This window comes from Cuculus canorus, chromosome 16 (genome assembly GCF_017976375.1).
Source record: "Cuculus canorus isolate bCucCan1 chromosome 16, bCucCan1.pri, whole genome shotgun sequence".
NCBI classification, from domain to species: domain Eukaryota; kingdom Metazoa; phylum Chordata; class Aves; order Cuculiformes; family Cuculidae; genus Cuculus; species Cuculus canorus.
The window spans coordinates 14,519,449-14,591,537 of record NC_071416.1 but is presented as its reverse complement, the minus strand read 5'-3'; the positions used below and the strand labels follow the sequence as shown (position 1 = coordinate 14,591,537).

Genomic DNA, 72,089 nt, shown 5'->3' with positions numbered 1-72,089 from the left:
ACCAGCCTAATATCAGTTTAAAACCCTAAGCTGTCTCTTCGGTATTATCTGCTCCTCTTCCAGCCTTCACTAGACTCTAAAAGCCAGTCAATTTGTTTGAAAGGGGCCATTTATTGTCTTGTGTAAGGTCAACTGCATAATGAATAATTTCACATAAATAAAAATGTGCTACAGTAAATCACCGCGGAAGACCCTGGGAAAAAAAAAATAACATAAGTCACCAGCTAATTTTAGAATCATATAAAACTAACACTGAAAGAAGCTCTGAACTGACAGGGAGGGGATTGTTAAAAAAGAAACAAAACACCACAAGAACAAACAGACTTAATTTGCACAACTTCTAGTCTTTACAGAAAGTCTTCTATCTAAAAAAGAAACTTAATCCTTTTAATTAAAAAAGGAATTTATTACATTGTTGAGTATATTTTATTATTTCTGTATGAACTCACTTTAATTTCAAAAAATCCCCCCTTCTCAATGTCCATGTTTGTAAGGTTCTGTTGCTAACTCAGAGAACAGAAAAATAATTACTTTACTCAGAAATCTAATTATTAAAAAGAGAAAGAAAGAAAAAAGACAACAGAAAGGCTGAATGCATATAATTTGGTAAAATTATGACTAAGGGAGGATATGATAACAGCCTAAAATATGTGACGTGTAACCATTAAAGACTGAGATGAAATAGTGTGGGCTGAAATGAAATTAGACTGAATAGTAACAGAGTCTCCTAGACTGTGGAATATTTTGCTAACAGGAGTGGTGTTTGAATCACTTAAAACTAGACTGGACAAGGAACTGGAGAACATACTACATGGTTAGAGACACAGCTACATCAAAGGGTGATTTTCAGTCTATGAGTCACCGTGACAGCTGTGCCCCGCTGGGAAAATGCAGATCACAAAGCTCAGGATGAAGCACATGAGAGCCAGAGACAAAGCTTTCTCTGTCAAGGGGAGCTGACTACACAGCGGTCTTCAACGAAGAGATCAGGCAAATCCAGAATCCGAGCATCTTTAGGACATACTGCAAAACTGTCTCCCTTAAAAAGTCTCTCCGCTGGGAGACCAGCGCAATATTGACAGTCCTTCTACCCTGAAACACAGCCAACTGGCTAAAATGAAGTAAAGAAAAAAGAAAGCAAACCCCAAACACACCATCAACCCAACTTGTCTATAAACAAGGACCTTATCCTAAAAGAACTTTGATCCTGAAATGCAGAAATAACCCACACCCTATGAAGTCCACTACAGACTCTGCTGTGCAGAGCTGCCCGTGAACTGACTCTGAATAAAACTTAATCCAAATGAAGTTATTCCAGCAAAATTATTTAACACATTTTTTTCTAACAGTTGATTTTACTCATATAAACAGCCTCACAGGTCCAGAGCAGAGAAGTATCCTGAAATGACAGGGAAATGAGTGAACCATTTCCCTAAAATTCTTTCATTATTTTAATATTAAAGTAGCTATATAAAAAATTCCACGTCCAGTTTGCACAGTAGAAACTGCAACTTAAAATCGGGGTATTGAATAAACTGAAGCACATACTGATTTACACTTGGACTCTATGGACACTAAGAACTATGTATATGTCACAAAATCAAAGTTTGCTAGCATTGTTTTATTATATTTATGCTGTATAAATCTAACCTAGTCAAAGCCTCACAAAAAACCAGTAAAGTTTGCTGTGATGGTTTCTGCTGTTTATATACTTCAGGTAAATCTCTTTTTAAATGACCAAAATGAAAGCAACTGTTCCAAACAGGCTTCATAAAACTAAAAGCTTTAACTATAGAAATCCCCCTTTCTTAATCCAAAATAACTGAAGCTGGAAATTACCCATGACCAATTTCATAATTATGAAATTCACTTTCATGTGAAAGTAAATGGGAATTTGGAAGCCAACAGTGGTCATTCTTAACTGTCTTATGGAGAGAGAGCTACTCCTGGTGCACTTCAAGGAAAGCTCACTCTGCTCTCACAGTAGTGAACGTGGCCATTTCACAGGCATGGATTTGTGTAAACAATATTTCTCATGTACTAGCAAATTCACGTAAAAATTAGAAATATTTAATTCTTACAACATAATTCTAAGTGGAAGTATTCTGTTCTAACCAAATTATAACAAAACGCATCACCCCCCCACCCACCCAGAAAGACCTAAAACCAGAAAATAAAACTACAGGTCTGCAGAAAGTCTGTCTTGACTTTGGCTTGAGAGATAGTGAATTTCTGGATTTATTCCAATTGTTTAAAAAATTTAAAAAAAATCTCATATTTTTAGAATTGAAAATTGTGTATTTTTCTTTTTAGGCTAGAAAGAACTTTAGTCTAATCCATCATATAAATAGTCAAAAACAAACACCTTGTTTTTCTCCTAAAACTAGTTGAAACAAAACTTTGTCAAAACTTTCCAGTTTTGACCTGAACAGAAACCTGGTTTCATTGATGTGATTTCATAAAGCACTTCAACTCCAAAAGTCCTGCATACAATCAGCCCTTGATTTCCTGTGGGTGAGTTGCCCAATCTGCAGATTCAACCAGACTCTGCCACCTCCAGGAAGAGCCCTTCCTGCACAGGAAGCGACAGAGTACATTCTATGCTGCCTGCCCTTATTTACTGCTTGATAATTCATAGGGCTTTAAAATGGAAATTTAATACCTATTATTCTTACAACATGACATCCGTTCTATATGATCAGTTGTGCTTTACGTACATCTCCTCCCTACTCCTTCAGCCTCTTTAGTTTTCAAAGGTAACTGAAAGTGAAGTACGATCAGCAAGTACAATATCACCAAATGACTGCAAGTTTGCTGACAGACACCACTTCAACATTCACTTTTTGCCCCCTCAAGTATCTTCTTACTAAAAGTACTTCTTAAAAAAAATTATTTTATTAACAGACAGAATTAATTTCACAAGGTTTGTTTTTTTGCTTGATCTTATCTTGAGATCTTTCGTTTTTATTTTAACCAATGTTAAATTATGTGGCTGAGATTATTAGAAGAACTATTATGTCGGCTACAGGAAACGAATGTGGGATTGTTATAAATCTCTTCCTTAACCATCATTCATTTGTACTACTTTTTTTGGGGTTTTTTTGTTCATCACTAATAGCCAATAAGGCCAGAGCCATAACAGCACGCGCGCCACAGTTGAAAATACTATTTTTATGCGAAAGGCCTGCAGTGTTCCCGTGGCTTTTGCATAGTTTCATGTCTAATTTACACTATATTAGTATGTACATTTTTTGCGCGTGTAGCAATACGAACCCACTTGTGCATGAAGCTGCACAGTCTCTATATGAGACCTTCAAACTGACTTTTTACAGAGAGATGAAGAAATTGGCTTATGTTGATACATCAACTAAACAACTGTCCAGCTTCAAAGTTTCAAGACAGCTTTTAAATTGAAGATGCTTAAAGCAATAGCAGAGAAATAAAGCGAGGTGTATAAATGCGGAGAACAAAGATTTGTGCATCCTCGTTCTCCAGAATATTGAGGAAAAACAGCTGATATACAGTCAGAAGAAAAAAAAGTGTCCTTGGGACAATTCTGAGAAGCTAGGGGTTTATTTGCATAATAGATAGATAATTTGCAAGAACTGCCATCTCTTATTTCCGTCATCAAACAGGAACCAGAAATAACAGAATGTGACTTGTGGCCAATCATGTGACAAAAAACCAGACACTTCTCCTGGACTATGGAAAAAAAATCACAGGACACAGCTTGTTTGTATACACTATTTGATGAATCGTGAACAAATAGATTTGAATCAGGTGATTTAAAACCAAAAAAGGGTTAAATTAAATTGTTTGTGGTGACTGTGATTAAATCTGTAAATGGCTTGTTTTATCTTATTCTTGTTATACTTTTTTTAAACGGATTAGCCCATCCCTAAGTTTATCATGAAATACTTAAACGCCTTCAAGTGAGGCGCAATGAGCAACATTTTGATCGAAGACGACAGTTTTGAGGCTCTTGCAGTTCAGATTTGGGTTGCTTATTTTTTTCAGCCCAGTCTGCCCATTCCAAACCCAAACTCGACTCTCACTGACGTTATAAATGTCGCCTGTCCTACTCCAGATATTATGAGACTTTTCTTAATTTTAAGCACATATTCAAGTGTTCTGTGTGGAAACATAATCAGCAGTTTCTCTTTCTATAACTGTCTCTGACATAGATAGCACCAACGGCTTCTGGCACAAACAAGGAGGAGCTTTCGGATAGGTTATCAGGCACTGCACACAGGCTGAGTATGGATTCCCCAAATCTTCCTGGATGTATCAGGTTCCAGAATTAGGGTTTCTGGCTCAATTCCATTGTCACTTGGTGGGCTTTGAAGACGGAACCACTGTTCCTGCTTCACAGAATAATCAATCCTGCAAAATATTGATCACTTGGTTCCAATAAACCAGTCTGTATCTTACAAACTATATTCTTAGCTGTACTTGGTGGATCGTTCTTCTTTCAGTACTCTCTCCCCCTCCCTCTCTCTCCAGAGTTTTATTGACAAGCCTAAATAAGCGATTTCTCAGAGCACAGACATGGTCTTTCTAAGAACACAGATATCTCTTAAGAAAATCTGCACCAAGACATTCAAAAAGCACTGCTGCACGTGGGAAGTTGCATTTCACAATCCTCTCACGACACCGCCTCCGTTATGCATGCCAATAAAACCAGGGCACAGGCCCTCAGAGGTAAGCATTGCATTTATTTGGTCTCTAAGCTTTGATAGAGCATTAGCTGCTGTGTGATCTTTATTAGAAGCAAGAAAACACTATGTAGTTTATCAGGCAGCGGCAGATGTGAAGTGGTGAGAGGTTTGGTTTTTTTTTTTCTTTATGTCTCGCGAGTTCTGATAGTCCCGCAAACAAACATATGACCAAATACTGTGTATTAGCGTACAATGTGCTTTTTTGGTGCTTTTTATTTCAAGTTTTCATTCACGATAGTGTGATTTTGGTCAGAAGAGCACTATCTGAAAATACACCCTTCCTCACTATGATTATTATTGTCTGATTACCAACAACTTTTACTCTGTCTGCATGCACCACACAGGTACCTGAACACCAAGAGGGAAGCATAGGGTTATGCTGATTGCCCAGATTCACCCTGGTGACACTCCTTGTTTTATATAATAAATCAATACCCCCCTGTGGGGGAAAAGCTGGAAGTAGCTTATCGCTGCATCTTAAACTACAAACAGGTCTCCGTCCCTGCTCAGCTTCTCATTGCTGCCATCTCAGAATTTGCTGGCAAACTGCTTTTTTATGTCTGCCTCTGGCTCATTTGGCCTGAAATCAATAAACCTGAAGACAAAAGCGAGAAAGTTTCTGCCAACTCTTCAGCTTCAGCGAGGTGAACACGTGCATCTGTGGCCCTCGCACGTGTGTGCACATCACCCTGCAGTGGGAGCAGAAGTCTGTGTCCATCCTGGGTACTGCTCTCTACTCCCCAAGCACCCCAAAAGCTCAGAACTCCAGCCTGTGACAGCTTTTCCCTTCCAAGAGGGTGACTGACTGGCAGGAATGGCACTACTGATAACATTTGCTTGATGGAAATGCAAGAGGAAAACCTAAGCAGGTTATCCCACCCTTCCTCGTGCCAGGGAAAGTCATGGGGAAGTTTAGTACTCTTACTCGGCGAACTGATAAATTACTTTTCTCCTTCTTCCACACTGTGTTAAAATACAAATAAAAAAATCTTCTTGGCTTTGGTAATTAGGCCTTTGCCCATCATATGATTCAAATGCATGGAGAGTCAGAAGTATATACCAACTTTCCAGGGATGAAAATACAGCAGTTTCAAGCACGAGGACCTCAAATTAAATTTAAGGTCTTGGGTTTGTTTTTGTTTTTTGTTTTAATACTTTTATCTAAGTATCTGCCTCCTTCCAATAACTTCTCTCTTAATCTGCAAGTTGTGATTAAACAGTAAACTGCTATTTGTTTCAGCCAACAGGCTTAAATACTTTTTCTATCACCAAAGAAATCTCAAGTGCAGTGATGTGCCCATCAGAACCCACTAAAGAACCTGAACACCGGCCTCATTTACACAAAAATTTGATCTGGATCCATGACTCATATCTGCCTGAACCAGAACGCTGACTTTGAATACCAGGAACTTCAGACACCCTGTTGAGTAGGAGCCATCATTTATCTGAAGGAGAGAGTTCAGAATACACTTTTTCCGTTATTAAACTGAAATGTGTATTCGTCAGTTTTAGAAGAATTTCACCATTTTCAGTCTCAGGAAATATCACAGTTCCCAAGAGCCACGGCCGCAACTGGAACCCTGTTGTGTGAGCTACGTAACCGATAACACACATTCTACATAGGTTCTGCTGAGTGTGCTTTTTAAACCCAGATGAATTCACACCAGAAATAATACCGGAAATGCTGGCAAATTATTTCTCAGCTTCAGCGTAGGGAAGGGACTGTGAATACTTTGGAGTGGTGCAGACTGCAGGGTAAGAATACTCCCTTTTATAAGTGACCGTTCTGCAGTGGCCATTCTGCTGAGGTTACATAGATAAGTTAAGGATTCCAGTCCTCCCGGTATACGCAAAGCTTTCTCATTAATAACGCAGCTGTCTGTCCAAGCTGAGCCTATTGTGACAGGTATGACAGCACTCCTATTTCACTCATGCAGATACGGCTGCATATGGCATCTAATTAATTATGTAAGTAACTAGGCAATTATGTATCTCACATAGCAGTTATACAGTTATCTGACATACATTAACTGAACAACACAGAAAGGACTGTATAATTTTATACACATTTATGACTGTATAATTTTATATACACTTATGACAGATGTAAATCACAAATCAGTTGTCTTTGCCTAACTCTGCACAATTGTCTGCCGTCCACCCTATTTATATTTTGTACCAGACATTACACAACAGCTTTCCCATTTGGATGGCAGCTTTAGGACAGAGGTTTACAGTAAGACACTCCATAGGTCTCAAGCAGATAATTGAAAGTTACTTTCTGAGAAGGCTATGGTGAGACTAAATGTAGTTTTTCTTCACAGCCATGTGCTAAAGCACACAGGTAAGCGAGTTTCCTCTCCAACAGCCACCTGGCCCGGCACAGGCTTTGTCCCTCTTGTCTTTGCTATTGTTTTTATTTCATTGTTAACTCGAACAAGGCAGTAAAAGAAGAACAGTAACACATCCAAAAGAGCACAAGAGACTTCCTCCTCCACCAAATCTCTCTTGACCTTTTTGTTTCTTCTGCATTTGAAAGACAAAGAAAGAATGGAGTAGGGAATATGTCTTTTCACATACAAAAAGCACTTATTGTCATTTATCCTCTTTTTAATTTAAAAGCACTTTCCTGGGGCTTGCTTAACTTTTGTGTCACACTGTGCATAGATACGTTTTTTAGGCAAGTTATTTTTTTTCAGTACAAAGTACATTAGTTCTTGCAAGGCAGCAGAAGAAGCAGCCAGAGCACACTCATTTCCCTTTTATCATCAACCCTATGCCCTTCAGTGACACTCCTTCACCTTTGTCTGCCCCAGTCTCACAGTCATACACCACATCACCTTCTAATGAGTGGGATCCTGGACCAGGTACCAAAGGAAACCCTGTCACCAGTGATATCCTTAACAGTGCCAAGCAGGAGCTCTCTTCGGCCAATTATTAAGAAATAAACCATACAAAGGCATTGCTTTATTCTTTGTGAAGGAGGGTGGGATTAAGAAGAACCCGAATGGAGTTTACAGGCTACCATATCCAGCTTGAACTGAAAATACTGGAAAAAAAATATCAGAATAAAAGCAGTAGGAAGTGGAGAGGTTTGGAGGTGTGCACTGCTGCCCTGCGATCGGTGCTAAGCTATAGTTGGGATAAACCACCATTCCGCTGAGGCTGCAGAAGTGTTATTTACCCAGAGCGCCACTGTGAAGAAATTGCTCTGAAAACATTTTGGAGGATCCTTTCATTCGCCTCCCTCCATGATCAGAAAAAAAGAAAAGATGATGAGGAGTTCACCAAAATGGTTCTCCTCATGCTTTTCCCCTGCAGAGACATCCTTGTCCCATCCGCACCTACAGGCACCGCTCTCCCTTCCCTGAGCTCAACAGGAATTTTCATCATGTAGGTTTGGGGCTTTGGTGTCTTAGTTTTCATCTGGGTTGGATTTTGTTTGTTTGTTTTCTTCTTCTTTTTTTTTTTCCCCCTCTCCAGTTTCTATGAATGGGACAACAAGAGGAAAAAAAAAACCAACCAAACTTGCAAGTGCAACTGCTTGAATAGTTTTAGTGACTGAAACGACCAAGAAACTAAGTCCAAGTGCCCTCTACTGGCATGGAGAGAAAGATGTGGCTGAATAACACGGGTGGGGAAGGAGGGGGTGGCAGAGAGAGGAGGGAAGTGGTGTTAAGCAATAGTAAAAGGAAACTGTGTCAATAAAGTGGGTATGGCCTGAAAAATATAATCGCATAGCAGAGCTATTAAATTGTTGGCAGGCTGGATTGTTAGCGTAACATACAGTACCTGCCAAAAAGTATAGTGCTGGTAGGAACGGCGAAACAAACCAGGATGTCGAAACGACTTCTGTTTTGGGAGTGGGAAAGGGGAGATAATGAAACTCTTTAATGCAGGGTAATGTCTGTACTGCTGATACAGATGATCACTTTTTACTTTTTCTTTTTTTTCTTGAAAACAATTTTTGGCTTTGAAATTTCACAGTGGAAAAAAAAAAGTAAGGGAGTCAAGGAAGAAAACTTTTGATAATTTAGTACTTAATGTCTTTAAAATAAAGCTGAGAAAAGCAGTTGTGCAACAATGACATTACCACATGAATCTGATCCTGGAAGAAATTATATCATGTGTGCTTATAGGAACTTAATCCGTGAGGTCCCGGGAATGCTGGGATTGTATGTGTGTACATGCACGCACTCACACACACACTGACAAAACAGTTCATGGAAAATCTGTTTCAGAAAGTCATTTTTGGATAGAGCAACTCATTCTTGCCCTGTTAGAAAAGCAGCGTGTATGATTTTATTGGTACCACTGCACTGACATTTAGTGAATTTGCAAGATCAAGAAATACCATGTAATATGCAATTGTAAGGCACGCAGATTTTGCTGAGTTCAGTAATCCACAGGTCCTTATCGATTGCCTCAATAAAAGTTAAAACAAACCTAACATCATTATAGGCAAACAGATTAACTGCAACAGAACAGCAGGGCTATGTAAGAAAAGAGAGCTTAACAGCAATTCGAGCAGCAAACGCTGATAAACTGGTGGTTAAAAATATATGTAATTCTGGGAAAGTACTTTTCAGTTCCTGTAATTACAGCAGCAAATTTTCAGATTTACTGAAGAGACCATGTCAAGAATGGAGAGGCACACAGCATTCACGAGACACAAAGGCGCTGGGGAAGCGAAGCCCAAAACGGGAGAGCTGGACCGAGATGGAATTCAGCTGCCGCATGAGGAAGCAACTTGGGGAAGCGACAATTTTGTCTGTTTTTCTGCCAGGAAGGCAGGGGAGGAGACTGCTCTGTACAGTCTGAATAGAACTGGATGGGATTGTGATTGCTCACAGGAAGATAACGTGACGATTGCAAATCTGTGTAGTGTCCTTTCCCTGCTTTGTCCAGAATCAGTTTCAGAAATGTCATATGCTAAGTAATTCAGTGAGTAACCGCCATATTTACCAAACTGGGAGAGGATGAACCCACTCAAGATGTGCAGCATCGCATTCGTTCTGTGCTCTGACTGCACTAAACTCAGTTTAGGTAATGCTGGTATATACCCACTTAATTACAGTAAAAGCAACTAAATCCTTGACATGTAAATTATCCTAGCGCATGTTGAAATCTGCCAGAAATGGTGACAAAATCACACGTGAAATCAGGGTCATATGTTATACCTTTCCTTAAAAAGCATGTATTATACATTTGTTAGACTGGAACTTAAAGTGAGGATCACATCTAGTTCCCAGTAACCACCATCACATCAAACACACAGTATTAGCGTAAAAAAAAAGCTTATAATCTTGATCATCTTTTAATACAAAAATAAACAAATACAAATATTTTCCTGCTAGCCAGTTAGCTTAGGGTCTGTTTCTGTATGAAACATATGTTGATATTTGATTACTCCCTTTAATAGTGTCCATCTGTGGAAAGGGCTGCAGTGCTAGTACACATGCATGAAAGCAGTAATCTTATTTTCAATACCAAGGATTGTTTTAACTGCTTCATCTTTAATATTTCACTGCTGAGAACAGGTTGTGCATATGGTTCTGCAGCAGCTTGTTTGCAGTCCATTTCATTGTGAACACCTTCCTTTTAACACCTTTCCTTTTCCTCCACCTGAGCTTATTCTTTATACAGAGCAGCAACACGAGCTTTTATATAGTGTTCATCATCTGGCCCAAACCTAAACCTCCTCATGGGCCGGATATTAAGTCATAAACAGCTCAGGACTAGTCTTGATAATGAAAGTTAAATATCCCACCAAATGCAACAGGGGAAAAATAAATAAATTAAAAAAGAAGAAAAAGTCTACCTTGCCTAAACATGGACGTATCTCACTTGAACAACCACCACATGTGGATTGGGGCTATGATGAGGCTGGAAATATCGTCCCCTGGAGGCAGTTGCCAAACCCGTCACACAGAGAGATGTCTCAGGTGTAATATAAACTTGGAAAAGTGGAATTAAACACATCCATGCAGCTATCTTTTCACATGTTCCTTGCAAACTATTATGGGAAGAGCCTGGCTTGTCCCTGCGTAGTTCAGTGTTTCCACTTGGCGTGGAAGTCCCAGGCTGTGTGAGCTCCCAGGAGCAGCAGAGGATAAGCAAGCCCAGCAAGCTCATTTTGGCTCCTTTGGCACTGTGCAATGCCTCCATCTGTCTCACATCACACTTGGAGGGACTACGAGGAAAACAGCCATCATGAGGGAAAGACCCTAAGGTCAACCTGTGTTGCAGTTACTGCACTGCAAACTCCTCTCTTCCATCGGACAGTATTTCTGCACTTTCTGTATCTCTGCCTTTAATGTTAGGAAGCCCAATTACATCTATGAAGTACAAATAAGCGTAGGAACAATAATATATTATCTTAATTGAAGTGTCTGCTTTGACATTGTGTTAACTTCCAAAAACTGGTGTTTCCATCCAAGGCTCTTCTTATATAGACATTTAACAGCATGATCAAAATTCAGACTAACAACTGGAATAAAAATCTCACTTCAAATATCCAAGGTGTTTGTCAGTGATAACAACTGGATTACTCAAACTCTCATCTCAGACTGCAAATCAAGATCTTTCAGAGTACTTCGGTACTTCATGATCTCTTGCTGGTAGGGCAGAGATCAACTAAATGCATTAGAGGAAGTCAGATATGAAAAAAGGTACATAGATAAATGTAATCAACGCACGGAGCCTGACACTAGATTTTTGATCCTGAAAATATAAAAATTTTTCATCAGAAACAGCTAGTACTTTGTCCCCAAATTTACAAACCCATTTCCAAACTAACGTCATATTTTTCAACCTTTGTAGGTACTAATGCTACAATCTCATGAAGAGTCAACTTATGGGGCTAAATTCAAAACAAGTGAGGAGGTTGGAAGCATGTTAATAATGTCAATTTGGGGTGAACTTTACAATATCTCGCTGCCAGAGATTCAGTATTCATAGAAGGTTAAGTTCTCTGAGAAGTTACCAGCCGAATACCCCCAAACTGAAGTATGCATAATCATTAGTTGCTTAGGAAATTCTTGGCAAATGTGTGTACATAAGAACAAAGATACATCTGTGAACAAAAAGTGCAAGGAACACTTTCTGCAAAACCTTAAGTACTATTTCCATCCTAGGATAAAGATATTTACAAGTCATTCTGCCCGTAACTAGTAGTAATTTTAGTACAATGTTTGTTTCCAAGTACTTGAAAGCACCTACTCTTGTGTAATGGACTAGGAATAGTAACTACCATCTTTACCCTGTCTACAGCAATTACTTTTTTTTTCCCCCCTTGAAGCTAGAAAAATGAGGCACAGACTTGACTGAAAGAGAGTAAATTTTTTCTAAAATCCTTCCACTTTCAGCATATGGTCTAGTTTCAGTTTTCACCGAGATAGAACAATATGCTTTACAGGAGACAAGATGATGAATGCTTAATTTTTGGTTCAGTTAAAACAAACAACTTTCTCTAAAAGCACATGCTTTGTTTCAAAGTGACATTTGTTAAAAGCCTCAGTGTCCATATTATATTACATCACTGCAGGTCAGCTATCAGGACTGACACAGTGACATAGGACAATGAAGGAAGGCAGATTTGCCTTAACCCTTACCACGCCACATCGCCTGTACACTCTGAACACACTACAGACTGTCAAGGTTTAGCCTTCAGGTTCTTTTAGTGCCGTTTCTAAACCTCTCTGCAACAATCTGCAAATACTGCAAACTTAAGACACGTAGAGGTTTCTGCTTGTTGAGAAAGAAAAAAATTCGCAAACATACCCCTGCCCCTCCGAGATTAAGCCAATAAAAGTAGACTAAAAAGTATTTACTATAAAGCACACACCAAGAAACAATATTTCTGGCACAGGCAGACTTTCTAATGGGGACATGCCAAAATTCACCATCGTTCTATCACATGGAGACGGTCAATACAAGCCCTGCTGGGATCTCTCAGTGAGGCTTTAAACTGACATATCCCCTACTGACGAAACACCAGTGCGTTTGACAGGGAAAAGCAACTTTAAAAAGGAAGCTTGTTATTTCTGCAATGAATGTCTCTATGTACTTCTGGGCTCCAGTAAATTTACATTTTAGCATTGCCATTCACCTTTAAATAAATATTGATTGAGGTCAAAGTTGTTTATGTTTTCAGGGTTGAAGTTAGGTAGCTAAGTCCATATTTAGGCTTACAAAAAAGCGAGAGTATATTCCTTCGTTGGGTTATGGGTGTGCAACTCTTCCAACAGGTCATCTTTTAATGATGGCTCGAGCTAAGGCATTGCCACAGCACTTCCAGACAAATCACACCACAAAGTCCAGAGGAAACTAAAAGCAGAAAAGTTTATCAAGGAATGGTGCCTCCTTGGGATTCAATAAATGGATTTTACAGAAGGGCTAAGCACATACTCCAGATTGAGCAAACAGCTAAACAATCTCACACAAGCTTGTCCATCCCGCGTGCTGGTTCCTACCTGATTGTCCCCAAAAGGCCTTTCTTCTGGTAGATGCACCAGCTCTATCTTCCTTCCCAATCCCTTTCAAAGGAACTTAAATCTTCGCAGCAACTCATATATGAAAACCAACTGGGCTGACCCACCCCATGCAGTAATTAACCCTTGCTAGGTCTCTGTGGGACCTGCAGACCCCACCATAACAGAAGATTGATGATGAGTAAAAGCCCTAGTTTTTTACTTGGCATTTTTACTGGCAGGATTGCATGGAGAAAAGAGCCAAAAATTATTTTCAAGTATAACCACAACATCAATAAAATCCTTTAGCATGGATTCAGTCACACTGGAACTAAATTTGCAAAGCTGGTGTCTGTAGCAAGGGTGCTCTGCTAGCACAGATGCAGGCACTTAGCTGCAATCCCCCCAATGCCGGCAGTGTGCCCCATTAGTGTGCCGCAGGGAATTGTTTCTACAACATTGAAAACCAGGCTCCACTCCATGATTGGGAATTTGAGGAAAGATTTTGTGTCAATAAATAGGTGCTCATAAAGTTATCTATCCTTGATTATTTAATTTGATAAAGGATGTCTGCTAATTAAGAGGTTACTGCCTCCACCTACCTGCTCTCCCATTCTTCTGGCAGCTGAGCGAGAGGACACCTTTCAGTCATCTGAGGTCACACAGGTATTTTAGTTTACAGAGGTGAATACCCAAGGCTGTGTAATACTTCAGCTGAAGAGCTAGCAGAGGTTTATTTTTATTTATTTAAGAAGTCTTGAGTCCTTCCAGTAAGAATCACCAGGTTTTAGAAACTTACCAGGTATCTATTTATCTAGATGTTTATATGAACCTGATCTTCTCGGTAACCCAGCGGGATGTGCGTTCATATGTGACATGGTATCACATCCAGAGCAGTGGCAGCAGGCACGTGTTTGTATGCTTGCTAGAAATAGTGTAAACTAAGCAGAGATAGGAATTTATGGTCTCCTGTACCGGGGCTGAGTAAGAAGGCTTTGAGAAGGAACAGATATGGAATCAGAAGCAGGCAGCAGGACATCTGCAAGCTTGCTGTTCCTACAAGCCTTGCGTTGTAGCAGTGATTATAGCACCGCTGCCCTGTTAACCCACGCTCCCCCCAGCCCACGCTGGTGGAGGCTGAAGCCAGCTGCTGGCAAAATCCCACGCTTGCTTCCGAACGCTCTGTTTGTGCTCACTGAACACAGTGCTCTGTGACAACCTGCCTGCAGAGACATCGTCACAGCAGTGTTTTGATTTGAGCCTTCTAAAGTGAATGAGTGATAGGAAGACTTTCAGTTCTACCAGACAGACATATGTTCGTATTTCTATCAGTCTTTTGCTTATCAGAGGTTATATAATCTATTTGTGTAGGAACAGGGCAGTTGATAACTATGTGCTTTTCCAATACTGTGAATAGGTGGTTAGAAAAAAAGGTTAAAAAACAGGCAAAAGCTTAATAAGCAATTTTTTTCCTTCACTTATGAAAGCTACTGCCAATGCTCGAAGCCTTATTGTGATGATAGTGTCTCAACACACTGGGTTGCTTCAATCTCATTTACTCAAGCAATGTAATTTCAGTTTATACCAACTGAGAATGTATTACTCCAATTGACAAGGAGCTGCTGACAAAAAAAAAATAGTGTGAAAACTCTGCAACTTAGTCTTCATTTCCTTTATGTTTTCCAAACAACTTCCTGAAGAATTCACAAACAGCCTTAAAATTTGTGAAGTACTGCAACAAACATGAACCCACAAAATTCTAATAGCATTTTAAATGTCCTGAAGATTGTGTCTGGGGTCTGTCTTTATGTCCTCATGCATTGTGATAATTATAAAGGACTTTAGTCCTACTCTGTGTAAAGGTAGGTGAAGGGGTAGTGTCGAATTCTGCATCACCCACTTACAGGGGGATGTGATACAGTAAGAATTTGGACTTTGTACCTTTCCGGTTTAAAGTCAAATCGCTAATGGTTCCTGTGCAGCAGGAGGCTGCTTTCCTATGCAGTTTAGTAGGTGACAAATTTAATAGGAAATGATTAAGTAAAAGCAAAGAGTGTTGATAAGGGATTTATTCTTCTTCAAGGCTGTTGATAGCTTGTTTTCAGAAATAATACATTCTTTAAGGAATTTATACACCTCTTCAGCCTCTGTCAAGCATGCTGCTTTCCTGTTTTTGTGTTCTCAGAACTGCTAAACTGCTGACGTTGCCAATAAAGACCTGGGTGTGTTATCCAAAAGAGGTGGAGTCTATAGCAAATCCAGATTCTTCATTGATATCCTCAAATGAGTATACAGAAGTTATAGCTATTCCATCTCTGACCTCACAAATGGAGTCGCTTCCCACAGCCACAACTCATCTATGCACTAACCCTGTCTGGTTTTCTCCTGTCATACTCTCTTTTCTGCGTACGAAACCACAGATTTCATTGCGTAAGTTGCCTCAAAGCCAGCTGTAAACATTTACATATAAAAACACATTAAGATAATCTTAAAACATGTTCTACACCCTGGATACAGAGCAAGCAATGTGCAACACACTCCCTGGAAGGAAATAGTAGATCCTGGTCTCAGTGTGAGCAGACCATCTCCCAAAGCAGAGAATTTCCTCCTAACTTGGGGCAACAGTCTAAGCAGATTCCCAACTGGAAAGTTGCTCCAGCTTAGCAGCAGGCCGAGAGTAGACACAAGTCTGGTGCGGTCAATTGGGAAAAAGTCTGTATTTTCTAGATACTCTCAGAGGTGTTTATCACTCTGCAAAACTCTGGGAATGCAAATACAGTGGAATTGATGGATGTGCACAGTTCAAGAGAACAAATACTTTCATTAGACAAGCACCTCAACAGGAACCTCCACAGATCCTATTATGCAGGAACGAGACGATAGTTACGACGTTTCCAGGCACATATTCTGCAGGAGCTGGGATACGCAGGAAGTCCTCGGCAATCCCCAGGCCACCCCAGTTCGGCTGGGGCAAGAGTGGCTGGTGGAGAAAGCCGAGGATGCCAAAAGCGCGTGGAATGGGTGGTGGAGCATCAAGGTGCGGTGCCTGCCCACACAAACAACCAGCGCTGCTCTGGCACCAGCATTTAAAGCAATGCTTTGGCTTCCACAGGTTGCATGCAGCGAGGTCTCTTTCATTCCATAACCCACCAAGCTACTCTTTACTCTTCACAGCCGTTTTGTGGCTGCGGGCAGACCCTGCCCCAGCGTGTCCACCAGAGAAAAGCCAGGCAGGGTCACGGCAGGCATCACAAACCTACCGTCCCCAAGCATAGACATGCGCCAGGGCCAGCCCTCAGCTCTGCCTCAGTTTCTCTCCACCCCCTAAAATGTGGGGGGGAAGTGTGGTGACTGCCAGTCCTCCTCCTCAGCCCGAGGGGACAGGCAACTTTGGGCCAGGTGGTCGGTGGGGCATAGAGATGGAACTGTTCATGGAGATATACTTGGTCCTGGAGATGGACCTGACCATGGAAACAGTCCTTGCTGCAGCCACCCTGGCCGTGACCTCCGACAGGTCCCCCTCAGAGACACCCCTTCTGAGAGAGGCACAAGACAGCCGGTGGACTGGGCAGGCTGAAAAACCACCGGGCTTTGGGGCTTTTTTTAGGGGAAGGGTTCTGTAGAGAGTCATAGAATCCCCAGGTTGGAAAAGACCTCTTAGATCATCGAGTCCAACCATTCCTCTCTGCCACTAAACCATGTCCCTGAGCACCTCGTCTACCCATCCTTTAAACCCCTCCAGGGATGGGGATTCCACCCTCTGCTAGGGCCCGATGAAAAATTCTTTTTTTTGTGAAAAATTTGTTTCTGATATCCAGTCTGAAATGCTTAAAGCAAATAATGAATAGCTGCTCAAGTGCAATTACCTGTTTTGTGTGTGCTGGTAATCAGCTGCTGGTTACGCACACAGTTAAGGGGTGGACTGCATAGTACCAGAAATCACATTGTTGTGCTCGGGCTCTGCATTGTAAGAGTCAGGGCAGTTTTGCCAGCAGTTATCTATAAAAACCTTCTTGGAGTGCAATGAAGTTAAACAACTGGATGGCTTCCAAGGAAGAATTGAGCTCAGATAGACTTCCGTGGGAGATCATTTGCTTTCGCGTTACAAAAACCTGCAGCACCCAGCTTGCTGCAAAGCCGCTCACTTCGGCGCTGCGATGGTGAGCCTGGGTTGGTGAGGCCTCATCCTGGAAACAGCAGCACAGGTGTGGCACATCCCTGAACATCACCCAGGAACGTGCTCTTTTAGGGATGGGGGAATAAACATCTGTCTGTTGAAGGGAAGCATTTCTTACACAAAAAGTAGCAATTTTAGTAAATTCCCTGGGATCTTTATTTTTATGAGATTGCATTGGCTCTTAAAATTCTCCCAAAATGCCTGCATGAAACACACCTTGAAGCAGTCTGATTTGCTTCAGTTCTCCTCAAAAGATCCTACACATAAAACCAGAGCTTATTTGTTGACAACAGAGCCTAAATGCAATGTATTGCTTTGGCTGTTCTTTTCCTTTGTCTTGGGTTGCAACCTCTTCCAAAGCTTTGATTTCCAAACGACTTGTTAAGCTTTACCGGGCCTGAACATAAAAGCTGTACTTTTATGTTTCTTATATGGCATGTGGAATGCGGAAACTCAACTTAACTGTGGATGCATCTCCTAAGACCTCTCTTCCTCTTCGTGCTCCATGTGTTGCTGCTTTATGAGAAAGCTGACTACTTCTTCAAAGCTTGTGTTGTTCCTGTTATCAGAGAGGAATCAAACAAAATGGGGAGTTTCTGCTTGGGAGGCAGTGCCAACACCAACCGTTATTTCATCTGCAATAATAGCTCAGTAGCATAAGGGGCATCCACAGCCAAACTTACTGTTTTTCTTGTTTTTCTGCCAAGAGGATTTCCTGATTCCAGAAATTAGCCCCATTGCCAAGCGATACGGTCAAATCACATGGTCAGCAGTCCTAATTGCCTTGGGAACGCAGAATTCTATCACACAGACCTGCTCCTAAAGCGCGGACTGAGGAAGAGATGTTCCCTTCCACATAAGACCTGATCTATCCATGTGTAGAGATTAGTATCTACACTGTCTATAACATAATTAATTAACCAGAATGTATTTTTATTTGAAAACTGCTTAAATACTGTTCTAATACGGATTGCAATTACAGCAGTATGAAGTCAGCAAATAGCATGATAGCTTCTTCCTAATTTTTGATAACACTCCCCACGCTGACATCTGGCACTTTTGTACTTTTTGTACTATTTGTGGTTGCCTTTCTGTATGTCTATCTGCATGTAGCTTTACAAGCACTGATTTAATCAAAGCTCTATACTGTTGTAGCGTAGACAAAGCCTAAGACTTTATTTGTGGAGCAAAGCTGAATATCGCAAGCCCAATTCTCTCATGCTACCAAAAATCGGGATGCACCGAAGTCACCAGTCCTACACAGATGTAGAAGTAGGTTGTTACAAATCAGGATTGAAGCCTGTAAGCAGTCACTCTTGATTGATGTCACTTTCTATGGGATCAAAGGCCCCTTGTACTAGCGAGGAGGACAGAAAGTACTATTATAACTAAAGGACCTTTTGTCCCGGCTCTCTGCGAATAGAATAACAGACAAATTTTGGTTGTCTGCTTCAAGTCCAAAGGTTTGCAAAGGCCAGTGCAAAAATACTACCTACCTACAATGGCTTGTGTGAAGAAACAAGGCTCTCTTCTACCTCTGTCTTCTATGATTAGTCAGAATGCTTATTCTGCAGACTTTACAGAAGTCTCACTTTATTTCCAGTTGCAATCTTTACTCAAATAAAGAATGACAGCTATTAACTTCACAGGCAGGGGTTCTACGTGTTGATTTATGCCTTAATGTCACCTTAATAATCAGAAAACAGGAATGTAAATAACAAACTACATTTTAAGATTAAAAAAGCATTTTGTTTTTTTTTTTTTCAAAAGGATAAGTGTTTGTTTATTTAATAACAAGGAGGTCAAAATTTACAGTACTGTATCATGCAGATGCTACGTGGATTAAAATGTCAGGCTCATGGTTCCCTGGCCAGGTTAGCTCAGGGTTGAATAAACCACAGAAATCTTAATTTTCTGTAAAATTTATTAACTACAGTTATTACAGGAGACTTGTGAAGCAGGAAGGTCCTGGATTTTGTTTTTTTTTGTTAGGGTTAATTACAAGTATGGATATACACAAATATCTGATAAACAACTAAGTTTCCTATCATCTGAAAAACATTAATAACAGGATCGTAGGTACAACCTTCGCATTAGGACTATGGTGGGGACGCGGGTGCCCCCTGGTGTTGCCATTAGAACCTTAAATAGTTTTTAATTTGTTATTCCACCTCACCAAGACAAGAGAGAATTTGTCTCAATCATATAAAGCCTTTGCATTTTAGCGTTTTAAATTACATTAATAACCAATATGAAGCATAACTTTATAACGGCTGATTCTACTATATTGCAGTTTTTGCTAATTTCAGCTCTACTGAAAAAGACAAAAGGTGTCTTGGTTGTTTTTACATTTAAGTATAACATTTATCAAAGGAGATTTTTTTTTCTCCCTGGCTGCTGTAAAGCTCTCTAAAGCTGGAGATTTGTTGCTCATGCCTTGCTGCACAAACTGCATTCCTTTGTCACATGCAATTTTTTTTCTGCCATTTATTTAATTCACTGCTACTTTCTTACCTTACATGCTCGACCCTTTATAGACTTAAAATAATCCACATGACCTTTCTTTAATATACTGCACATTTCTTGATGATCTTTAGAATTGCTTTCTAACATCTAATGAACAAACCCGGTAAATGATATACCTTAAATGATACACCAATGTTTGCTTTTGCCTCAGGCATTTGATGACAGCCACGTAAAGGAAAATAATGAGTCATATCTACTGCAAGGGGAGCTCACAGAGAGCTGCGGATCCTTCAGCAGCCAAGTGTATTCATTACTTGGTTTTCCCAGCAGGTAGGATCGACACTGGATCTGTTTGCACCTCCGCGTCAGACATCCTTTTGGAGCCCTGTGGGATAAGATGTAGAAATATATAAACATTTTTAAGTACTTCAGAACAGTCAGCTCTGGGATTATGTGTTAGAGTTTTGCTAGTAGGTATTTTCCACTAATTTCACCTCTCTGCTTTTCTTAATTGGCCCTTTATTTAAAACATGCGTAAGTATATGAGTACCAACTGTATTATGGCAATCCCAGAAAGCTACTGCCTGTGAATGTGTTCATTATTTTCATACCTTTTTTTCCAGCCAGCATGGAAAGCAATTGTTTTTAGAAACTGGACTAACATAGCAGAGACAAGTTGCTGTGTGCTTGTAGTATTGTTGTTTTGGCATAACTTTCTCTGAAATTTCCCTGTCCTAAACGGTTCACTGAAACCACACTAAGAGTCCTTCAAGCATGATTAATAGCATATTATAGCCAGCCTTGCTCTGCTCTAAGTTAAAGGAGCATTAAATACTTTTATGCATGACAGGTATTTGACAATGTTAGAATGATAAAGCTTTTTTACACTACAAATATAATTCTGGTTTTGGAACCAGTTCAAGTCACTAATCTAGTTTAGATGAAAGGAATGCATCGATCTAGCTATACCAACTAAATTTTTGAGCAGTAATTGATAAAAACTTGGCTTTAGTTTCAGATGCCTTGTTCTAACTTTACTGGCCTTGAGGCCATCGAGACTTCAGAACATGACAGCAAAATGGATCCACAAACACTGTTTCACAGGTCACTGTTAACATTGCATAGGATGCCAATCCTGTTTGTAGCCAGATGCCTAAATCATTACATGCTAAATAGAAAAGCAGCATGACAAGGCTGAAGGTGACTGCTACGTGCTTTCCCTACAACAGGAACTCTGCAGAATCATATGCTAATTGTCCTTTCACACTGGAAACCTGACTCATCACTTCTGTGTCAGACCAGGAGACTGAAACATCTCAACTTCCTCATCCCTCTCAGGGAAGTAAAAACAGTTGAGTTTTCATACCTATTAGGCTCCACCTCACCGATACTCTTTGAACTTTCCACCTTTGAAAATCAAAGTATAAAAAAGAGCAGCCAAAAATCACAAAGGACTAAAAGAATACCATGTTTTAAACTAACTGTAATCCTGTGCAGCTTCATTGGCTGCAATCTGTTTGCTCCTGCTTACAAACTTTCTGAGTTTGGAAAATACTCTAGAACAGAATAAAATTTTTTTTGCCACTTATATGTAGCAGTAAATGGAAGGCAAAAAAAATAATAGGTTCTAATATGCATCAAAAAACATCAAATGAGCTACTCACTCCAAATTCATCCAGCAACCCTAAAAAAACTAAATATCATTTAAAAGGTTTTCCACATTACAATATAATGGGGTCTGTCAACCATAGCTGTTCCTGTCTGACACATGAAGGCATTAAGGCATTTCTAGATTGATCTAGGAAACAAGATGATGTTCTCTGCCATTCTTCCTTTAAATGGGCAGAGGGAAGAGTAAAGGAGGGGGCGCTCATTTGAGATAATCCCCATTTTGACTCATATAGCACATTTGCAAGTGTCATATGTTCTATGCTTATACTACAGTCTCCCCGCTGTACCCGTTTCAGGTTGGTTGCTGATTAAAGCAGGAAGCTTTGAGGAAGACTGGCTGATGATTCTTGTTCAACTGGAATTTCCAAGTCTGCTCTGAAATAAAGAACTTTGTTCTTGCCCTTTTAACGGACAAATTCCAGCTCTGCCCTCAGGTTCAGAGGCACAGGTACCGCTGGCTCACGTCTTGCTCTCAGTGACTTTGCATAACCCTTTTCAGTGCAGTGGAAACTCCCAGAATTTGTGACAGCTACGCTGGAACATATTGTTTTGGGTAGAGCACTTCAAAGTACACACAAAGGAACATCGTGGTATTGGAGTATGGTTTTTCCCAGCTTGTGCTCAGTGAAAGTTTGTGTCAGATACTCTGATCAGAACAGGTCAGAATAGTTTCCACATACTAAGCACTCCCGGCTTCTGACAACTTCAGTATGAGTTATTCCAGCTCAGAAAACAATGTCATTCATCTTCTGGGTTTTTTTTTTTTTTCTCTTTCTTTCTAATCTAATCTTTCCAAGACACACTAAATACCTTTGCATTTTATAGCTTATAAATTAATCTCTTTTACCATAGGAACAGCCACTGGACGTTATCATCTGCGCTAAAACCACACAGCTGGGCTGTAACACTGCTTGCAAAAGTAGCTCCGTTTCTGTTGGAAGTTTCACTATTTGTTAGCCCAACTGGGAGCGGATGCTTGAAATATTCTCATCAGCTGCATTCCTGCACCATGACATCCTCTTACTCTGTGCCTTTTCCCGAAGGAACTGACAGATTCAGGAGAGAGTAGCGTTGAAATAGCTGCTATTAAAATAGCTCACCAGAACTGAGGAGCTTGGTGGGCACATATTACACAAGCAAGTAAAGCCTGCTGGATCCCCTCTTAAATATCTCCTGCTTCCATTTTATCAGCATAAAGCTTAGTATTTCTGCTGAGCTCTTACCAGATATTTGAGCTGCTCTCTTGAAAGGAAAATTCTGGCACTGTTTTTTGTGTGATCTAAAGGTTTTAGAGTAATGATTAAACCTTCATGGGACTTAGTATGATCACCTAGGTGATGAGTAGATAATTTTTTAGAGACATTTCAGAACTAGCTTTCCTAGGTGTGGGTAATCTTCTTGGGGATATCCAAAAAGAGATAATTTTATCTGATATGTTTTCCATACACAGACCTTATTGTTGTAGGTTTGTTCCCCATTTGCCTGCTTAAAAATCACATTAGACTGACCAAATTTGCTACAGTGTTATTAAATATATATTTTTAAGTCTACCTTTTGTTATTGGGAGAGGGTAGGCTGTAGGAATACTATTGGCTTCTATAATTGCAACAGAAGATAAGGGACTAATACAGCCACATTTATACAGCCAAATTTTCTGGCATACTATTTGAGGAAGCAACAATCTCTCGCAGAACATCTCTACTTCCTTTACCTTTATTCTACCTTTTTTTTTCTTCACCCAAATGCTCTTTTTACCTCTTCCCAATCTCGTCTCTTGATCAAAAAGCTTTTCCTTGCCCTTTGAACGAGACACACCTTTCCTGCCTCTCTCTGTGCTTCATGAACTTGCACTTGAAAGTGTGTTTCCTTGCTAGCTTGCACTTCCTCCTATGTCCCTTTCTGGAATAATTATCAATTTATATCTATTGTTAAACTCCATAAAAGATTTTTGGATACAGCTTGGATGAATGACATCATACAAAATAAAGTGCAATTGCCAACAGACAAACCCTTTCTCATGCAATGGCTACAGTGAAAATTTTGACAAAGAAGGGCTGGCAGCGCTTAATTTCAATAAATCTCAATTATCTCCAGGAAGAATAGAAGCGGTTAACGTTTGCCCTGCTTCCAGACAAACTACACCAGAACAACGTGGTTGTTTTCTTTCCCTCCAGTTGACCTAAGAGATCTGTTAGCATCATCTCAGTGGTTTAAGTAACAGAACTCCCGATTTCCCTGCTGCGGGGAGGCTGCCAATATCCACAGAAGGCTGTGACACCTACACAACTGTGCTTGTGAGTGTGGATCAGATGTCAAACACAGACATCAATATTGTGCACAGTGGAAACGTCATACAGAAATTTGGAGGCAGGTGTGGATAAGGAAAGAAAAGCGCACATGCAGATGAGCATGCGTGTATTTGATATCTTCAGTCAGCTAGTGTAATTCACAGATGCATATAAAGCAATCCTGGCTTTTTCACATTGTGCTAAGCAAAAAGATTTCTTCTCTTGGCTTCGCTAGGAGCCAAGATGAGTGGAAGCCAATGAAAGTTAGTAGTTGATCCAGGTGAGCTCCGGGACTTCCTTTCTCCATTGAAACTACAGAAAAATCCCACTGATGTTGTGGTTGGCAAGGATTTTACCCCAGAGCAGTGGGGATCAGAAAGCAGAACTGGCTAAACTGTTGCTAATCAATATTGCAGTGAGGCATTTTTCTTTAGTTTTTAATTCCCCTTCTAATGTGTAATTATTTTGGTAATGCAAATTGCCCTCTGTAGGATACATAGTAATTCTGTGAAATGTGTGCAAATTAAACACTTCTTATGATGTGGAAAAACATCTGCCTCTGAATGAATCATACTGGTCTGCACGGCAGCCTAACTTTATAATCTCAGTCCTAACAGGGCTAACGTTCAAATCTGCGTTACCATTATAATCTATTTTGTTTGACTCTTATTTCAGACCTGGAAAACTGTCTGGTTTTCTTTTTCTCTCCTGACAGCCTTAGTAGCAGAGTAGAGAGGAAAGAAGAAAGAAAAGCTGCGTCTCTCTCAAGGGGCAATAATTTGGAATCATTGCAGGTAACAGTCAAATCTGTTTCATGGCTTGAAATTTGTGAGGAAGCTCAGTTTACACACCAGGTTTCCAATAGGTGCTGGAAGTGACCCCACAGCTCTGTGGATTCATTGCTGTTGTGACAGTGTAAGGGAATAGGAGCAAACTGCACCCTTTAAATTGATTTATAAAAAGCAATGGAAATCTGCTCTCTTGCCGAGGCTTGAGAGGCAGTCCCAGGTCTAACCTGTGCTTTTGTTTCTACATTGGCTTCTGAGTACGGACAAGGGGAAAAAAAGTTTCCATTTAATGCTCTGAGGAACCACTGGCTGCATCAGTTACACCAAGCCTTAAAGAAACCCAGAATTTCAGTACACTGAATTCTTTCATTTCCACACTGAAGGTTTCAATGAAGAGGGCATAGCAAGTTCAGGGTAAGATTTAACGTAAAACAGGAAGAAAAAACACCACGTGTAGCTTTTTGTGTGTTCTAAACTAGTCTATAATTGATTGCTGACACTTATCTCGTGACCACTACACTGGTTCCCACCCACCCAGTGGTCTACCTTGATAGTTTTCCTTGCAGGGATGCCCCAGCTGCTCTGAAGTGGCGGCTGAACCACCGTTAGGGCAGGCAGATCACGCTGGTAAACTGCACCGCCTCCACTTTTCCTTAATAAACACACCATAATTTGTAGGTGATTCAGTACCTACTACAGGAACAGTTGAGTCATACCTGTGGCCAAGGCATGAACCTCTAAAACACGGGTGTGGGAACAATTATAACTCTCCCATAATAAACTGTACCTGCCTGTGAATCAGTACCCTGAGGCCCAAGTTTTCTTGCCTTGCCCAAAAACTTGTTGTTGTTGGTTTTAAGTCCTGCAAGATGCTTGTGAACTTGCACAAGTCTCACATGGTTAAAGGCTTGCAGGTTGGGTGCTTAAATCAGCTGAAAAATGGCTAAAAAGATAAGATCAAGTTAACGTACAAGGCCCTTAAAGAACCCTCCAAGTGACTGCCTCTTCTCTGTCTTCTTGAAGGAGGGTTCCTTTGAAGCGTCTCCTCCGTTCTGGATGGAGTCGGTCTCGGCTGCTTGCTGCTCCCTGGAGTCTGGCTGCTCCCTGGTTTCCTGTTTGCTGCCTTTCTGCTTGCTCAGCTCCGCTGTAGACTTCTTGTCCTTTGCACTCTCTTTGCTCTTTTGGCCCACAGGTTCGCTTTCAGCTGGGGCAACTGGCCTCTCTGTGGAGTTTAACGTCTAAAGCAGTTTCAAACAATGGTTATTTTTAGTGTGAAATGTAAACATTTTGGAAGGTGATCCGTAAATACATTTAAAAATGAAAGGCCACCTGGCAGGGAGAAATTCTGCTGTCCAATAGGTTTTCATTTACAGCATCTGGGAGGGACTACTGCAGCCTTGACTTAAGGAAGAGCTCCCAAGGAGGTGAAAGAATTACTTACAAGAGCAAAGACTGCAAGATCAAAGCATTACTGCACAGACTTGCCTTATTTACATACACGTCTATGCTGAAGCTGCTTAAGGAGGCAAAGAACATGCATGGAAAGGTACAGAGTCACACGCATGCGCTGCCAACTGATATTCCCTCCACCTTTTATATCCCAGGCTGTGAAAGCACCCAAAAAGCGCAAAGGAAAGATTTGAGAGAGGAAACAAGTAAAAGACACCTTAAAGCAAAAGATAAAACCGACTCCATCACAAAATTAACAACGTAGGGTTTGGCCCTGGAAGATCACAGCATCACAGAAAATTTTGCATACAAGCACAAAAAAAGAGATAGCAAATAGTGAAAAGACAAACACAAGGACGGAATACCTATTTATAGAGAAGGAAAATATTCTGAAAGTCAGAGAAGTGTGGGATTTGTTTGAGGTTCACAGGAGAAAAATCAGATCCGGCAAACAAAAGATAAGACAGTGAAATTGTTGCTAGGTATGTTTGTGCTAGAAGATCTGTTTGCAAACGGGGTTTTCTTTTTTCTTACAAAAAAGATCATATCACCATATTTATTAACAGTAATTAAGATTGCACAAAAATATGCAATGTTGAAAAGCTGGAAATCTTATACAGCCCAGAGCTTAATGCTGTGTAATTTTTCCAACTTTGGGGATTTTATCAATTTTGAAACACTTGGTATTCTTCTAAAGGCCTAGGGTTATGCACTTACATGACAAGCTTAGCTTCCATTAAAAACAATTACATTTTTAGACAACATGATTTCAGAGAAAAACCCAAAAGCAGAAACTCTAGAGAGGCAGCATGCAAATACAGCTCTCATATCTATTTAAAAATCCCTCAAGCCACTCTAATTTTGGGGAAACAAGAATGAGAGGGGTTAGCAACACTACCAATGACCTTTTTCAACTTATTCACCTTTCTTCACCACTCAGTCTTAGAAAACCCCCACATTTAAATCAGAGACCTGTAACCATTTGATACATTCGGTCTTGACCAGTTAGCTGAAGTCCTTGACAAATACGTGCTCGTATGAGGCTATTTCCTTTTCCAAAGGACAGACATTTATAGTTATATATTTGCTTACATCTGGATTTGTCTGCTTTTAGACTTAAACGCTGTAGTGAAGCTAAAGGACAGCACTTGAGATCTGAAGATGCAGGTTATCAGTAGCCCCATCTGAGCATCAATAGTTTATTAAAGCAAATGCCATCACCTCCGAGTACAGGAGAGCTGTCAGCTGGGCTGCACAGACACTGCACAATACCTGCGTCTTGTTCATCTTGCTCGAGGAAAGACACCTGCATGGATGCACTTTGGAGTGCCCAAGTGGGGCAGGAGTTCTCCCAGCCACAAGAACGAACACAGCTTCGTAAACCTGAATTTAATTCGACCTCTTTCTTTCTGACTCATTTTAACTATCAGACGGGAAGCTCTCGGTTGCTGGCCCCATCGGCTAGTGGGACAAGATCCTTCTAACTCTTATTTGCCTCAGCTTTGAAATGTCTCTGCTACAATCACAAATATGCACATTCAGTTCAAAAAAAACCACAGCACCCAAAATACAGCTGTGAGAGCGGTGACATCTGAGCTCACGGGTGCCAGAACAACGTCTAAACCCCTATCAACTCTCTGTGAAATCTGTGGGTTTATTCTGCGGGTGTAAAATTGGAGTCGAGTCTTCCTCGCCACACTTGTTTGAGTGTGTAGCTGCCTGATAGTTACAGTATCGCAGCCAAATCCAAACTGGATGCAACAGGACTGTTCCTGTGAGCAGGTTTGGGCCTTTGATGTTAATCAAACAAAACACTTAAAAAAAAATATTAATAATACATTTTCCAGGCAAACTAAGAATAAAAATTCCCAATCAGATAATCTCTTTGAGGTGTTTCATATTAACCTTGAAAGGCAGGAAATTGGCATATTTTATATTGATGGGAGCAACTCAGGAAATACAAAGTGAAGCCTATGAATAATGAAACATGTTAATGTTTCTTATTCTAAAGGGTGATCTGCACCTGACAGATTGCTTTCACTCTCTCTACAGTGCCATTGGAAAAAAAAAAAGAAGATTAAGAGGATAGTATATTTCCCCATCGTGCTACAGGAGACCTTAATCCAAGGCTGCATTTTAAGCACAAAACCCAGAAGCCTAAATTTCTAAATGTCCGTAGATTTTTGGATCAGTGTTACAATGGGCTGCAGAATGGCAGTGATGAAAAGCAAAGAAGAATCACAGCATTCCAGAGACAGAACAGTATAATTGAAAGAGATTGTTTCACAGAAATTCTACAAGGAAGAAGTCAACAGGAGATACAGTCTTCCTTCACCTCTCTGGGTAATAAACCTGTGCTAATTTACATCCATGCAAAGGAGAGAAGAAGGAAGACTAATAAGTTGATTTAAAAATATGGAAGGAAAGTGGCTGCTAATTATAATAACAAAAAGTTGACCCAGGACTGTAGCTTTTAGTCACCTACCCAGATGATTTCACAAAGCTGTTGCGTGAAATAAGGAATTAATGTCACAAGACAAGGTTTTCTATATTTGATATACTTTTAGAGAAATAATTCATAAAGTTTAACCTTAGTATCATAGGACACCGTGAAAGTAGAAGGAGCAAGAAAATAACTTTACTACTAATTAAAAAAGGAAATGAAGAAAATCATGAAAGGTCAATTTTCAATACAACTTCAGTTTTGCTCTTGAGTTAAAGGAAACACTATGTCCATGCACAGAGCCTGTATTTTATCTTTCATTACTGAACATAATTATTCTGCATATCTTGACTTACGACAGATGAGGGTTTGACTCTCAGAAAAGGTAAAACCATTTGTATTTCTAAGGCAAATGTGATTTTTCTGAAGCATTTTTAAAGTTAGAAAGAATCTAACGCGAATGTCACATCCAAAGTTTTGGGTTTGTTTTTATAAACACAGAATGAAAGAAAAAAGAATAAGAAAAATATTTTTCCGTGGTTTCTGTTGAATTACAGTAAACAGTTTTCATTCTCACGTTCATTTCAATCTAAATGATCCTTTCCTTAGCACACAAGTAAATCAAAGTACAAATTATTCTAGATCTGTGTATTTAGTTTCACTGCGTAAGCCAAGGTACACGCAGAAGGGAAGACAGCAAGAAAGATAGGAATGAAATCGAACATTAAATCATTAATTATTTTAACAAAAGGAAAACACAGGGAAAAAGCACCTCTTTTTAATGCGATAATAATCCTTTAAAGTGCTGTTTAATAGTATTAGTAGGTAAAATAAATAGATAAGAAATAAGCAAATATGAAACTATGAACATGTAGCACTTCTTTTTCAATGGTTTCTACCTTTCAAAAACCATAGGTTTAGGGAAGTAGTGACAACAACCCATCACCAAAAGATGAAAAAAATCCAGGCACTTACTTGGTGACTGGGGCTTGGGCCATTTACCTCTTCTAAAATGGTTGTCCCTCCATCACCTTTGACTGACTAAAATAACAAAGGATTATAGGACTTCTAACTGGTTTCCTCTGAGGCATTAATTCGATATGAAAATACACAGGAATAAAAAAAAATGCAAGGTTTGATTTAAGGATACAATACTAAAACAAACAGACATTTTAGAAACTCTACTGACATTTTTGAAACACCCACATCTCCAAGAAAGATTTCTGCTGGTTATTTTCTATGGGAAATGATTGTCTCTTGCAAGTCAATTTTCCCATTAAGGCCCAAGAATGAAGGAGGTCTCAGTGGACCAGAGATCCTATCAGCCGGTAAAGAAGACAGACTATCAGCCCTGCTCTATAGTTTCCTAGGAAAAAGCTTTTGATTTCTTTTCCGAGACAAATCTGTTTTATAAGATCTAGTGGGACTTTCTTTCTAGGTAACCATCACACTAAGTGCATGTGCCATGAATAATTAAAACCCACTCAGCTTTATTAATATACTTTTAGATTTTATCATCAGCATCTATTTTTTTCCCAATTTTTGCTTTCCAGTTTATACCTTCTCTTGCTACACGTCAAAATAACGGCCCTTCTTAGTGTCCCAGTCCTGACAATCAGAGCAAACCCTGAGGCTGCAGCACTGGCAGGTCATTCAGAGCAAACCTTGACTATGTTTTTAAGGTAGGATGCCCTGTTCTAGCTAGGTTTAAATATAAGAAAAATCTATTTGACCAAACTAGCTCAATAAGTAAATATTACAAGAGTTGGAACAATTAGATTAAGGTTTAGTAACAATTAGTAATGTAAACAAAACAGAAGGAATGGTATGTACATTTTTAATTAAAAAGCGTTTTAGAGGGTTCAGCGTAGTATTCTCCTGAGTACCATACAAGCCACAGAGCTCAGCTGTAAAGCATAAAATAAATTCCAGAATTTCAAAGTGCCCAAATTTAAATGTCATTTTTCATTGCATAAGTTCAATGAAAACAATGAAAGGATGTGACTTCTGTTCTAAAGATAGATCAGGCTGATTTGTGTTTTTCTGCAGCTTGTAGATTTGTTAGTTGAAGCACAACAGTATCAGCTTGGTCCTATCCATGACGTTATTGCAAGGACCAGTCTTTTTTTTTCCTGTAAAACCGCAGAAATCAATATGTAGTATCAGCACAATAGAAAACTAAACCGCTCTATGGCAATTCATTACTTGCCACAAATTGTGGGAAAAATTCTCCTTCTGGAACAAGCTGCTGCTCAGCCTCCTGCACATTTATGCTCGTGACTCTTCATCTGTGTAAGAGGTTGGAGAGGAGGAAGCAGTGTGGTCTGTCTTATCTTTACAGCATAGAAACTCAGAGTGTATGAAGAAGTACTGTGATAAGATCTACTTTGCATTTCTATTTCAGTAAGTCTTTAAATGCCTCTTGAAAAAGAGTTAGTGCTGTAACAGCAACTACTTCCTTACCTTTTTTTCTTAAAGAAAACCCAAAACAAAAGCAAAACAAACAAGCAAAAAACCAAAAAACAAACCCACAAGACACCAGAATAAAAGAAAACACCGTGCTTTTGCCAACTTTTAGTAATCCATTTCTTATTTTTTTTTTTTTAACCCGCAGGACATAAATAACAGAGTAAAGACCTTGAGGTCTTTGCCTAGATGGAGTTCCCCCCCTTGTGCTCAGTGAAATATATACGTAACACAGGATTTCTCTCTAGAACACTGCTGACCTCTCATCCTTGCCTTTCGTAATTCAGGATTGCTGCTGCCAAAAGCTTCCCCCAAAGGGTTTTCTGCGGCATAAGGCTGGATCAGCATATCTTTAAATGAAGGAAGATGGGGACATGCAATCGACTTTCTACGTTTTCGTGAATAATGGCAGAAAAATAAGGCTGGGCAACATATAAAATAGTTATTCTTGATTCCAAATGCTATTTATTGCATAAAAGTTTATTTATGTGGGGAAGTAGGTCAGCACAGACACTGCAGACAATTTTGAAATAATCTTTTTTTTTGCTCTTCCTGAAATATATATATTCTCCTTGGGAGCATTTTCATTAATCCATAAATAGGACATTTTATTTGCAGAGGCCATACTCAGCTCTATCTCAGACCAACTGTGCTGCCAGTCAGCTTTCTTGCTGAGGACAAAGGCTACAGCCTCAGTACACATTTGGTAATTCTGCTAGTGCCAATTAAAAAATGCCATTTTACACCATTCTAATCTCAAAAAAAAAATCTCAAAATAGACATCTTGAAAGGATTTATCTTGCCTAGCTTTGTATCTGTTCATATCCTATGGAGAAGAGCAAGAGCTTTCAGGGCTCACACCATCTGACATGCTCTAGACCCTAAGGGGCTCTTTAACCTGCTCACCTCTACTCAGTGCCTCTAAAGAGAAACTGGGGTGACTTGCTCAGGTGTAGCTGTTTCTGTCACAACTTCTGCATTAGCTCTGATGTATCCCACCCTGCAAGTGTAATAACACAGCTATTTGATTTTGATTAACGAGGCATGAGTGACTTTCAACTGGCAGCTTAGGATTTCACATTCATGTACGTGTAGCCTAGTTAGATAAAAGAGCAGTGATATTTCTTCATCCCTTATTGAATCACGGAGCTCACTAATGCTTTATGTTTCTATAATTTCCCAATAGCTTTTACAGCATTAGTTAATCTTCTATTTTAACTACGGCAGTGACTTTTGTGACCTTTGCAATTGCAAACAATTATGAATAAGAAGGGACATCTATACCGAGCAAGTCAGAAGGCAGTCTTTGAGCTAGACACTGCCTTTTCCAAAGTAGATTGCTCCTAGTTCTCACAATGGCTATCCTTGTGTCAATAGTGGCAACTATAGTGCCATGGATCTAAATATCTGTTCGGTATCAGCCTCTGCTTGTGCTCTCCTAGCAGAATATATAGAAAATAAGGCATATGGAGAATAACTGATCAGCTTGTCTGAAATAGAATTAAACCTAATTTCTGAGTCCCAGTCTTGAATCCTAAGAAGATAAATTACCTTTCCTTAGGGACCTAGGTGGTTGACCTGTGTAGCGTAACTATGGATGTTATCAAAATACCTTGGGATCATTTTCTGCAGACAGGAGAAACCCAGTAAACAATAATATAGATATAAAATTAATAGTCAATCTATTTCAGCCGCCACAGCAACAACCCGAAATAAATCAGGATTTGGGCTGTCGCGTGTGCCTTTTAGGGTCTGACTCACAATTTTTAGCCTTTGACCATGACGCTATTCCCAGTATGTACCAACGCGTACCTGCGAGCAGACGGTTCGGACAACCCGGGCTATTTATTACATTGTGTTTTAAGAAACTACATTTTTCACGTTTGAATATATGAGCTACTCTGACACCTGCACCACGTCGCTGCCCGAAAATAAAACAGCACTGCTTAAAAATAGAACTCTTTCATACACATTTGCAAGCCTTGCCAGAAGAGATCAGTTGCTGTATAAATCCTCAAGGCCTGCTACAATTTTACTCAAAGAAGCGTTCGTTCTAGACTTAGATTATTTATTTTCTTTCTTGGCCGTTTCTCTAGACCCTTTTGGGGAATACCGTCTGGCTTTTGTTTATACAAAAATTCATCAGGATCGCTTCATACCTATAATTCTGAAAGGATAACAGTCATATTATCACCTTGTTGGTTTCCTTATTCCCTCCAGTCATCTTCTAGAAAGGATTAGATTCTGATTTGTGCCTTTCTTTTCTTTTTCATCTAACGTAAAGCATTTTTGAGGCAATGGTATAATTTTATGTGCTGGTTTAGCTAACCTAGAATAAACTGCCAAAAAAAAAAAAAGGGGTTTCATGGCTTAAAATGTGACTTCCCGAAGCAAGCGTGGGACTTGGCAACGGTGCAGCTCAGGGAGACGGATCCTCCTGATGCTGCTGGGGAGGGGGTTCCTGCAGGACCACCAGCCCGGGGAGCCGCAGGCACAGAGCATCCACGGCGGCCGCTCCAAATGCTGGGATAGAACACCTTGGCGACGGGAAAAGGTTGCGATGGGAAGGATCCCGCAGGGGCAGGGGGTGTGCGGGGCTGCAGCAGCGCCGGGGCCGTTCCCGCAGGAGCCGCGAGAGGGAGATGCAGGATGAGAGATGCTGAGGCGCTCCGGGCGCTGTGCGGCCCCGCGGGCGGTGCGTTGCAGCACCTCCGCCAGAATCGCCACCCTCTGCCTTGCAAAGAACACAAGAGTATCTTACTGGGCTGTTTCACTATGTTTGGGGAGCATTCTTCTGTCTCTTAAATGATAGGATCCCCAATTTTCTCCTAGTCATAAACTTAAAACAGTCCTGGTAGAAAGTTTGTCTCTATCCTTTGAGTCTTCTTTCTGGTTCTTATAAACTCTTCTATTGTTTTGGTTAAATATTACTACATAATATTACTTCATCACTTTCGTCTCTAGCTCCTGAGCATACAAATTGTTGTCTTATGAGAATGCAGCTTATTTTGTGACCTGGGTAACTACCTTTGACAGGAGTCAAAGTTAGAGACCGCACCTTGAGTCCTGTGTTCAGTTCTGGGCCCCTCACCACAAGAAGGGTGTTGAGGCTCTGGAGCGTCCAGAGAAGAGCAATGAGGCTGAGGAAGGGGCTGGAGAACAAGGGGAGCGGCTGAGGGCCCTGGGGGTGTTTAGCCTGGAGAAGAGGAGACCTTATTACTCTCTACAACTGCCTGAAAGGAGGTTGTGGAGAGGAGGGAGCTGGGCTCTTCTCCCAAGTGACAGAGGACAGGACAAGGGGGAATGGCCTGAAGCTCTGCCAGGGGAGGGTCAGGTTGGATATCAGAAAAAAATTCTTCACGGAGAGAGTCATCAGGCACTGGAACAGCTGCCCAGGGAGGTGGTCGAGTCACCTTCCCTGGAGGTGTTTAAGGAACGGGTGGATGAAGTGCTGAGGGACATGGTTTAGGGAGTGTTAGGAATGGTTGGACTCGATGATCCAGTGGGTCCTTTCCAACCTGGTGATTCTGTGATTCTGAGTTTTCCTTCTGGTTGCTGCATCTTTCCTCAAAATTGAGGTAAACGTTATACCCCGCTTCGATCTTGTGCCAATCTGACCCATCACCCTCCACTGTGTTAAATTAGACCCAACAAACTGTTCAACTTTCAATGGATTTTTCAAGAATTGCCACCCCCTGCCTTGCAAAGAACACATCACTCTAAAAACTTGAAATCGAGCATCTTTCTTACCAGTTTGAAAAACTTCCTCAGGTTTGCTTTGGGGGTTTTACTCTCTTCTCTTCTGGGTTTCACTTCGGCAGCTTCTGGGCTCTTACTCTCATCCTTGTCAGTAGGCACTGCTTCTAAAGACACCTCCACTTTTTCACTGCTTACCATCTCTGCTTCTTCCGAGGCGTTCTAGATTTATATTTTTTAATTAAAAAAGTGGAAAAAAAACATTCAGACTTAATTAGGCAGGTTTTTGTGTGTGTTTTTGGTTTTTTTTTAAGGTTACAATCAAAGTACTTTGAGTAGCGCAGTAAGTTGGTACATCAGGAAAAAACACAGCATGAAAGCATTCTCAGCTTCACTGTATCTCTACATGTTTCCTCAGCAATTTGATTAACCCCAATTAAAAAAAGTACACAAGCTGGTGGGATTTTAAGCATTTGTTTAAATTGAAGAAATACCCTTTCTTGAATTGCAGCACCAGTTCCCAAACACAATAATTTACCTTTCATTAAAAAAAAAGAAAATTTAAACGAAATTACATACATAGGTAAAAATGAGAAAGATGATACCCAGGAGTCTGCACACAAAGGCAGGAATAGTATTAATTAAAACATACCATGGACATTATTAATTGATAAAAGTCCAAACAACCCTAATTCATGTAGTTCTTCATACAGAAGTCATTCAATATTTTATGCATTTTTCTCTCAGTATTATACCTTTTAATTCTATCATATTCTTTTTGAGTTGGGGGGGACATGCAAGATGGGGACTCGCCACGAATTTTTACAGCAACATGAGAGATTTTGCTTTACTCTTCTTTTGTGGAAGAAATGAACGTCTTGGGGGTAGAGATAAACAATGAGGGAATAAATATTCCTTGTCTTCTGCAGCACAGCCTGCTTCCCCATGGAATTGTAGATTTAATTTATATTTATGAACATTTTTGAGATAATCAATCTATAATAATTTTAATCTATATTTCTGCCTATTCACACATACATATAATCAATTCACCATCTATTTGCTTGAAAGAAATGATTCATTGCAGGAGTTGAAACAGTGGCTCAATAAAGCAGCGACCTAACTTCTGGGAGCTCATCATTCAGGGATTACAGTTTTGGCTTATATTACTGCTACGCTGTTAGAGCTGCAACCCAAATGAGTTTTGCCTCTCAAGCTATGTCTGTGCAATGGTGTTCATGTAAATACTGATAACAAATGCAGCCTGGGGCGAGCTGCTAACTCTGAAAAGCACTGTCTATTTAAATAAAGAAAAGGGCTAAGGGATAGTCAACTATTCGGTAAGATTGATTTAAGTCATCGATGACTTTTTGTACATTTCTTGATGGATTCTATAGGAGGCTTTAGGCAGTTTAAATACTATTTTAGTATATCTAATTTTTACCTTTTGTTTTTTTAACTTATCAAGTTATACTTTCAGCATCTCCAAGGCTGGAAATTCCACAGCTTCCTTGCAATCACATCAGAACATTCACATATTCTGCGACAAAAGGAAACTCTAGAGACATCACAAAATCATCTCAAATAAGATTGGCCAAGGCAGTAGATTCTTGGAGACTGATGACATAACCGTGGTATATTGTGTAGTTCAGAGATGCAGAAAATGTCTGTACATGGGCTTTTAAGTATAAAGGGAATTTTCTTCTAGTAATAAACTTACTTAAAACAGTTCTGGTAGAAAGTTTGTCTCTATCCTTTGAGTCTTCTTTCTGGTTCTTAGAAACTGTTCTATTGTTTTGGTGAAGTATTACTACATCATTTTCATATCTAGGTCCCGAACATACAAACTGTTGCCTTATGAGGGCACAGCTTATTTTCTGACCTGGGTAACTTTGACAGGAGTTTTCCTTTTGCTTGCTGCATCTTTCCTCAAAATTGAGGTAAACATTATACCCTGCTTTGATCTTGTGCCAGTCTGACCCGCCACTCTCCGCTGCGTTAAATTGGATTCAACGAACAGTTCATCTGTTTTTCCTGGGTCATACCTTCTTTATAAAGCAACATTTCTTTTATCTTAACAATGTAGATGAGAGATGACCTTTTGCTCAAGGTATTTCCACTTAAAAGAGCAGTCATGCTTGAGATCTGTTCCTGCCACTCTCAGGCTCACAGGCAGGAAGCAGAGAGGGTTAGAGAGACTTTAATCCACCTTCCTGCCCTCCATTGCCATTGCAAAGATGACAGAGGTTTCGGCAGTTAAGGTAGCTCAGCTTTAACCATCATTATGCTCTTTGACTTCCACCTGGAAGGTGCCACCGAGCAGATCTCGAGCTGGAAGAGCTCACACTATTAAGTCATTACTGTTAAACACTGTCAACTTGTGGTTAAAGCCACATCGGTCCACAAACAGCCCAGAAACACAGTTCTGACTTGGGTTCTCTTGGATTTATTCACTGGGTATGGAGGGCGAGGACTCTCCCTGCTGACAGGATGGCAGCTATACCAACAGTCAGGTTGAAAAAATTGTTCCCCAAAGTGTATTGCTTATTGTCCTCCTCACTCCCTCAACCAGGGGGAATTATCTTTCAAGTTTCTTCATCCATTTACTTAGCAAAAAATGGCCAGGATCTTCTCCCCTCCTGCCCGATAGGTAATTCCAAGATAAGAGCAGCTTACCTGCTCCCATCCTGGAATATACAGGAACTTGGTAAGTCCTGTCTGCATAATTTTGACATTTATCTCCACACTCCACCCAAATATTTGTATTTGCTTTCCTTTGCAGAGTATTGTTGTAAGCTTAGCAATTAAAGCTGTTATTCTGCTTGACTTCATACCTAACCAGTTTGCTGTTTCTATTATCAGTGCATATCCTTCAGTAAAAAAGGCATGATTTTTTTGCATTTGTCTGGCAACAGATATGCAACAGCTTAAAATTCTGGTTCTTGGGTTTTTTTTTTTTTAATTTTTGTTTTGTTTTTAATGATTAACAGAGCAGTCTAAATAATACTCCCTCAAATGACTTTCCTCCTTAATTTACTGGCATGCTTTGATCAGATATAAATGAAGTGTCATGTTTCTCTGCCCTGATCAGATATCTATATCGTCTTGAAAACTAGGTTTCCCACACAAATGCGTGAAATTGTGAACTGTAATTTTCTATTAATATTTCTTAATATTTTGAAAGAAACCCCTGTTGTATGTGATTTCCATTTGAGGATTTGAATCAAGACTTCATTTCTTCTTTTTTATATATTTGTGTATGAGTAGTCAGAGCAGTGATATTAACTGCAATGTGTTGACAGGCGCTTCATTAGCTTTACTTTGAAGTGAAAGCTCATCAGAAGATAGATATTTAAGAGACTGCCTGGAAAGAGAGAAGTTGAATCTGGATCTATTGAGTGTTGTGGTTGCTATTTGTTAGCTTAAAAGGAAAAACTACACATGACTGAGTTATACACCTATTTGGAATGGTTGCTAGCTTCAATTCTGTATCCTAGCAGAAGGACAGCACACTAAAGGTGCCAGAAAGAAAGATAAAATCACTGTAGGAAAAAAAAGTGTCTTTATATCAAGCTGAGTTTGAGGTTAACTTGTAGTCTAAGGACTTTTTTCCACAGCTATCCTCTGGATTTTTTTTAGCTTCAAGCTGACTGGGTTACCAAGGTCTTTCATCAAAGGAAATGCAATATTAATTCTCAGAAAATCCAGTAAAGCAACATCAGCTTTTTATAGGTAAGGATTCAATGCTAAAGCAGGCAGATTTTTCTTCCCCCGCACATCCTTAGGACCAAATTCAGTTCTCTAATGCAGAAATTTACTCCAGAAAAGTTGCAAATATATTTGGTCTTGGGCAATTCCAGAGCAAACTAAGTTATAACTAAGCAGAAAAGGCCTTTACAAAGCAAAAAGTCACACATTGTTGTAGTTCAGTGCATTTCAGTAAATGATTTAATTAGCCCTTAATTTTTTTGGCAGCAATCAAAACCTGCTTGAAGCTGTAAGAAGTTCTCTACACTTTCCATTCACTGTTACAAACAGCTTTATTTTGATACTGGTATAGGCTAAATTAAACTAGACATTATGAAAAAACAGAAGTGAAAGACAGAATTTTGGTACGAGGTTTGTAACTTTGAGATGCCCGAGATCCCAGAACTTGACGTTAAGATTTTTCTAAGGCTAAAAAGCCACGGGGTTGTTACCTAGACCTGGTTTAGCTGAGCTATAAAATAAGATATGGGGAGTTGGTGTTCACTGTGGGCAGAACCTACGTTGTACAGAGCAGTAAATCTCTATAGCTACATTAGTTTGGGTTAGTCTTTCAAAATAATTATGAAATCTTAACAAAACCTTTTCAGATTCATATGGGTTTTTTTAAACTAAACATCACCTCCAACTACTCCTTCTCAGGAGTGATATTTTGCTGGTTTTCTGCAAGAAAACTTTCCCTTCTTACCTGCTTGCTTGATTTCTCAAATATACAAAAGGCCTTATTACTTCGTTATGAAAATACTGAACTTCAGACCAGATTTATTACACTCAGTTTTACACAGAAACTGCACACAGCCTTCTGTCAGAAGGATTTCTTTCCTTATTTCATCCTGATGTTCCGCATACATCCTGCTTCCCATCTCCATTTTAAACTAAGTCAGTGTAGTCAGACAGAGGAGGAGGTGGTTTCCGTAGCAATAACAACTATAAAAAAAAAACCCTCCTCCTCCCTCCTCTTCACAACTTTCCTCTTATTCTAAGTACCTGATTCACGCAGTTCCACAGGAAATTAAGTTCTAAGTAGTGAATGTTTCAAGCTTACACTGTTTTCAAGCACATTTACTCTGTAAAAGTCTAAGCACCTTTATTTTTTCTATTTTTTTTAATATAAGTAACATACTGAATTGTACCTCTAGTATCACTGTCTAGTAGAGAAAATACAGCTAAAGAAGCTGCAAGACTAGCCACTCAGTCAGCATTGTGTGTTTGAAAGGTTTCGTTTCTGGGCTTTGAACTTCCACAGAAGCCCAGGAAGGCAGTTATTCGGTGTACAGGGATTCAGTAAAGCTCACTGCAGCCTTTCTCTTAAATAAATGAGAGAAGTATAAGCATTCATCTTTCAATCCACTGAGGATCGTGGAAACAGAAACCATATTTTCAAAGTCAGTCGTAATTTTAGGTAAGATCATTAATTAACCTGGGGTAAAAAAAAATAATAAATCTTCCCAAGCAATCAACCTCTATCCCCAAATTTAAAGACTGATCGGCTTTTACATAAAGCTTTCCTATTAAGAATAAACCCATCAGCTTCCAGGTTTTGAGACATTAACCACTAAATCAAACAGCTTTCATAAAAATGAAATTAATTTTTATGGCTAAGCCTCTATTAATGATATAATTTTGTAAAGAATACTGCAATCTCTGTAGGATTTTTAACAAGCCTGTTGAATTGACAGAGTACCATTCCTTCTTCTATAGCATCATTCAGAATTAGTAGAGACATGTTTAAAAAACTAGTTTTATAAGATTCTTGTGTAGGAGTCTACCTGCTATGCGTGTACCTGACGGCTCAAAGCTCACGTACGCCTTTGTAACTGTGCGGATCATTTATGCTCCTCATGCATTTCGCACGTGGGATGCACTCAACTTCGCAGATCTGACTGCTTTGCCGTAACTCTACGCTTCGCAATAACTCCAGACACTGTTTGAAGACAGAGCCGTGGGACAAACCAACTCTGAAACCCAGACCTACCTTTTTCCAAAAGAGTTTGCTGAGTGGCATAGGGGTGGAGGATGCTTTCTCCTTTGTCGCCTCTTTGGGGGTTTCGGTGGCCACCGCCTGCGGCTGGGCTGCAGGCTCAGCACCTTTTGTATTCTGCTTAGTCGTCTGCGCCTCTTGAGGGGAAGGGACATTTTTGTCTGATTTGGCAGAGGTAAGAGGCTGCTGTTCAGTGCTCTAGAAGGAAACAGGAACACTTAGGCTGTTGGAAATGCATGAAGGACAAGATACTCGCTGCACAGTTAGGCATCACCCGGTACAAGAGGGGAGCGCACAGGGGGCCACTGTTGCACAGGACACACCAAGAAACAAGGTGTAAATCATGACCTGCACTGCCCAGGCCTTTCAAATGAAGTAATGTCTTGAACAGAGAAAGCAAATTACATAGCAACCCACTCTTCATAACAGAGACGATTAATTGATTAAGAAATTAAAACAGTATTTTTGAGACTGAAAGCAGCAGCGAGAATAATTACCCTTTGACTGCATTATTCATACAGATAACTTGACTCATCCTACTCACTTTGGTATTAGTTGTCTGTTGGGTCTCTTTCGCAGCCTGAAGGGAAAAAAAAACACAAAGACAAGTCTGTCTCTGGCTATGTCAGCACTCGCAGTTACACAGTTCAGGAATTGTCTGTGTCGAAATTATTTTATTTTTAGTGAATGTTTGTGAAAGTCCTGGCTCCTGCAACCATGGAAACTGATATCTGGCAGAGGCAAGGCTGCCTGAAGCGACTGCCAGCTCACATCCTTCTACCTGCAGCAGTGTTGCAGCCCTGCAGTGAATTGTTTTGTCCTGCTGTGCTTGCATGCATCAATTTCTTCTTTAAAAAACAAATAATACATGTATATATACATGCATTCCCAGTTTCTTCACATAAGGCATTGCACAAGGTTAAGATATTAGCTGAGATTTTTCCTGAGCTGGGTCTGTGCTCACAACTCTTAGCACACAGGTGCAAGCCGGAGCTGGGTCTTTTCCATGGGGGAATTGCAGCTCAGGCAGGGAGCTGCTAATATCATCTTCAAAGTGGGAAGCTTTGCTTTCTGGGATACAAAACGTAGGCAGATGACTACCTGAAAGTGAAGGGCACAGAACAGCAGTGGCTTTATAACTTAGAAACTGGAAGTGCAGCTCTGCATAAAGCAGCTCTGGTTTAGTTTATCCACTCACACTTTTGTGCATTAGGTGAGATTTACTCTTTCATAAAAAAATAGTTCAGTCATGGATCTCCTGGTTTCATCAAACTGCAGGAAGCCAGAAGGGATCCACTTTGTTAAAATCCTTTCTGGCCATTGATATATATCAGCATCTATTGACCCTAACATCCAGCATCACCTACACTGAAGATGGGTATCTTCCCTGGTTTCCCAGGGAAGCTGTGGCTGCCCCATCCCTGGAGGGGTTCCAGGCCAGGCTGGATGGGCCTTGGGCAGCCTGAGCCAGTGGGGTGTCCATGCCCATATCAGGGAGGTTGGCATTAGATGATCTTTAATGTCCCTTCCAGCCCAAACCATTCTACGATTCTACAATCCAAGCTGTACAGAAAGAGGAGCAGCAAGCCACAAGCTCAAGTAGATGGGAGCCCAGCACCTCTGGGTTTAGGCAGCCTGCCACTCACACTGATGATTTCTTGAAAGAATAAGTGACAATTCTTTTGCAAGAGCCAAGAACTTTTGTGGTTAGCTCTAATGAACAAGATCCAGAGTAAGTGGTAAGAAGTAGCGTAATGCCACAAGTTGGCTTCAGTGCTAATGCTAAAAATGGTTAACCCTTGCAAACAAAAATTCCATGAATAACTAGAGTTATGCTGCAAGAGCGGCATGCAAGATAAAGCAAACACACAAGAATGGGAATAAAAAAACCTGACAGGGACCCAGATGTCAAGTGCCATCCAAACTCAGGCTTTGAGGTCAAATGGCCAAATCCCATTCCATCATCTTCTGTTATATATTTATATTGCAATGCACATTGTTATTTAAAGACATTCAAAAGTTAGTTTAAAAATTAGTATTTATGTAAACATAGGATAATAAATCTTAACTAAGGTACTGAGAAATGCATTTTGGACAGACAAAACGTTGAGACGATAGACTGAAGTACTTAAAATTAAGTATGACTACATTTACTAAAATAGTCATTTCAAATAAAAGACTTCATTACCTTCTCATCTAGTTGACACATTATGCTAAAACATTTCAAATTAAAAGACAAACAGAACTGGTTTGGTTTTTTTTTTAATAGAGGCGATAACTTCAGGGCTTGCCTGTCACATCATGACTCTGATTCGTATTTCCACTTTCAGCCTTACAAGCAAACTGTTGGCATCATTTTAGTCCATTGCCTTTACTCTTAATAAGTCATAAATAATACCCCACTTATTGCTTCTGTATTTTGCATGTGGCAAGAAAGCTGTGAAAATAAACTTAGAAACACAAAAAACTATTTTAAAAGTAATCACATATTCTAAGACAGATTTTATTACTGTACAAGTTTAGCCATGTTGCATTCCTTCAATAAAACTGCTTTCATTGCAGACCAAAAATCTTTGAAATTCTATGCGAAAGCCTAATGAAAACCACTCATCTCTCCCAACAATTCACTACAAGATATGGAACTATTTTTGGAGAGACTTAGCACCTTAAAAATGCTAGCCAGGTATGTTGTTTAATCAGGTAACCCCAATTAATTATGAACAAGTAATTCATATTTTAATGGTTTCTAAAAACAAAACTATTAGCTATCAATGCAGCATATACAGATTAGATCTTAACTTTAAGCTGTTGGCAAGAACTGTAGACTTAAAACTATCGGGAAGGTTATTATTCCTTCAGTAATATGCAGATGACATTTTTCTCAAAAATGACACAGTGGAAAGAATTTTTGTTTTGAAAGATATCTTAAAGAACTCCCTTTCCCTTGTGCCCTTGATTATAAAGCCCCCTACTCACCAGAAATTCCATGTGGGCGTTTTGAGTGTGCATTAAATGTTAATCATGTTCCTCCCCCACTGGAAGGGTCTCTGCTTCTGCATTCTTGGAGCTAAAGAGCTACAACTCTCTGCTTCCTGCCACAGAACTCCATGGCAGATTATCTCCCTCAGAGAATGTAGAAATGCCCAAATACGAACCAAGACCAAAGCTGATGAAAAATTTCAGTGACTTTTTTTTTTTTTTAAATTATTAAAGCTAACATCCCCCAAAACAATCATTTGAACCAAGTGGGCATTTTGAGGAACTTTAGGGCATCCTTGAAACCCAAACTTTTTCATCCAAACCAAACTTAGAATTCAGTCAACCATTACTTCTCTTGCTTTGAGTGAAAAGTAACTACTTCTGAAGGAAATTCTGTGTTCCAACCTTCTGTGCCATAACAGATGCCCCAGTTGACGAAATTGCCAATTTAGACCACATGGCAGTTGATGTTACGCAATGTGGTTCATAAAGCCTTAATTGTAGTTGAATGGAGCTCCAACTCCTACAACTGCAGGCACTGTTCATAACTGCACGATTCATTGTTTGTCAGTACCTTTTATTTTAAGCAGCCAGGGAAGTTTAGTCAGCGTTAGTACGGGGGAAGCACGCGGCGGGGAAGGCTGGAGGAGCTGTTTCAGAACCCTGAATTCACAGATGGTCTAAGGAGAAAAAATGTTGTACGTGAAGAGTATTTTCACAGCATATGGCACAAAAACGTTCATGCCAGTAGTTTTCAGAGCACTACACAGCTGGCCAGATGCTGATTTCAGTTACCAATTAAATAACTTTGCTCTGTGACATCAACCGTCTGTTACTGCTCAGGGTTCTGCTCTTGCTGGAGTTTCATACAGACCTTATGCCTAAAGAGTTTACTAAATGTACTGTGTCCTAGCTTGGGACTCTGTGCCTTCTTTTTCTTGGCTCCTTTAGTTTGGGATTCTGCCGCTGTCTTCGGATCAGCTTGCCCACCATGGCCTTTTTCTGCTTTTGATCCCTTTTGTACAACAGCATTTCAGATTGAGTACTCATTGTAAAGCTCTTATTTGGTTCACAAAAACATTCAATTATTCATACATGTACTGTTGAAAACAAACATTTCCTTTTTGCCCTGCATAACAAGTCATTTTCTTCTAATTACTCAGTTCTTGTTAGACTTTTTCCACCTTAGTGAAACAAATAGAAAAGCTAGGCCAATCCCGTTGGCTCAAAAATTAAACTACAATTTCCCTCCAAATTACTTATTAAATTCAGACCCAAAGTCTGCAAAGACTGAGACTTCCGTATTTAAATTCATGAGTAACCAACTAGATTTGGAATGTGTAAGCTTAAAATAGGCAGATACAGAAAATTTTGAAAATACCTTAATTTTTTATTACAGTATTATAGGGACTTAAAATATTTAGCATAATGCATTATTTAGGAAAAAAGGGCAGTATGAGTATTCGTGATATATGCTACATAAAATATTTCAATTTTGCATTAATGTTTATGAAGTTAGTTAGAAGTGAAACTATCAGAAAAATAGTAATGATAGACTGATACTAAAACATTGAGTGCTTTTCCTATCATTCCATTCTAAATATCTGGAGGAGGTACTTGTTTCAGGAATCATTGCTCAATAACGTTAGAGACTGGATCTCTAGAAGAATAGGCAGCACACTGAAAAGTCCACTACAGAAGGCTATGAAATATATAAATATTTGATAAATATTTATAGTATATAGATATTTGAGAAATCTATTATAAATCTATTTGATAAATCTATTATAAATATAGATATTTATAATATCTATATTATAAACAATATAGATATTTGATAAATATCTGTATTATTTTGATATTTTTTGATATTTGATTTTTTGATATTTGATAAGTATCTATATAGGAAAAAAAAAGCTGTGTCAGGCTAGTTTTAAAAGTGGTAGCAGACTACCCGCAGCTCAGTGTGGATTAAATCATCCCCGCATAGTCTGGGGGTGGCCTTGTTCAGAGACCTGGCTTTTCCACAAGTCTTAGAAAAACTTGAGTAATGTTTGATGAAAAGTTCCATTTAACTTTTCTGAGCATTAGGAAAAAATATTTAAATCATAATTCAAGCATCTCCTCAAAATTTTACTCTTCAAGTCGCTGATTTTGTCCACCTTGCCACCCTCCAACACAACTCTCTGGATTTATCAGTAGAGGAAAAGAGCTAAAGTTTTCATGTTATGAAAAATAAAGTTCTTCCCTTCCTTTCTCACCATTTTCACCTTCTCAATAATAAAGAAAGCGGGGAGCACAAAACCATGAGTTTCCAGGGTTGCTTAACTGAGTTGCAACAAACACATTAACAGAAGAGTCTGTTCTATGGTAACTGCACTGTGCATATGCCCATAACACATGACTAAAAAAAACTCAAGTGTGACTGGGAGTCTGCTTAGCCAATCCATGCGAAAGCCCCACAGCCCTCCCGAGAGGCTCAGGCTACACGCAGAGAAAAGCCTCAACCTAGAAGCACATCCTTACTATTAAGGCAGGAGTTGTTTCTTTGTGGTGGAATGGTGGAGAAAGACTTTCATTATATAGCTCAGCTGAAATATCTGCAGCTTTCCTATGACAGTCGATAAATTAACATTTTTAACATTTTTCCTTTAAGATAGTGAAAATGTCATTCTTTGTATCAGGAAGAGGGTGAAAATAAAGGAATTATTTGCAAAGTAACTCCCATTTAACCTCTACACAATGAGTTTGCATATCCTGACAGTCATCTGGATTTGTTTACCCTCACAGGTGTGATAGCAAACCAAACCCAAACAGCATATTTGTTTCCAAATTACAGTACACCCACACCTACAACCCCTGTTAGAAAAGAACATGGGTGCTCTTGATAAAGTCGGATACACAAATGAGACTGAACTACTGGATTTTTCAGAGCTTGTGGAAAGAGCTACCAGAAATACTGAAACAGTGCAATTTGAGAACTACCTTTTCTGTATATTTTGGAAGACTTTGGCACTGGCTGATGAATTCCAGTATCATTGAGTTATAATCAGGGAGTAATGTGTATCATTCCCTGTTTACTAACCAAGCTTTCTGGAAAGGCTGACGTCACTATTTTAGTAACAGGCTAGACAAAAATTGAATGGACAAAAAGGATGAAAATAGGATAGAAAACAGTGTTGAATCCTATAGTGATTTTGGCTAGTTGCATGGAAAGACCATTTCCATTTTTAGGGTTTTCTTCTTTGTGTGTTAAATTTTATCACAGGCATTGCAAGAAAAACTTTAGTTGTTATGGTCATAAAAGTATGAAAAGATATCTAATCAGCAAGTTCCCAGTTATGTAGTCAGCGCCATGCCTGTAAGCCACAGAACCAGCAGAAGATGGAAGGCAGCCGAATACAAATTGTCTGACTTCTGCTTGTGTTGAAACTATTGCAAGCTCTGGCACTAACAGAACAGGAAAAAAAAAAAAAGGGAGATGAGAAGTCTAAACACCTACATTTTTCCATTTTAGAAGACTATGTTTCCAACTTAATTTTTACAGTTTGTTTTTTTTTTTTTAGAACTTTAAATACATTGGCTCAATCTGATTTTCAATATCTCTAATAGGCAATGAAAGGTATAATGAAGCTTTCCTGAATTCACAGGTAAAGGACCATCACTGCTCACAGAAACTTAAAACATGTTTCCTTTTGCCAAAGGAATTCAAGAACAAATGGTTCATAAAGGGGAAAGCAAGAGGCCACACCTGCCTGTTACACGGGGGAGCATTTCTGACTGGTTCTGCACCAGTCCAGCCAGTACAGATCTCAGTATCCAGTGAGAGCATCACACATGCTTGCAGTCAGCCCAATACATCGTATTGGAACAGCTTGAGTGTTGAATTCACCCCACCTAAAACCCCTGATCCTCATATCTCTGGATGTAAAAGGAAAAATCCTGAGCTGTCAGGGAAGGACAGCTCTCCCTACAAGTCCCAGTCCTGCACCAACCAACTCCACCATCTGCCTGATGACGGAAGCAGCCCATCAAGCCCGACTGTAGCACAGTCTGTACAGGGGGTGCTTTGGACAGAAGAGTCAGAGAGGACACATCGGGATCTCCTTTTCATTGATTTCACTGGGAAGCTGATCCTTGCCCATCCTCCTCCACCCCAAGGCAGTACCCAGTAGTAGCTGTGGGTGCACTGCAGGGTAGGAGGGTGGGAGCGAGCTCCTGCCCACACCCCCTGCCCACCCTGCCAGAGCTGCCACAGGCAGGGGGACCCCCCCAACAATTTGGGGCAGTTGCAGCAAGTTTGAGAAGAGATAAAGGGGACGTGCATATACACAACCCAAAATTATAAAACCCCAAAACCAAATAGAAGCTTCTCCCACATCTGAGAAAATGGAGTTTTCTGTTGACTTGGGAAGATTTCACTGCAGGGACCTCTGGTTTTGGATCAAGACAAGTCAGATTAAGAACCAAAAGCATCACCGGGTCATCTTAACACTGCAGAAAGCGCTACAGTTCAAAACTTTAACATATCAAGACTCATATTTTTTATGCTCATCCCTTCCAATGGTATTCAGGGGAAAAATATTTTAAATTACTTCAAATGATAACAATCAGGAGAAAAAAGGCAAGACAATAAAGAGTAAATATCCATGTCAAAATACCTAGTGATCAGTGACAGAATGAGCAATCTACCTACCTTGTCTTCAGGATCACTTTTGGCTTCAGCTTTGCTTGGAGAGACCTTGAAGGCATTTGCAAAAAAAAAAAAAAAATATAGTCACACCCAACTCAGTCTTCCAAAAGATCTGAAAGTATATCTGTTTGAAAGTAACAGTTTTCTCTAGTGTGGAGACTAAGTACAAATGTTGCTTTCCCCACCATGTGCGAAAAGTTGCAATATAAATGTTTCTCAAGAACAACTTAAAGTCAATGGCTAAAATGAAAAATTTCTGGGCCAAAGCTGTATTATTCAGGATAATACATCAAACTAATCAATAAAAAAGAACTTTTAGCGATATTACAGAACAATAGTTTCATCATTACTGTAAAAACAGCTAAATACCTCCTGCTCTACAAATAGTATTTAAGAAGAACATGAAGTTTCTGGAGTACATCATCACTATTTGGTCATAACTGCACTGTACCTACACAGCTCTCTATCACTCTTAAGTTGTGCTCTCAGACATCTGGTCAACTTCATTACTTCTTAGTGCCCAGGACAGCAAACTTTACATTTAGCTCAACATGTCCTTGTGGGATTTTTAGAAGCAATCAGAAGCATAGCGCACAGATGAAAGGGAAAGGCAAAAGCTTACCAGTGTTTTAAGGAAACTCATGACGGAGTTATCTACTGCAGCAGCTGGTTGGGGGTTGTCTTGTTTTACCTCTGCCTTTTCAGATTGCTCAGCAGTGAGACTGTTGACACCTGCCGAGTCCTGCCGTAGGTCTTCTTGGTTGCAGGCATCTATCTCCTGAAAAAGGTGGGCAGAGTTTCCTCAGTCCTAGATTGCTCGATTTCCAGTGGAATGAAAAAGTAACATTTGTGACTTGCATTATGTTGCTGTGAGAGTCACAACCCTAATTCCAACCATATTTCTCCAACCCACGTATTCAGAACAATCAAGCATTTATACATCTCTTTCCCTTTTTTTTCTAATATATTCGGCATTTGGTGTTGGTTGAAGGAATATTGTTCCAGCTACCAAGTACAACAAACACAAGTAAAGTTGCACGCAGCATCCCAAACACCATCGCTTTTCTCTTTTCAAGGCTGAACGTATGGATAGGAACTAATGCCAAGATTTTGGCCTTTGACAGCGCGGTGTCTGATTGTACCATACAAAGATTGCTTCCGATACTCTGTTTTCTGCAATTCCAGAAATAATTTTTATCTGGAAAACACAAACATGGTCTAGATTAAAAGAAGGAAAAAAAAAATCAACACAAAGTAATTCTTCTAAGTCAGATGTAGCTGACTCCTCTCTTCCTAGAATTACAGTTGCCGGAGCCCAGAAATAGTTTCCCAATGCTCAAGCACTCTCAAGTCTGTAATATTAAGTTACTCAGTTTCTGTTTAGACACCTAAATAGAAGTCTAGTTTTTAAAAAACTCCTCTTGGATCAGTTTTGGAGAGCTTGGCTCCTTCTCATGCTGAAGTTGCCTGCCGTTCTGGCCACTTTTGCCTTGTGCCTGCATAGGTGAAGTCAGCACAAACATTGTTCATTGTCCTCAATGTCCCATTCAGCATTTTCTTTAATATTTGAGAGTACTACACCTGGCTAGTAATGTTTGAATGTTACCAACAATCATTCCCCCTTTTGTCTATCTGTCTACATCATAAGTGCAGGACTGGGTCTGTTATTTATTATTAAAGTAAACTGTGCTTAGCACGATGGTGGCCTCAGCTTTGGTAGGGAATTGGAGACATTGAGTGGACAAACACAGCAATGCCATAATTCTTCAGTAGAAGTTATCATCCCCGTTTAGGCAGTAGTCCACATCTGGTCACTTAGGAAACAGTGACTAGAGAAGCAGTTATTAGGATATTAAATATCCATATTACTCCAGAAGTAAAACTAGAACAAGAAATAAAATTCTTGAGTCTGATCAGGTTCTTCCAGTAAACATCTTTGATTGATTCCTCTCAAGACTGCCTGGAGGTCTAAGTGAAATAAAAGATTTTTTCCTTATCTGACAATTACATACAGTTGTTCAGAACCATTTCTGTAAGAGACCTTAAAATAATATGTACCCATGAGAACCTTTCCCCATACTGGGCGATTAAAAAAGTGCACAATATTTGTTTAGGATTTGCAGAGGACATTTCTTTGTAGGTCATTACAGGAAGGAGTAGGCTAAAATGCATAAATGTTTTTAAGACTTTATGTGGCTAAGTGAGCATCAGGAAAGATGAGAGTGCAGCACTAAGGGAGTTAAAATACACAAGGTTTTACTTGCAAGAACAGACTTCTGTCCAATTCTCCACCCACCATTTTCCAAGTTTACCCAGAAAGAAACACAGCAGAGCAGTTCAGAGTGCTTCAAGAGGCTATTTGGAAGTTTCTTACAAGGATCTAATGCCACTTTGTCCAGCTGCCAGTTACAGGTCAGAGTGCCTCCAAGAACAATACATCCCATGCAGAACACGCGTGGCCACGCCAGCTTCAGCGGCACTGCTTCCAGGGATGCCATCACATGAAAAATGCTGGCTCTATTTCAGATATTAAAGAGGCAACAAAGGCGTGAGGCAAGAGACCAAAGAAGCAGGAGGCAGAAGACTTGTTGTTAAAGCAAACTAGCTTCGTAACTGAAGTACTCAATGCTAACAGACTCCGTATTACTTGAAGCTATCAAACAAAAATATGAAAATTGGTGGCAGGTACCACCAGTGACTAGCAGCACAAGCTGTTCCAGGGCACGTCCCTCCTAAAGCCACGCTTGCCCCGTAGAAGCAAGAGCTATTGTAAACTATGCAGAGCTATAGGCACACCACAATCCAATATCCCTCCAGCTGACAGAGTACAAACACGCCCTGTAATGACCCACTACCTCACAAAGAAGCCTACTCCAGCGTTCCCAAGCCAAGGCTGCCGTTATCCACTGAGATACAAGTCAGATCTGAACTTTGATAGATGCCGTGACTTGTGCTTTTAAGGCAACACTGCTGCAGGAAGGAGCAGACTCTGGCGATTGGCACATAAATCAGACAGATAACACGGAGTCCTACAATATCCCATTTTCAGAGCGATAGTCAAATAACCACAAAAACCTCTTTAGCAGCTCACTGCCATAGTAGGCTGCGCAAAGCCCTGGAGGCAAATAATGAAAGAAAACTCTAGAAATAACAGAAGTCAGTATTAGAAGTTAACAGATATTACAGAAGTGTTCAATTCACTTCTTTGAGGAGCCAAATTTGGGGGTTGCAAACACCTTAAATACTTATACTGTAGTTTCAGTTCAGTCATTAGAAAAACATATCAGAATGTATTCCTGCCAGCACTTTTGTTTGTATGAATCATGGCTCAGTGAAACATTTCAGGCATATAATTTATCTTTTCTTTGGCTTACATAGTAAATGCTTCATGAATTCATGAATTCTGTCCTTGTTTTAATTATGCTGTGTTCTGAATGTAGTTTTGTAGGCCACAAAAATAAAGAGTGGTTCACCAAACACAGAATGTTTGTGCAGCTCTTAAGCTACAACTGTGGAGCCTCTCTCTTACTTACCAGCAATGCTGTTTGTTTTGTGTTGGCACTCAATTCAGGGAAACTTTGCTTTGCTTTTAGCTTTTACAGATACTACCAGTCATAATCCACCAAAACCAGAAAAAACCGTTGGCAGCAATATCTGGGTTTTTAGTACGATTATTTGGTAACAGTTTGTAGTTACTACAGTAACAGTAATTAAATTAGACTTGGTCATTCTCCCATCTGACATGAGAACTAGCAACTTCAGGGAGAACAGAAAGCAACTGTGCTTCAGGGCAGAGCCACAGCCTTTGTTTCAGAAATGGAGTTAAAGTAAGTTTGGCAGCATATCAAAAGTGTTTAGTTGATATTTGTCCAAAAAAGGGTCCTTAACTCCCCTCTGCCCCCAACACGCACTCCTGTTCATATCTGAATAATGAAAGACAGAAATTATAGTCCAGAAATTGAAGAATAAGTTTAAAATTTCAGTCTGTGATAGAAGTTTTGCCACTCATTTACACTGAACAACTTGAACCTCAATTTGCGAGTCCTCAAAGACTTCCAATGGTACAGCTTTGATTGCACATGTAAAAGACGTACAGGCACTTTTGTTAAAGATGAGACCCGTTTTCAAGCAGGCTGCAGGCACCAAAAGGTGCGGGCTAGGATCCTGCAAACACACGCATACCAAACAACCGGCAACTGATGAGTGCCTGGGATTTACAGATTCCTGTTAGTGAGGTTCTGGATGGGGGTAGGTATAAGCTGGAGACCGGAGCAGAATTAAAATTGAGAAGAAAGAATGTTAGGCATTACTGATATTAAAGAAAACCCAACTTTGATATGAACAGACAGTGCTTCTACCACCTGTTTGAACTGGCAGAATAAGATTTCAATTATCTCGTCCTGTCCCCTGACAGCTGCTCATTACAGACACTGCCCACTTGAGCTTTCCCAACATGACTATTTACTACCAGCAAATACTTCAAACTGACTGATTTTTAAAGCTACTTCAGACTGTTGTTTCATTGCAGGGCGTTTCACACCGTACTACACCTTCAAGGGCACCAGCTGTGACCTTTCATGCTCCACAGTTTGTAATTACAGCAAAATAGTAGGTAATGAATTTTACATCTGATTGTAAAAGTAACACCTCTTGTGAGCCACAAGCAAAACCTATTTTTGACTAATACACACAGAATATCTGCAGGAAGACACAGCATTGAAAATTTCAGTCTTAGAAGCTACATAAAGAAGTGCCAGTATGAGCTGAATAGGTTATTCATTCTGAATTATCCATCCTGTTCTCTTTATGTAGCAAATGACTTGATATTCCGGTAGGTTGATACTACGGATTCTTTAAACATGCACATATAATTGTTTGAAATACTAGCGATGGGTGCCACTTTTGAATGACAATGGTAAAAAATGCAACTGTTTAGTTTTACAAATGAATCTTCAGAAAAATATTATAATTTATGAGTTTATCAAGAAATGTAATATTCAAATTTGAGGAGGCGTAATATAGAGAAGACAAGGTAGAAGAATAGAAATTGAAGAGACTTTTTGGGATAACCTGCAATGTCATCAGTGCAAGCAGAGCATCTTATAAACCATGCTCAACATTATTCAAAGCATCAGCAATCATACAGCAGTTTTATTTGCAAGTCTGAACTAGGCCAATTAAAGCAGTTACTATTAAAATGGCATTTACACTGATTCTGATGAAAGGGTTGTGCAGCTGGATTCTCCCTCTCCTGTTCCTGATACTGGACAGGATTTGAGCTAGTTCATCAATTAATATATACTGGCATCTCTCCAGCAGAGCTAATAAGAGTTATGCTACTTGCCCCCATGTAGGGGATAGAACTTTACAGTAGTTTGTTACCTGAAAATTAATCCTATAATATATTTGCTGATGTCAGACTTATGTCTGGTTTCAACTCTTTTCTTCTACTAGTATGCTTTCTTAGACAAGTTACTTAATTTATGTCACTTTCTCAACCAGTAAAATCAATTCTATGGGATCACATTTCCTTGATGAAAAAAAGATCACAATAGCCAAGATGACTACCTCATAATATTCCTTATTCTGCTATGTAGGGTACACAACAGACAGCTATTGCTCAAGAGTGACTATTTAAAGAATGGCACAAAAACATGCTAAAGAACCTCTTTAAAACCATCCAGTGTCAAATTCCAAGATCCTAAAGCTTAAGAAACACTTATAGTTTCAAGTAGTTTTGCTTTCATTGGTAGTTGGCTGTTGTTCATCATCCTGACAACTGGAGCACAAACATAGCGATCTTGCTCAAAACTTTCAAAAACACAAATGAATTTAAACTCTACTTCAGATGCCAGCATTTAGTCATGAGGCAGACAGAGCTATTACCGCTCTGCCACAGATCCTCCTCCCATACCTCCCTTCAGCCATCCACATGGGTGGTTACCTGCAGTAATTAGACAGCAACACCAATTCATTCACACAGCCATCATGACATCGTGTTGTCCTGTGCTATTAACGTCCCTGAGAGGTCTCATTAAGAGCAAAATGGATATTCCTACTCAAGCACTTGCCTTCCCCCGTGGGACACCGTTTGATGTGCTCTGTAATCCAGCAGCCTCTTTTGCCGTGATGCGCCCCTCAAGAAGGTCTGAAGTCTGCCTCTCCTCCTGGGTATCAATTTGTGTTTTATTCCTTTCCTTCTCCAGTTTGAAGATCCTGTCAAAGAAGGTTACTTGTTTTGGCTTTGAGGTGGCCACATCCTCTCCCTCAGGTGTCGCCGATGCTGCAGGATCAATGTCGTGAAGCGATGCTGCCGGCGAGGCCTGTGTCAGGTTTTTATGTGCGCCTTCCTCCCACGCAGCTGCCACAGGAACCTCCACGCTGTCACTTGGTGCTTTGTTCACTCCGGGCGCCTCTGAGCTGACATCAAGTTTCGCCGATCCAACTGATGAATCTGTAGCTGGATCTTCAGTACGCCCTGGTACAGACCATGAAAACGCGAAGACAGAGCGGGATTTAGCAGATGGTAGAGCTCTCCTGGCAGCGCTCCCAAGACTCTGTCTGCCCATGTCGGGAACGGGGCTCGGCTCCATTGTCTCCGGGGAAGAAATAGATGCATTATCCCGTGCAACACTTGCCTTTGCATCCACTACAAACAGAAGCATAAAACAGTAATTATCCAGCACAGCTAAGAAGTTATACTGGTTGCACAATTAATCATGGTGACCTTGTGCTTTAATAAACTAATTCTGAAACGTGAAGCCTCAGGGAGAGCCACACAGAGCGCAGCTTGTTTAGAGTCTTCCTGGGCTAAATACGAGCTGCTGCTCATCTATCAGACCTGCCTGTCTGATTTTATTTCCTGTCATTCCTCATTGAAGTTGGTGCAAACTTTACGTTCTCCACAGCCCCCTCTCAGCTGCCAAAGTCAGATAATCGCCCAGGTTTTTCACTGCATAACACAGTAGACACACTGAGGATATTTTACCTTCCAATTAAAATTAGATAAGTGGTACGCAAAAAGACCCCCCTCAATAAAACTTGAGACAAAGTTGTCTATTAATATATTATGCTTTCCTCTGTTAAAGCTAAATGGGAAAAAAGAATGGAAACTGCGAGGACTGATTTTGTTTCCTGGCTTGCCAAATTCCCCACAGGGCTCTGCAGTCATAACTTATTTCATTCATTTTTCCAGCACTGTTCCTTGCTTTGCTGCCTGCTCTCCACAGTGCAGTTTGTACTTGCACTTCTCCTCTGTTGTCTGTAGATTACTTTAAGCCCAAATACGTCTAAAATCACATCTGAGCCAGACTTCTTTCTGACACTCTTTACCCAGAAAAAAATATTGCTCTTAATCATATTCCTCCGCTCTTAAAATTCTCACAAGTAATTCCCCCTTGTGTACACAGATAGCCATCATGCTTTAGATGTGATAAAAACTCATCTTTAAAATATATTTTATGATTTTATATTACAATAGCACTTTGATAAGACAGCAGAAGTTAAAATCCCTAATGCTGTATATGCAGACAGGAGAAGGCGCCTGCTTTACAGAAGACAAAGGAAACAAGATAAAATAATAATCTTGTATCTATTTTGTGGATGGGAGACGAGTCAGATTACATGGTGAGAAACCCTAGTGAAAAGGAGGCTTTTGGGGAGGTAAACCTTACAGTTCCTCCCTCAGCTTGAGCTTCTCTTCCTTCCTTTGACTAGAACATAACTGAATAACTAGAATATAATTTCACTGTCAATCACCACCACAGACTTAAAGGATGAATTTAGATCTACTTAATTATAACTGAAAAACTGACAGTCTCAAACTGACTTGCTAAATTAGAATTTTTAAATTGTCAGTTTAGATGTAAAACTGAAATGGTTTCAAACAATAATTGTAATAGTCAATATTATGCCCCTTCACGTTTTACTTTAACAGCCGTTAAACCCCAGATACCAACAAAACCTAAAATACCCGTCTTTCACAGTACAGATAATCAGTGTTCAGTTTAATATTTATGATAAAGAAAGTAGAATATTTAGATCACAGCTTTCAAAATTATCCCTTAGTTTTGCACATCAAAAGTACCCCAACTTCGCAGTCCCCCATCCTCACAGGATTTTGCATAATATCACGCAAACACCAGCAGGAGCTGTGTAACGTGTCTGCATCCATTTGCTACTGTCCTGTAGCACCCAGGGACCCTGGCCATGATCCGGGACAAAGAACAGAGCCCCAGCATCCAGCCCTGACACCCCCCCTTCCCCACCACCTCAATCCAGTGACCAATAATCCCTACTGGACCTCTGCTTCGCAATTCAGGGTTGGTCCTAACAAGCAGGAGGTGGGAGCTCCCGTAAAGCCAAAAGATGAGAACCATCAAAGTACAACCTGCTCCATTCAGACAAATGGATTTTCATTTCTTTGTGTGCAGTCCAGCAGAGAAAATATCTTTCCTTGGATTCTCTGTTACTATTCAGGTAAATATATAACTCATGCTGGCAAGAATCCTTTGCCAGTAATATTCTTCTGAAATACTTCAGAAGCACCTATTTCAACATGCTGACATCAAAGAATAGGTACAAATAAGTAGATACTCAACCACCTATTCAGTCAGAGTCACTAAATAGTTACGGTTTCCTAAGCCTGCTGTACTACTGTATGAAAAAGAACTGAAGCACTGACTTCTAATTATAGTCGGAAACTTGGGAAGGGAGCAAAAAGAAAACTCTTCCCCAACTAAAGAAAGCAAAAACAATATCCATTGGAAAATAATTGTAATACACACTGAACTTCTGCTTTATGTAGCAGATAAAAAATGAAACACAGGGAAACTGTCTTTAGTATAAAAATAGGAATATAAGCTCATCATTGATAAAATCAACCAAACAAAAAAATAGCTCATGAACCCATCAAGCTCTTTTTATCTCTAATTATCATGGAAGGAACGAAAGACCTGGAAAATATCATTGGCATGAGCTTTGCGGTGTTTCTTGTGTCAAAAGAGTTCAAACCGTTTCAGGGAAAGTCTGCCTAGGCACCAGGCAAAGCAGAGCCCACCACCGCAAAGAGGGCTCCGCTGTGGTGGGCTGGACAGAAGAGTCTGACTCACACCACACTGACGGCAAACTGTGAAGGAGAAAGGCTTGGAAACTGCAGTATTTGGATGAAAAGTGCATGATATTTTTTTGTCTTTAAATAGAAACAGAAGTACTATTCTTTCCAAAACTATTCCACAATCCAGAGGCAGATCTAGGAATAGAAGCAAAACCTCCCAAATTCTAGGCCAGGTCTGAAGTAGATCAAAGCCACTCACTCTGAATGAGATTAATAACTGCTCTGAAACCAAAATCAATATACAATTTGCAGCGCTGCTGTGAGATTAAATTTCATACTACTACTACAGAGGCATTTTCCTTTCAAGTATTTAACAAAAGACAGTCACATTATGTCCTTCCTTCTCTTCCCTTCACTTGAGCAGACTATTTTAAAGCCAATACTATAGCTGCACAAAGTTCCCCTGCTGTAAGGACACACTCGAAGTAAAAGAATTTCTTCTGAAATTGCCAGATTACATTAGCATCTTTTCCCTGACTTGTAGGAAAAACCATACAGAGAAGAGTAATGGTTAGTGCAATGTTATGTTAATAGCATTTCCCTGCTCAGAAGTAATTGTTGATGGACTCTTCACCCCCTTCCTTTCATATCCTTTAGCATTTTAAGCACTTCCATAGGTTGAGGACGAACAGCGGTGTTTGCTGATACAGAAATGGGACAAAAGATGTAGAATTAGCACTGGATTTTACAAAGCAAGCACATCAGTTTTAACACCAAAGAAAAACATTATAATGGACAAAGCCTTACAGTGATCACAGGCTTTAAATTGCCCATAGGAGCTGCAAAACCAACCATATAGGTAAGGAGTTTTTCTGTTCATTATGGGACCTGCTGTACCCAGAACGCTGTAAGCAGGCAGCAGAGCTCAGAAAGCATCTGTGTAGAGCACCTGCAGCAAAGCATCAATTCCACTTGTGCTCAGGGCCAGGATGCAGCACTCAGCCAGAGGGAATGGCAGATAGGGACAGGAATCCTGAAGATGCGACTGATATGAAAAGAAGTTCAGAGTCACCAGTCTGATATAAATGAGAAGGCTGCCCAAGCTTTTGTCAGCTGATTTGCTTTTGTTAATCAGTGGGGGTATAACCAGACTTCAGCCTGCTGCACATAACAGATGGCAGCCAAACTTCCTCAAGCAAGGACCAAAAGCAGTTCTGTCCGGAACTTCCAGATTGCCTTGCTGCCTTTTCCACTATAACCCAATTTTCTCTGAAGCTTAGTTGGCTCTTTTTGTGCCTGGCAGCAACCTAAGCCAAGACTGAGCTTTCAGAAGCATTAGAGAATTCCAAAATACGACATTCTTCCCCTTTCTTAAAAGGGGAAAAGCATACTAATATGCTTTCATAATCTTGCTCGACTGTTCCATGCAAATAAAGTTCACAGTGCATTTATGCTTTAAGAATAATTCTATTTCAGTAAGTTAGCGAGCATAGTTATTTACTTAACAGATTTACTAAAATTAATGGAAATGAGGGAAGAGAAGCTAGCAGCAAGAATAGCAATGATAATTCTTTAATAAAATAACCAAAGTGTGTTATGTTTCACATCTTGCAGACACAGAGTTCTTGCAAAACACCTTTTTCTGTTAGATACTGGCTGGTAGCAGAATTTGCTGAATCAGATTTATCCTCTGGAATAAAGGAGTTGTATCTTAACTGAACTTTTCTTCTTTGGGTAAGCTTTCTTTTTGTGCCAGCGTCTTTGTTTTAATCTGCGTGTAATCTTTACCAATACAAACAAAATTTTTCCCATTTTGTCCTCCTGATACAATTCTGCTCTATGTAGAGCAAAGATATACGGCTTCTAGTTCTGGCCTTCTTCCCTTTACCCGTTGTCCACTAAATAATTCTGTTACTTGAAGTTCAAAATGCTAACACAAAATATTAGAAAAAGTCAGGATCAAATTTACTATTCTTTACCTCGTAAAGCAACATGGCACAAAGTAGCGGTAAGGGCATCGCTACTATTTAAATGGCTTTACAGGAGAAGAATGTGGATTGCAGCAGTCTGTGCAATGTCTGAAGCCCTGATAATCAATAGGAGCAGGCAAGGCAAGGCATGGAAAGAATCCCAAGTCCACACATCTGTCAGGCTGTTTGAGCAGAAGCAACAAATGCAGGGAGTCAGTCACTGATCTGCTCACCCAGATGTGAAGCAGATGGTGACAGGGCTCTTCCAAATAACATTACTTCCTCTGGTCATATTAAGTTAGCTCTCTGGATTTTTTTTTCTTTTTTCATTATATTAGCAGGTATAGATTTCATAGACTCATTTATCAACTATACCATTTAATGCACAGCACATGGTCAGATCACTGGCAATCACAGAGATGCAAACTAACAAGACAAAGACCACAAACATATATCTTGCACTATGAATAAAATCCTCTTGCTTGGCTTGCCTTTTGTTTCCAACTTTTTCGTCTTCTCCAGAAGGCCATAAAATAAATTACAGCACTATTTCTTGCATTTTTTTCACTTTAGAGATGCTATCAACCACATTTTCTATAGGAATAACCATATCCAAACACTTTTGTTTCACCAAGACATTACACAAATCAGCGAGATTTCAGTAGTATCAGGTAGTTAATTATTTTAACTGCTTTTTAAACATTACTAAAGTTAAAATACAAGTAATAAACACAGAACAGTCCAATCTTTCAACTAGCTACTTAAACTGATTTAGTAATTACGTTAATTAGGTAATCCATTTAAGATAAACAATGCCATATGCTTCATTTTACATATAAAGAGTAAAGTATACGCTTATTTTCTAGGTCTTCAGACAGTGTAAATCATCTGCTTTTTATGTACTTACCAGAACTCTGGTGGTTTATACCAGTAGAAACACATAGCTACAGGCTTTTACTTTCTAGCCGACAACCATTTAAACTGGCTTCTTACAGCTAGATGGCATCAGGAAATTAGCCATGGAACAGAGATTCCAAACTGTAAACAGTACCATCTGCATATTGCCATAGTGGTCTTTGATTATTTTTGTCAAAGCTCCGATTTTTCAAATGGATGTAACAGATGAAGAGGGTTCTCTTAACAATAAATAATATAATATTTTCTTTCTTTACAGAGATTAGAGAAAGTTGTCGGGTTTTATTGTTTTCTAAAGAATTTAGAATATTTTACTCTTTGTTATCTTTAAGTTGTCAAGCTTATGCGTATAGAAACTCATAAGAGATGAAACACGAACTCATCTTAATTTAAGACCGTGCACCAATATTTATTGTTCCTCCAGCATAAAGCGCTAATGACTAAAGAGGTGTAAACTTTTATCTCAATGGGATAAAAAAAGAAGTGTAAACATGCCACGCTTGCTGAGTGCATACCTTCACCATTCATCACAGGAGAATGAGTCTGAACAAATGCCACAGATCCATTTTTAATAGCATCAGGAGATTCAGATAAAGCCTGAAAGAGCAAATAATACAGTTCTTAGGACTGAGTACATCAAAGGATTTGAAAAGGAATAGCAACAATATGCTGTAGCCAGCGAAAATGAGGGTGGACAGCTTTTGATTACCTGATAACTCTTTACCGTGCATGTATTGTCTTCCTCAGCTTCCTCCGGGACACTCACTGCATTCCCCATAATTCCTGTATGGTGGAGAAAACCAACCCAAATAAGCTTTCCTTTCTCATTAATACAAATTCACCACCTAATTCAAATTAAGAGACAGCCAATGGTGACAGGCTTTGAGAGGCTGTTGAAATTCCTAATAAGCCTCACCTGCATTCCCAAAGGTACCTGCCCAAGTCCTGGGTTTGCACCAACCAGTCCTACTCAAACCCAGTTAGGCAGACGGCTCACAGCTGCTCATTAAGAGTGTTATCAACAAACTTTTCTTGTTTGTTGAGGAAAATTGGATGCAATCATCACACCTGCATCATTCATTAGGACTCAGTGGATAGTGACATGGGCTTAGCAACGGAATACAGTAGAAAAGAGCAAAATGTATACATAAGTTACAGCAGCTTGGTGGGGGGTTATATTTTTTGGTTGTTTTTCATTTAAAAAAAGAAAAAAAAAAGAGAGAGAAAAGAGGCAGCACGTAAAGAATCATGCCTACAAACTCTGAAAATCACACCTTATATGTATAACAAACCCTCTGGGGAAAATCATTGCCTGTGGCTGTGCGAGTATTTGCCTTCAGCAGGTGACTGCAGCTCACAAACGTAGCTGAGCTACGGGTGCTTGGCCAGAGCGAGCACTGCCAAGACTGTGGCTGCAGCGAGACAGGGACAACGGGAAGCGGCCACTGCAGCATCGGTCTGTGCTCCTGGATGTGTTCTTCGAGTACCTCGTGGTGCCACAAGCGCAGCATTACCAATACCTGAGCTAGTCAGCTTAAAATGGCTTTCTCACTATTATTATTATCTTAATTTATAATGTATTATCCTTTAGATAATACAATATTTATTGAAACTGGCCTGATTTCTTTACATTTTCTTTTGAAACTTTGTTTCAGGAGCAATGTGAACAAGTACACATAAAACTGTTTGTTCTTTTGGGTTTGGGTTTTTTTTTTCTTTTCCCCTTAATTTAAAATACATATATGTACCTTCTAGACTTGCTGTGCTTTAGGACTATAAATTCTTTAGGGACAGACTCAGTCTCTGCCACACAATTGAACAGGAAGTTTCCTATTGACTTTGGTTCAGGATATATATCTTAAAGCTACACAAGTAAACCACAAGTAGAGACTATTGTGAGTCACACCTTGAAAGAGAGAGGTCTCCAAAGAGTGGAAGGCAGAGAGCTGCAGAGGTATGGATGAGAGCAACTTCTTGAGCATTTTAATTAATCAACCCTTGGCTATTGGAGAAAAGAGTAGTTTTGTGAAATCGTGTTTACTGGCATTTGAAAGCCAGAACCAAAGGCAGCTCTCCTTTCAGCCCACAGCCCCAAGTGTCTGCTTCCAGTTACTGTTTACAGAGCTCAAGCTGGTTGTGGTTTTTTGCTAACCCCAATTTACAAACCTTCGCTTTATAGGGATTGTCTAGATCTGGTTTCTATTTTATTTTGCATCCTAGCTGGCTTGAAATCCAAGCCAGGCCTCTCTGCAGAGATGGTTATTGTTCTCTGCTAAGTGCCTGGTGCTGTGCTGGCCACCGAACGGCCCCCACTGATGCTGAAACATGAACTGCAGTCGTGGGCTGCTGAGAATCACTGCATAAATAGTGTCTGTACGACTGAGCCTTGATTTCAGAATGCAGAGTTATTTTGCTGGGATTTTCTCTTCTCAGCTGATATTTCCACTATAAATCAGAACTTCAGCCAATGTTTCCCCATGGATGTACAATGGCCTCTTGTCCTTGCTATGTAATTCTGTTTCCTAGCAACTTTAAGTATTATCCTATTGGAAGAGAAGAAAACAAGATTCAAATCCTACTGCTTAGTCTCAATGGTAAATTTAGTATCTGGTTGAATCCGGAAGATTTACTTTTGTTTTCCATTAACAAGGCTGCCTGGTTTATGCCAGGAGACAACTTAAGCAAAGGATGGAATATTTACAAGTTACGTGCTTCCTTTTTCACATGTGCTGTACAATCAGTACATAGCTGTGAGAAGCGAGAGAAGTAAATTCCTGTTTTGGTTTTTTTTTCCAGTTTGACAATGATTTGTAGCATGATTCTCAATTACTCCAGTTTCCTGTTGATGCAACACTACTCATGTCAAGTAAGTTATCTTTAACTGATACAGAGCAGAGATCACAGGCTCTGATCTCCGACATATTTTCCTCTAGGAAAGATTACCCATTTTCTCCAATCAGGTTTATAATTCTCACTGAAATAAAACACACGCAATGCTCTTAAAGATTTTTGCTCACCAGAATCCTCTCTGTCACAGAAAGCTGGACAAGGCTTGGAGGGTATTTTTGCTAAAAATAGGACAAATTCGCTACATAACCCTCTCCAAATACGATTCCAAAACACCAAACACAGTTCTCCACTGTACACAAATATAATACGACTTCAGATTTCTCCACTCCTTACAGCTGTAATTGATTATTGTACTGCAAGTGCACGTTTGGTGTGCTGTGGGCAAAACGGGCACTGAAGAAAGGTGGCCAACCTGTAGCCACTCCTCTGGGTGCAGAGCTCAGTCAAGAGCTCAGCCTCACAGTCCTGGCCCAGATGCTGTAGTAAAATTAGGAAGACATATATGTATGTAGGCTTCTACCCTATTTTACGGAAAAAATGAAAGGTCACTGCCACCTATAGACAAAACTGAGTATCAGCAGAAGTGATAATACACACATACTAAATGGTATCAAATTGACAGGGTTTCGAGTTGCCAAGCAAGTAATGTCACTGTTACTTGCTTCTACCATCACATCTATTTATTGCTATTGCTGCTGCAGAGTATTGCCTCTGATTGCAGTTGCTTGCACCCGTATGTTGCTCTAGATTTGCATAAACGAGCAACTCCATCTTCATCATTAACATGAAATTATTATGTTTTTCCCGAAGCACCCAGAGCTCTAGTTTATACGAACGAATCCACTTTTCTCTCGTTTGAAACACCTTCTCTTGAAGTTTAATTATTAAATGTGGAGCCAAGGAGATTTTCAGAAAAATAAGGGACTCACACAAAGCTGTCATTTGGTGTCTTTTTTCACCAATACGTTTATAAAGACCACCAGTTTGAACATGGACTGCTAGAAGCTAAGCAGCAAGCCCCATTTTGGCAGCCAGCTAAATTCCTCACACAAGCGGATGGCTTTTCAAAAGATTTAGAGGACCTCCAGGGTGCAGAGCCTTGCCTGAGAATGGCGAGTCAGGATCTGGTCACACGCTTGTTCCTAGTGGGCAGAATCAGACACTGTCAACCCCAAGGACCTCTGTCTGGCTATAAAGCCTACATTCTTTCCTCAGATCCTCACTTGGTCTCTCTGTTGGGTGTTTTTGATATGTCTCAGTTATTAATCACGGTTATTCATTAGCAATCCAACCACCAGGCAGGACCTATCTATGTTCTTTGTTCTATGCCCCAAAAACGCAAAGCTGGTCTCTGTAGTAAGCTGTGAGTATGGAGCAAAGCTCCACCAGACCTAGAGGTGCTGCTGGCAAGATGACTACTTTATGAGCGGAGGTTTGTCAATATTTGTAGAGACAAGACTAGTTTTGAGGATTGAGACAGGAAACAGATGCAAAACCACTTCCAACATAAGAAGAAAACCCTTAGAAGTCAAGAGAAACTGGAGTAAGCTCATTCTCATCCTTAGGCTTCTTTTCTAGATGAAGATTTTTTTATGACGTTGAAGGACATTATCCTTGCAGGGAACTCATTCAGACCAGCTGGAATGCACCCCAACTGGTTTAAAAAGCAACATGAACTATCAGCCTTTAGATCAGCCACAGCTCTGAAACAGTTCCTTTCTCAAATTATGCATCACCGCTTCTATTGTAATACAGAAAGTAATGCAAAAGAAAACTGTATTTTTTTAGATTTTTTTTTTAAACGTTATATGAACTGTAGTGCACACTAAGCATGAACTTAAGGCTTGGTAAAATTCTCCTTTTCCCCTCACTCTCAAAAATCATTGATTTGGCCTTGGCAGAGTGAAAACTATAAGAAAAACTACAGCAAACCCCACAGTTTACTTTGTACTCTGGCTAAAGCCGGACAAGCCTGACCTTTCTACTGTATTGACCAACCGAGAATATTACAATCACCTGTGTCACAGTGCTTATTAATAGAAAAAAACCACAATTAATTCCTCAGTAAAACTTGCCATACGCTTTACTTAAGTGTCAGAAAAAATAATCGACTTCAATTGATGCTGCATCCCATGTCATCGTAGATACATCCACTCTGCAGGTGTCGAGGAGAGATTTAAATAAACTCCTGTTTATTCCAGAGGCAGAGGAAGGACCTGGAAGACATTAACTCATGCAAAAAGCAGCCTGCTGTGCAGCTGCAGGGCAAGGATGGAGTCCTCTTTAGCACATCCCTGTCCCTTATCCTGCCTCCTGCGGGAAGAGTGAAAATGGGGACATGCCAGTTTGTGTCCTTGTAGAATCCGATTCACGTGGAGCCAAGGAAGGGCTCATATAGGGTATGGTTTTAGAAAGTTTCCTTACCTTCCCTCAGTGCAGCTCTCAATTGCTCTCCTGCAGAATGAGGTAACACAGACACACGTTAGGAATGATGAAAGGAGGGGATAAATGTAACTGAGCATTGTCAGGGGCTAACGAGGAGAAATGGACACACAATAGAGAGTAGTAAAGGGCCAGGAGAAGGAAAGATTGAGATGACTCACCTAGAGTAAACAAGAAACACCCAAGGACAATTTGAATAGCAAGCTGGCAGCTGGCCGTGCATCCAGGACATGAAGAATTACAGTCCTTAAGGCTCCAGGGGCAGTTTTTAATACAATTCTTTCAGCCACTTTGCATTGTAGACAAATGTGAAAAGCAAAATAGTTCAAACATTCACACCCTGGGCTTTCAAGGGAGGGAATAGTTCAACAATGCCATGAAAGTGAACAATCCCAACCCGGCTGGTAGAAATGCTCTGTCAGAAAGCCAATCTTTTTATTCTTATGTCCTTTTGCAGAAAATGCCAGTGCACCAAAAGGGAAAATTTATATCAGGCACTTTAAAGCCCAAACAAAATACACCGAACGCTTGCAGGAGCTCCCAAGATCATTTAGCACAAAGCGCAGGCAGAACGAAACTCAAGCGTGGGAAAGAAGTGGCAGCAGAGGAAGAGCAAAAAGAAAACCCAAGGAAAGCCAAACCAAATCAGCAGCACGAGTTACCTTGGGGAGGGCGGCTGGGACAGCCAGTGCCCCCGGGAGCTGGAGCTGGGCAGAGTGAGGTGCTTTTGCCCAGCCCCGGCAGCTCTGCCTCCCGTAATCAGCCCAGGGAGTGCTCACAAACACTGGGTGCAAACACACAGAGGGGTGGAGTAGTCCACTTTCTCAGCCCTTCTCGAAATATTTTCTGTTCTTGAGCATGCTGGCCACCCAAACCTGTTCTAATGCATGCTGGACTTCATGGCTTCAGGGCAGCGCCACGCGGATGCTCTGTTGTTGGACATTGATATGTTGTGCTGAACACCTAAAGCCACCTCGAAAATACGGACTTTTCCCACAATGGCCAAATAAACCAAAGACCATTTAATGACATGGCTGTTTGCTGTAGTCAAAGTGGATCTTAATATGTTTCCATAATGCGCAAACTGACTAAGTGTTTATATTTTAAATCTATTGTCACCATTTACTGCTCCCTTGGGTGCGTCACTGAGCTTAAGCTCAGGCTGGCGGTGTCTGGAGCAGGTAAAGGCTTTTTGTTCTGAGTTTTCACACCACCCCAGCCAATAAAGCTTGGCTTCAGGAACTGGGGTTCCCACAGGCTATTGTAATACAAAGGGGAAAAAAATTCCTTATTTTATTGTTTGAGAAAGCAATAACAAAGAGTTATGAAAGGCTCACACAGGGCGATACCGTAAACCAGTTTGGGGACTGGCTGGGGCTCCTGTTGTAGGACTCGGAGCCCGTGCTCCTCCCCAGCACAGCCCGTGGCAGCAGCAATGCTCTTAACACTGTCGTGATGTGAAGACACTAAAAGCACAATGTCAACTTCTTAATTATTAATGAAATATCCTGAGGCCAGGACTTCCCAGAAGTTCTCTTTAGGCTTCTTTTCATCCACAGCTGATGCACATAGATCACTTGACTGCCAGCTTCAAATGGTCAAATATATTAATCAGCTTGTTTCAAGTAGTGCGTTTTCTGCACAGTATCTGTCTCCAGATTCAAATAAACTAGAATGCCATTGCAGTCCCTACGATCTTTTTCCCTATTAACTTGCTCATCCAGATGGTGCTTTTAGTTCTGTGTTTCTTTACGGTTTTGAATGTAATTCTGTTATTATCTATGATTAAAAAACCCAAACCCAAACAGAAACAGATCTGTAAGAACAGTGAAACAGTGATGTGCCAGCTGTAAATGGTGTCGGGTGCTTCAGAGGGTGATGAAGAAGCTATAAGCATTAAAACAGAGCTTCTGATTATGTCCACCAGCTCAGCAGTGCATGGGAGGATGAGTGGCATTCTGATTCCCTCAGGTCTTCAAGCATTGGGTCAAGCGTCTTTATATTTTTTCCCCTTAATTTATCACATTAAATATTGCAAATCCTTGCCTACAAGGTCAGAAGATACCCCACAAGTTCTGCCTCATAATCCTGTCCAGAGAAAGAATATGATTCTTGGAACAGTCTCTGGAGGGCACATCTCATGTTGACAATAAAACTTACCTACGGGCTGAGGCACAAAATACTAACCAGAATGTGAAACCAATCACCCACTCAATGACTCTGGCTTAATTTTGATTCACCCTTTTTTTTTTTTTATTCTTTGGTCTTTCTTCTTGGGTTTAAATATTATCATGAAGTAATTTTGAAATGCAAGATGTAAATATTTAATATGAGAAATATTTAACTCCTTTAAGAAAATGTCATTAAGATTCAGTGTATGTTTGCATCATATTTTGCTTTCCATGGATCTATTTGCTGCTAAGAAGTCATCAAAATCAGCCTTAAAATCTTAATCTGCATCATGAAAAAAATAATTTGGATTATCATATACTTCACATGGCACGTACTAAGAATATAAGAATAAAAATACTCCTTTTCCTCAAACAAGCCTGCTCTTAGAATTGAGCCCAAACAGATGGTGGATGCTGAAGGATGTTTGTATGCTTTCATTTATTTTCCACGGGACTGTGTTTGCCGTTATTCATCCAGGCATTTTTCCCCTTCATGACTTGAATTGGGCAGGAGTAATTTAGGTTCTTCTAAAAGAAAAGGTCACTACCTAGCTTTGGGTATTTGACTTAAGTGCTTAAGTGAGGGGACAAATCTCCTTTGGCTGCTACATAGGCTGTGCTGTGAATCTGCATTAACCCAGACAAATCAGGAGGTTGCTGCGACACTTATTTGTGTTGAGATCAAAGCCATTTCTCCCTCTCCTGCTCCTCATAGTTCATCCTTCTCTGACCTGGGTTGGCAGCACTTACAACAACAGAAATAACTACAGCAAATATCAGAGGAAACATCTTTCTGCTGTGACTCCTCCAACATTAGTGCAATTATACTGAGAGCTAATTGGATGTGCAGTCACTGAGATGCTCTTTTGATTACACTGGTGTAACCTTATTAAATCAGAGAGATCAGAGTGAGGTTTATACCAATTTAATTTTTCCCTGTTATGTGATCCTAATGGACAATTATCCATTCATTCTTTGAGGCATATTTCGGCTCTGGTTTTATTATTCTTTTACAGACATTTCAAAGACATCCCAGATATTTATCAAGGACAGACCAGAGGTGTTCACTGTGAATTTTATTTGCCTTGTGCTTGGAAATAATTTAGCTGGGTGGCAGCGGAGGGAGGATGATAGGCACCGAGGAGGATCCTCCCTAAAGCAGAGGAAACTATGTGCTTCTTTCATGGTTTTTCAGTGATCAAAATGCAATTTTTTCTATCGAAAATCTATAATGAAACTGTTACGATATAAATCTTCCTCCCCTGCAGGAAATGCTCAGCTTGTGCATCTGACAGCTGCATAAAGCTTCTTGTTAATTAATGGCACAGAGCTCCCAACAGTTATTTATGTTTAGCCAGCTTCTTTTATTATTGTCTGGAATGAGAGCCAACAACATTCAAACTGAAGAGCGGATTAATATTGGTCTGTATTTCCATCTCCTTTTCCTATACGTAGTCTTGAAAGAGGCTGATGTATTAATACAAAGTGAGGACTTCCGTCTGACTGTTACAGTCCAAGTTTATTTAGCAGAGCAGGAGGGATGAGTGGCAATACACCCTTAAGAACACTAGAGAGAGCTGAGAGAAGGAATCTGCAGAACAGCTGAGGACAAAAAATAGGCACAACTTCAGTCGAATTTTGAGTTTCAGGCAAAACACAAACAAAGCTTTGAGTCAGCCTTTCCCATTTCAGTCCCAAGAGGATGGATAAAGTGAGTCATGGACTTCCTTCTTCTCTCTGATGAGGGAGGACCAGCCCAGCTTTTGCATTGCTTAGTTTACCCCAAATCCCAAGTGGAGAGAACTGTGTGAGCCATCTAAATCCCTGAGCCAGGCCAACCCCCGGCAAGATCTTTCTGCCCTCAGCACCCGAACAGGTTTGGACCGACTGCCGGAGGGATGGTGCATCAGCCTCCAAAGGCTGCGGAGTTTGTGCTGCACTGATGGCTGAGTAACAGCTGTAAACAGGGATGAGTCATGAAATAGAAGATGCTTCATTTACAGTGGAAAAGTCCAAGTTTATTGAGTTCAATTTCATTCCTCTCCAAGAAGACTGTGGAAAAGGTGAATAGGGGATGTTTCTGCCAGTTCTGGTAGGAGAAACAGGCTGACGTACAAGGAAACCAGCAGGGCTGCGCATCTGAAATAGGTGATTTGTTTCTAGGCAGCCCTGAAAAGAAGCAGACACCAAAGTAAATGGAGTTGGTAATGCAGAGTTATTTCTCTATAGAAATTCAGTAACCCCATCAGGAGCTACATAATCATCTCCTTTTCTGCCATTCTGTGGTTTCATCTTAATCTGAACATCCCAGCCACATCTGAATACCATCTGAAAACCTCAGCGGGAAATTTCGCTGATGAGAATATTTTAATAATTTCATAATTTAATACCACGTCTCAAGGAAGGCTGTCCTGGCACTTAGAGCTTTTGCATGCTGGCACAGTCATTTCAGAAGAAAGGGAGATACTTCAGTGCAGGTGGCGGAGGGCGAACAATACCATGTCTCTTAGTCTTCAGATATAACCTGGCATTTCTAGGAAACTTGGTGTGAGACCTCTGAGGTTCCGATTTATCAGAACAATTTAAGTTACTTCAGTAACTCAACGTGAAGTAGGTTTCCAGAACCTCAGAGGCAGTGCAGCGACTGAAATTTTTACAGATCTGGGGCTTCAACGACTGCTGTATTCCAAAATAAGGTGCTGGCATTCCTGTGTGCTTGATCCCTGGAGTGAAATCCTTAATCCTTGGGACAAATATGAGCTCAAAAGACGGTTCAGAGGTAGAGTCAGACACATCTACCAGCACTGCAAACATCCCCATCTTTCGGAACGCTCGTGCTGTTGTGAACTAGACAAAGAAAAGCACACCTGAACTCATGCGCTTCCAAAAATGAAGTTCCTGGCACAGAGTTGCAGGGAAAACTGTTTCCGCTTAAGTTCTGCTTATGTTATAAGCTTTATTGGGTCTGGATCCCTTACAGTTAGCAATTCTTAGTGATTACTGGAGAATTATGTTTTCAGCAAGTAGGTTTTCCCCACTGTCTCTTATGCAGTCCATATTAATTGTTGAATCTGTCTTGTATTTAGCCAATGCGCTCTGAATGGGTAATGAAAAGGAAAGAATAATTGCTTCAGTATGGGGAGCTCCAGGGAAGCAGAATCATCAGTAATTATTACCATGCTGCCCACACCTCTCAGCGGGGACCATGAGCAAAGCTGCAGCCTGAGTTACTGTGGTCTCGCTCCGAAAGAACTCCCCAAACCCAGTGGAATCCCTCTAGATTCACACTAATGTGAAAGCAGAATTTGGCTCACGCGCTGCAGCTGAAACACCAGGCTGAATGAGGAACAGTTGCTCTTGCTGCTTACCAGAAAGAGCCCAAACAGGATTTTTCAAACTATGTATTGCAGCTTCTAATTTCTCCAAATGCTGACTGTGATTCACAGCGTTGATGTAGGAAGAGAACTGGTAATCTGTTATTGTCTCTCCTTCACACATCACAAGATACCCAGGTTCCTGCTGTCACTATTTTTTTTTAAAGAGGGAGAATTACAAAATACATACCAGCTATTTCTTCATGTGGGAGCTTCTAGAATGGATAAAAGGTTACTGTGCCAGGATTGAAATAGAGAGTTATTGTATACATAGTGCCTCAGTGGGCGGGACAGGCATTTGAACCACGATTATTCCCCTGTATGAGCATTTTGTGTTTCCATCAAATATGCACTGATGATAACAACACTATATTAAATACTTCATTAATACAGCTTCTGCAAAGGCTGGGTCATGACTTTCACCAGCTGTCACAGCTTTGATGCCTGCTGGCTGTGCTTTCCCCACATCGGTCTACAACCCTTCCCAAGCCTGAAATAGAAAATGTGAGGAGCTTGGCTTACTAAGAAGAAAAAGTAGCGAAAAAAAGGGCTTATTGTAGACCAAGTATTTCATTCTTCACTTTAGTGAGAAACTAGCCCAGTCACAGTCAGCATGAACCTGCAGCAGCGTTAGCAGTAACAGCAGTAATTCCCTTGAAGGGGGTGTTTGGTCTGTATGGATCACGTCTATGACACTGTTCTGTCCTGAGGAGGAGCCGGGCGTGAGGTTAAGTCTGTACCAGCAGCTGATGGGCTGAGCTGGGGATGAGTGCTGGCTTTCAGGCACAAGGCACGTCCCCACAGCCGGGTGTTGCCTTGGCAAATGCCTGGTGTCAAAAGGCATGAAGGTGAAGTGATGTTGGCCGTCCTGCCTTTCTGTCATGGTGTTGATTTTAAACCTTTATTTCACCGCGAGCTGCCCTCGTGGCTTTGGGCTGAGGTCCAAATTTTCTTTTCTTTTCTTTGGACTTCTCCCAAGAAGACAGCACTGACAGGCCCCTAAGGCACCTTGTTTTGATGCTTCATCGTCTCAGGACGTGATCTGGGAAAACTCTACGTACAACTCCAGATGTGAATTCCTGCAGCTGCCTTGCTGTGCAGAGTTAATACTCCTCTTTGAGACGCAGAGGTCCCTCAGGTCTCTGAAGGATTAGGACAGCTGGAGCCAATTTCTCTTCCTGGAAAAATACAATTTGCTAAACCTCTGTCAAGTGAAAACATAAGCGTGGCTCGCCCCACCTTCTGTGTACTGAAGAGATAA

At 40.2% G+C, this 72,089-nt stretch overlaps 1 protein-coding gene and 1 long non-coding RNA gene across 6 annotated transcripts in view; one reads left to right on the top strand and one right to left on the bottom strand.

Moving 5' to 3' along the window:
* Positions 1-5,807, top strand: part of LOC128853818 (uncharacterized) — a 7,148-nt gene extending 1,341 nt beyond the window's left edge. Inside the window, exons 2-3 of the long non-coding RNA XR_008452596.1 lie at positions 4,504-4,701; positions 5,063-5,807. This is a non-coding gene — a long non-coding RNA (uncharacterized LOC128853818). The remainder of the gene's footprint in view (positions 1-4,503; positions 4,702-5,062) is intronic.
* Positions 5,808-19,003: 13,196 nt separating this feature from the next.
* On the bottom strand, positions 19,004-66,062 carry BCAS1 (brain enriched myelin associated protein 1). Of its 5 annotated transcripts, XM_054081782.1 has the most exons (14): positions 65,946-66,062; positions 65,266-65,295; positions 60,701-60,774; positions 60,507-60,588; positions 54,123-54,700; positions 48,674-48,829; positions 48,055-48,099; positions 44,233-44,373; positions 40,924-40,959; positions 40,374-40,577; positions 34,688-34,855; positions 29,447-29,512; positions 25,551-25,817; positions 19,008-20,217 (listed from the first exon to the last, which is right to left on the bottom strand). In XM_054081782.1, exons 3-14 carry the CDS (start codon positions 60,767-60,769, stop codon positions 20,143-20,145), a joined length of 1,887 nt encoding a protein of 628 aa, XP_053937757.1. In that variant the 5' UTR covers positions 60,770-60,774; positions 65,266-65,295; positions 65,946-66,062; the 3' UTR covers positions 19,008-20,142. The 5 variants fall into 5 exon arrangements, with proteins under 5 accessions (XP_053937760.1, XP_053937761.1, XP_053937758.1 ...); XM_054081785.1 differs by lacking the exon at positions 44,233-44,373 and having other exon boundaries at positions 19,004-20,217; XM_054081784.1 differs by lacking the exon at positions 29,447-29,512 and having other exon boundaries at positions 19,010-20,217; positions 65,946-66,055.
* Positions 66,063-72,089: the final 6,027 nt, after the last annotated feature.

Coding starts and splice junctions, on each gene's coding strand:
- BCAS1 (XM_054081782.1), bottom strand. CDS start 60,769: ATGGGGAATGCAGTGAGTGTCCCGGAGGAAGCTGAGGAAGACAATACA. Junction 34,856..40,373: donor GCAAACTCTTTTGGAAAAAG/GTAGGTCTGGGT, acceptor ATATAAATCTAG/AACGCCTCGGAAGAAGCAGA. Junction 25,818..29,446: donor GCCCAAGCCCCAGTCACCAA/GTAAGTGCCTGG, acceptor AAACTGCTTTAG/ACGTTAAACTCCACAGAGAG.